The sequence below is a fragment of the Magallana gigas genome, chromosome 1 (genome assembly GCF_963853765.1).
Source record: "Magallana gigas chromosome 1, xbMagGiga1.1, whole genome shotgun sequence".
Taxonomy (NCBI): domain Eukaryota; kingdom Metazoa; phylum Mollusca; class Bivalvia; order Ostreida; family Ostreidae; genus Magallana; species Magallana gigas.
This window is the reverse complement of record NC_088853.1, coordinates 51,838,881-51,904,351: the sequence shown is the minus strand read 5'-3', so window position 1 is coordinate 51,904,351 and position 65,471 is coordinate 51,838,881. Positions and strand designations below refer to the sequence as shown.

At 34.1% G+C, this 65,471-nt stretch overlaps 5 protein-coding genes across 12 annotated transcripts; 2 read left to right on the top strand and 3 right to left on the bottom strand.

Moving 5' to 3' along the window:
• The first annotated feature begins 297 nt into the window (after positions 1 to 297).
• Positions 298 to 6,288, top strand: LOC105334681 (toll-like receptor 7). 4 transcript variants are annotated; one of them, XM_066070444.1, is made up of 3 exons: positions 298 to 464; positions 1,440 to 1,749; positions 2,657 to 6,288. In XM_066070444.1, exons 2-3 carry the CDS (start codon positions 1,483 to 1,485, stop codon positions 6,038 to 6,040), a joined length of 3,651 nt encoding a protein of 1,216 aa, XP_065926516.1. In that variant the 5' UTR covers positions 298 to 464; positions 1,440 to 1,482; the 3' UTR covers positions 6,041 to 6,288. The 4 variants fall into 4 exon arrangements, with proteins under 4 accessions (XP_065926516.1, XP_011436527.3, XP_011436528.3 ...); XM_011438225.4 differs by having other exon boundaries at positions 298 to 489; XM_011438226.4 differs by having other exon boundaries at positions 298 to 528.
• Positions 6,289 to 8,038: 1,750 nt separating this feature from the next.
• LOC105334689 (sodium-dependent glucose transporter 1A) lies at positions 8,039 to 10,902 on the top strand. Its single transcript, XM_066070443.1, has 3 exons — positions 8,039 to 8,318; positions 9,001 to 9,292; positions 9,583 to 10,902. The coding sequence occupies exons 1-3, from the start codon at positions 8,082 to 8,084 to the stop codon at positions 10,608 to 10,610; spliced, it is 1,557 nt and encodes a 518-aa protein (XP_065926515.1). The 5' UTR covers positions 8,039 to 8,081; the 3' UTR covers positions 10,611 to 10,902.
• A 2,505-nt stretch (positions 10,903 to 13,407) lies between these two features.
• Positions 13,408 to 20,455, bottom strand: LOC117687250 (sodium-dependent glucose transporter 1A). The gene is made up of 4 exons (XM_034463508.2): positions 20,314 to 20,455; positions 15,721 to 16,182; positions 14,951 to 15,242; positions 13,408 to 14,596 (listed from the first exon to the last, which is right to left on the bottom strand). Exons 2-4 carry the CDS (start codon positions 16,168 to 16,170, stop codon positions 13,551 to 13,553), a joined length of 1,788 nt encoding a protein of 595 aa, XP_034319399.2. The 5' UTR covers positions 16,171 to 16,182; positions 20,314 to 20,455; the 3' UTR covers positions 13,408 to 13,550.
• Positions 20,456 to 22,848: 2,393 nt separating this feature from the next.
• Positions 22,849 to 27,978, bottom strand: LOC105334683 (COMM domain-containing protein 4). Its single transcript, XM_066070438.1, has 9 exons — positions 27,880 to 27,978; positions 27,320 to 27,391; positions 26,804 to 26,869; positions 26,308 to 26,347; positions 25,559 to 25,678; positions 25,000 to 25,080; positions 24,645 to 24,706; positions 23,525 to 23,639; positions 22,849 to 22,992 (listed from the first exon to the last, which is right to left on the bottom strand). The coding sequence occupies exons 1-9, from the start codon at positions 27,880 to 27,882 to the stop codon at positions 22,952 to 22,954; spliced, it is 600 nt and encodes a 199-aa protein (XP_065926510.1). The 5' UTR covers positions 27,883 to 27,978; the 3' UTR covers positions 22,849 to 22,951.
• A 7,974-nt stretch (positions 27,979 to 35,952) lies between these two features.
• Positions 35,953 to 57,550, bottom strand: LOC105334685 (uncharacterized). Of its 5 annotated transcripts, none has more exons than XM_011438236.4 (3): positions 57,165 to 57,550; positions 46,059 to 46,110; positions 35,953 to 39,369 (listed from the first exon to the last, which is right to left on the bottom strand). In XM_011438236.4, the coding sequence occupies exon 3, from the start codon at positions 39,291 to 39,293 to the stop codon at positions 37,608 to 37,610; it is 1,686 nt and encodes a 561-aa protein (XP_011436538.3). In that variant the 5' UTR covers positions 39,294 to 39,369; positions 46,059 to 46,110; positions 57,165 to 57,550; the 3' UTR covers positions 35,953 to 37,607. The 5 variants fall into 5 exon arrangements, with proteins under 5 accessions (XP_011436538.3, XP_065926491.1, XP_011436539.3 ...); XM_066070419.1 differs by lacking the exon at positions 57,165 to 57,550 and adding an exon at positions 48,864 to 49,301; XM_011438237.4 differs by lacking the exons at positions 46,059 to 46,110; positions 57,165 to 57,550 and adding an exon at positions 44,606 to 45,042.
• Positions 57,551 to 65,471: the final 7,921 nt, after the last annotated feature.

The following is a 65,471-nucleotide window of genomic DNA, read 5'->3' as shown; positions in this document are numbered from 1 at the left end:
GACCGATGAATAGTACAGGTGAAATTTTATCTGTTAAAGCCGGTCCTTTATATTTGAAATATCTTTATCAACTGAAAACTACACAAGCTTGTCACTACGGTCCGTAAATAAAATGCTCATTTTGAGTTTGCACAAAACGTCCTTACAATTTACATATTTATACAATAACCTTAATATCACATTATCATTCATATATGATAAAAATTCAAAAAATAAGAAATTCTAAATAAAAGACTTCAGTACTCTTGTTGCCCATACTTCTACTAGACAATACTTCAACTACACAACAGTACAAAACTGATCTGCGTGCGCGGTCAACCAGGTGTAAGGAAGCAAGTACTAACGAAGCCAGGCTATAAATATACACCTATGACGGCGCGTGCCCGGGACCCCCGGGGGGTAATGTCTTCCGTCTTGTAAGTTGACATAAGGGAAATCGGGCCTGCCAGGTATATGTTATGCAGGTAGAGTGATGTGTTCGTTACCCAGGTATGTTACTTTAGAGGTAGATGTTCGAACATATGGAAGGTAGGGTGAATATTTTGTATATCCTGTATACTTTCATTATTTAAAAAATTATTTTGCTTTTCTCTCCCCTCTGTAATTTTATTCATTGTCGCTATTTTGATGTCTCGTTCATCAAGGTCTCTCCATTGTTTTAACTGTAAGAATTATCGTGGTCTGCACTCCTGTTTATACATATACATGTGCAAGTAATTATTTATAAAATCGTTTCTTACAAGGAAGATAAAACACACATACAGATTTGTCTTCGTTATTTTGTAATGAAAACAGCTAGGGTTTAACAACAAAAAGAACTTGTGTAAGTTGTCCTAAAGGTGGATTATGTTGCTTCGGTTAACCTAGAAAACGTTAAACTGGGTGACACAAAATCTCTCTCTCTCTCTCTCTCTCTCTCTCTCTCTCTCTCTCTCTCTCTCTCTCTCTCAGTTGACCCCCGATAACAATTGAAAGGTTCATTGTCTGGAAACAAAAATATTTAAAAAATGTGGTGTGTGTGTTTGGGGGGGGAGGGGGGGGGGGGGGGTGAGGGGCTTGTTTTTACAAAACGTGCACATAAATTCCAGAAATACAATATTCATCTATAAATACAGCTTTGACAATGGATATTATTCTCTACATTAATACACTTTAATCTATCGTCAGCAAAATTCGTATTTCTTTCTTGACCTAATAAAACGCATCATGTTTCATAACCTGGGAGCTTGATTTAGCTTTATAATAGTCTTTTAAATACGTCCTTGAAACTATGCCCTTAAATGACCTTATGACCGCAAACAATCAGGAGTCCTTCATGCATCAATGATTTTCATATTACCCCAGTGTCAAATTATCTGTTTTTTTTCAAACGATTATTATAAAATTGTCGTGTAGCGACCAATTCTTCACAATTTTTCGTTGTTTTTTTTTATTAACAGCTAGCTTCGGTTTTTGAGAGGAACATATTCAGCAGCTACAATTATGTTTGGAGTTCGACAATTATTTCTACTGGTCTTTCTCTGGAAATTCCTCGCCATATTTGCTGGGAACTTTACGGTATCGGTGGAGTGGTATCCAGAGAAGTTTCGAACGTACAGCTTCAATCGGAACATCTTTGGAGAGTGCATCCTTTCTCTGCAAGAGGATATGGTCCGGTGCATGCGCAATCACCGTTTCCAGGAAATCGAAGATCAATGGCGGTATAATCCAGAAAATGTTACATATCTGGCCGTCAACTGTTTAAAACAGGTCAGAATCATAGAACCATTTTTACAAGAGCTTGGACGTTGGGTAGTTGGTGTCAAACAGCAATATGACGTAGGCCTATCTATTTCACTGTAGGCCACTTAGTCATTGCTCTTTGAAATCAACAAGATTTGTCTGGCGTTTGAGCTAAGACTACGCAATCGGTGTATATTACGCTTGAAACCAGCGTCATTTTTAACTTGTTTTGACACAAGAAATTGATAGTAACGTACTACTGAAAGTCCAAGGCCTTGTTAAAATGGTTCTAATATTTTTAATTTCTTGTTTCCTAAACAATTTTTTTTTTAAAACTTGGTTTATAAGAAAATAAGTTACGCTTTCATCCTTTTTGATCAATTTCAAATAATTAATACATGTACACTGTACATTTGTATTTGTATATTGTTTAAAATATCAAATATGAACATAATACAACTGAAAATTTAACGTGCATGCGCAATGATATTATAATCAAATTATTATTAAATTCCATTTCGACAGAGAAAGACATTGGAAAGTGTGAATTACTTGTAGGAAAATTTTCATATTGAATGTCGCGTATTTTTAAACAGCTAAATGATGGCAGTAAGGGGTGAGGGTCAGTAACGATCTTGCAATTGATAGTTTTTATTTCTTTTAATAAGAGTAAATAATATTGTCTGAACTCTACCAGTGCTAATACATCAATCTCTATACATTTAATCAAATGATTTTGTCAAACTTCACATTGCCAATGCCCATCTTGCTTTCAGTAACTGTATGAAATGACCTGAAATGTATTCAAATTCATTTTGTATTTAAAATAGGGTTGCATTCAGTTCGATGCATATTGTTTTTAAAAAGTATGGAACACAAAAATTGAACAAACAAACAGCATTGATGGATTTTATTTCTTTCTTTTTTTTTACAGGAATACTATGCATCTCCAAAACACGTTTGCATGTGTAAAAAAGGAAGCAACGCCGCCAGCCCTCAACATTTCCGGCAGTTTGACGACCATTTCTACTGCCAGCTCCGGAAACTCCCGAACAAGATGTTCTCTTCACTCCGGAACTTGGAAGTCTTGGACCTCTCGGACAATCTCATCGCCATCATCGAAGGGGAAGCCCTCAGATCCCTGACGTCACTGAAGTATCTGGATCTGAGTAGTAACCCCTTGAAGACGTTGGATGCGGGGTTTCTTTGTGACGTGAACGGACTTGAGGTCTTGTTAATGCAAGGAACCAACTTTCACAATTTCCCGGTCCACATGTTTGACTGTGGAAAGAAACTGGAGAACCTGACTTACATTGATTTTAGTGATAATCTCATTGACTCTATTCCTCACAATGCTTTCAGAAGCATACCTAACGTTGTTACATTAAACCTGACATCAAACAATATCAATAACACTTTGATTCAACGTGACGCGTTTGTCGGCCTGCAAAAACTACTCACCATCGATTTCACAGAAAACGACCTTACTTCTATACCGGATACGCTCTGTGAGCATGCACCGGACGTCCAATATTTACACATGGGCGAGAACAGGCTTAAATCGTTTGAATTCCAAGCAGTAGAGGTTTGCGCCCATCTCTTGCTGTTGGATCTGTCCCATAATGACATCAAGAGTTTGGTTGGCGACATTGATCAACCGTCTCCTTTACAGACTCTGAAAGTATCCCAAAACTTAATAAAGGAACTGCAAACACCAGGTTTCCTAAGAGGAGCGCAGAATTTGACAACACTAGATTTCTCCATGAACGTTATTCACGAGATTGGCCCCACAGCTTTCGACGGACTGTCTTCTCTCAAAAAGCTAGACATCTCTGACAACATGCTGAAGAACTCATCCATAGCACTGTTCTCCCAGCTCCGATCACTAGAGGAGCTAGACCTGAGTGTAAACAACTTTATCAAAATACGATCGGGATTCTTTAGAGGATTAGAAAGTCTAAAGGTTTTGAATCTCTCACGAAATGACTTTGAGCTTCTGGAAGATCGTGCATTTGAAGGGCTCGGGAAACTGACCGTGCTAGACTTAAGACACAACCTTTTGGCAACTTTCCAAGATAATGTGTTTTCAACCATGTCGAATCTCAAGTCTTTATTACTGTCTCAGAACAAAATCTTGTCTCTTGATAATGTAAAATTTCCGAACTCATTGATCCTGTTAGACGCTGAAGAAAACCGAATGGAACATTTCCCAGCCTCTCTTTCAAATTCATACGTAAACAAAGTAATTCTTGATTCTAACGATATCACTACGTTATCCATTTCAGACTCGGGGAATTTCTCACAACTCACCTTCGTTTCTTTGTCAATTAATAGAATTCAGACATTTAACGAGAGAGCCTTTCAAACATTTACCAACTTGAAGCATTTGAACCTTTCAACCAATCAACTTTCATTGAATTTATCACGTGGTTATTTCGGCGGTGCCGATTCGTTGGTTACACTTGACTTATCACACAACAACATTGAAGAGATTAACGGGATGTTTGCCACTTTTCAATCCCTTGACCATCTCCAGAATTTAATTTTGTCTCACAATCCTATCACACGCATTCACAATTTGATTCCCGAACTGCTCGATATGAGCGCATTCAGAGAACCCAACTTGCAGAACATATTCCTTTCTTTTTGTAACATTTCGTATGTTTCCGTCGAGGCATTCGAGGGTTTTCCGAATCTAAGTCTAGTAGACCTTTCTCATAACAGATTAAAAGAGATCAAACCATTTAAATTATTCAATTCCAAACCAGTTTTCAATCTCACAAGCAACGTTTTTGAATGTTCCTGTGGAATGCGTTGGATAAAGGAACCGGAAATTGAAATGGGAGACCAATATTTTCCGACGAACCATTACAAAATGGACGATTGTGTTGTACTTCCCAAACACTACAAAATGAAAATCAGAGACGTTCCGATCGGCGACTTTTTGTGTAAAACGCAAGATTCCTGTCCCGAAAATTGTCAATGTCTTGGAAATTCTGAGGCCAGTCACACGACCGTGGTTAGGTGCTCTGACGTCACGCAGGTACCGGAAGGGATTCCCCACTCAGCCTTACGGATATACCTTGACGGCAACGCCTTAAGAAATTTAACATTCTCGAAGGAAGTTAATACCGGAAGTTTCCAAACTCAAGAACTGTACATCAACGGCAGTAATGTTAGCTTTTTGACACAAGACTTTTTCCGACCGTTCCAAAGTTTGAAAAAGTTGGATTTAGCAGAAAATAGAATAGAAGATTTACCAAGTGACGTTTTCGCCAACTTGACTTATCTCGAGGAACTGTATCTCAGAAACAATTCTATAGTTGCATTTGACTCACATTCTTTGCCAAACTCTAAAAGCTTGATGTTGTTAGACATTAGTCATAATAACATTAAATATCTCGATGCCGAGGTCCTCGAATTGATTGTTGATAAACCGCATCTCCGAAGAATCTTCATCGGAAACAATGCCTTCGTCTGTAAATGCAAAAACAAGGCACTGCGAAATTGGATCGACGAACACAGGAGCAGGATTTTCGACCGCGAATCCATTCTTTGTGAAAATAATGGAAAGGAAATGATTCGTGTTGCACCGAGATATTTCAACTGTCTAGGAAAAACTGTTGCTAGATCCTCCGATCATAAGGGCGTCATTGTGGCTGCAGTTATCTTGTTGTGTGCAGCCTTGCTGGTGTTCGCATCCTGTATATACTTCCGGCGTGACATCATAGCTGTCTTTGGAACGAAACTCAACATAAAATGCTTTCGTCATCAGTACGAAGCACACAGCGTTTATGACGTTTTTCTTATGTACGATTTCAATGACGTCAAGGGGTCCGACTGGGCGAATAAAGAACTGATTCCAAGGCTTAATCAATTTGGCCACAAACTAACGACTTCTGACTCTACCGACCTTGCCAACAGTCTGCTTGAAACTGAAAATTCCAAGATCAAGGAAAGCAAATGTGCGCTGTTTGTTGTGACTAAATATGTAGGCAACAACCAGTACTACATGAACTGTTTCCGGGTGGCGGCCAAGCATGCGCGTGAGCATAGCCAATTTAAAGTGATAGTCGTGGTTGTAGGGGATATAGATTTTACCAGTTTGGAGCCTGGGTTAAAAAAGATGTTGGTAAGCGGAAATTACATCACTGCGCGTTCCCGGTGCGCCTGGGAGAGATTGGAGTACGAACTTCCAAAGAGACGTAGCCGTCTGGAGCCCTTCTCACAGGACAGTGAGATCGGTATATGTGACACCGAGACAATTATATATAATGCAGCGAGGAAAAACAAGGAAGACGAATGTGATGTAGAGTAGAATAGAGTAACTTGGAGAGAGAGAGAGAGAGAGAGAGAGAGAGAGAGAGAGAGAGAGAGAGAGAGAGAGAAAGAGAGAGAGAGAGAGAGAGAGAGAGAGAGAGTATGCTAGTTAAAAATGTTGTCGAAAGCATTGAGAGGGGTATTCAAAACAGGAAATTGATAATGAGTCTGTGGAGAGAGAGAGAGAGAGAGAGAGAGAGAGAGAGAGAGAGAGAGAGAGAGAGAGAGAGAGAGAGAGATGCATAACATTTTACCGGAACGTAATGCATATATACATTACGTATAACATTACGAATTATTACAGACAAGCATTAGGTAATTCAAGGATTGTATACATAAAACATTGGAAATAATATTCTTTGCACGAATTTAGAAAGATATGCTGGTTGTATCTTCTTACCTTGTTTATCCTGTGTTATGATTGATTCATACAAAACTAAAGAAAAATTACACTATTATGTGCTTTCTTGTTATTCTTTTAACCCAATTATTCTCATACATGGAGCGTAGATTGGCTGCGATTGCATTATTCATTGGCGGCGGTTCGATTCGTGTAATACAGATACGGTTGAGGTCAGATATGACCTTGCCCAATCAAATCCATAGCAGCTTTACCAATACTGTGGAATCATTAAAATTCGTGGGGGGGGGGGGAATATTTTCTTGGATTACTTAAGTTCTTACGCCTGACCTTGATACATTTTTTGAACTTTTTCCTAAATTGCATAATAAGTTTTTTTCTAACAAATAAATCAGTATTAATAAGTAATATAAAATACAATCGTTGACAAAATCAGGAATGTAAAAGGTAAAATTATTAGCCAAAAATAAAGAAAGGCTTTAAACGATCTGGGAAGTTTAAGACAAGCCTGCATTTTAATGGCGAGTCGTTTATTAATCGTTACTTCTAACTTTTTATGTTGTAATCCATTCAGGATAACTTTAAGATTACGTAAAAAGAAAACATTTCAACAGAATTCATGAATTTCTAGCCCTTTATTGTTCCCCTTATCAGAGTGTATTTCATTTTTGTCCGTCTCGAGTCCAAACGTTGGTCCTAATATCTATATACCTGAAAAGGCCTCAGTACATTTTATCTCAACAGAGAGGCTATCAGTGAATGCAAATACATTGTCCTCTCCTACATGCACGACTGAAGGAACACAGATTCGCTGAATCACGCATGTATGTATAAAACCGTTTTACTTTATCAGTTTTTCCCCAAATTCATATCAAGATTTATACCTTTATTGACGAATTGTCTTTATGCATTTATTAGAACATTACCCACTGTTTCGTCCAATAAGCAGTCGCTAAATATTATATTAAGTGATGTTTTTTAAAATCGTTACGAATATTTCTGTAAGTTCACAGTGACGTCACATTTTGATTGACAGCTAAGAGAACAGTAAACAAAAGAGACATACTGTGGTTTCATCAATATTCGTTGAATACCAATTTTCGTGGATTTCGTTGTTAAGTTGATCCACCAAAATAACTTTTCATTGAAGTGCAATTTCTATTAACAATTTGTATTAATATGGTCATTGGCCACGAATAATTATATACGTATCCTTCAAACTGATTTTCACTTTATTCACGAAAATTGATATCCTTGAATATTAATGAATAAGTACTATCTGATTGGCGCAGAACTGTTGATTGAAGAAGTGGGTTATGTTCTTAGCCCCCTTCTTAATTGTGTAAATTTTACATAATATATAACAAAACAACATGTAAACTTCTGCAATATTTATTATACCCTTTCTCCTCGTTGGGTCTCACAGATTGGATGTAAAACAGGTTAAAATGTGACCCAAAATTATCACAAGCACCTCTCGATCGTAGATTCGTTTTACACTTTCCAAAGTTGGGCTGATAAAAACGATTAAGAAAAACAATTTAATGGTGTGCACATATACACATTCATTTGCATAAATACAAGCACTGCTGGTGGGTTATTTTTTTTCTCGAAATTTAGGAAACTACCAAGAAAACAGGTTATGTGAGAATACGCGAGATCAGGCCGGGCTTCAGAAATGGACGGAACAGGGTTGGACAAAGAAACGGAAAATGGTGCATCTGAGAACAAGCGAGATAAAAACAAGGGTTCAAGTAAAGATATCTCGGAAGAAGATGACCCTGAAGTAGAGAAATCTAAAGGCTTGAGACAGACGGAAAATGACGGGAGTATATGGCTGCGACTGAAGCGAGATAAGCTATACAGAGAGAAATACATTTTGACAATGGCGTACTTTTTGTCCTTCCTCATGCTGGTATGTTTTAACAAACATTGTTTGTAAACTTAAATGGTTTTTGACCTGCAAACAAACAAACAAAACAAACAATTAAACAAAACAAAACAAAACAAAGATAAGGTGGATTTCATATAATATGTATGTTGAAATTGTGACATTTTGTACATGAAATACTTTTGATTGTTTTATCTTACAGATATATAAAAATTTCAACAAGTCTTCTATAAAGATCTAGATGACGTAATGACTTTGATTTAATATCATAGTCAACATTCATTCTTTTGAGACCCTTTGTAAACGTTTCCTTGAGATATCCGATCTAAAATGCATTACAAATATATATGGGCTTAATAATCAGTAAACTTAGATTTTTTTCATGTGTAAGTAACAGTATGTAAGAGCGGAATGTGTCCTAAAATATGACATTTTCCTGTTTTTGAATTGCTGTCCCATTGCTTTAAATTTATAAAAATCAATTCTAAAAAAAATTGAGAAAGCATTGACACATTTATACTGGCCATTCTGGACATTAAAAATGGAAAAATAAAATTTGAAAAATTTGAGCTCAAATCGTGTCCAAGTCCCTGTAATACATGATGGATATTCAAGGTTAGAAAATTAAGTATTGATATGGATCGGATACCTTAAAGATACTAGTACTTATAAATACCCGTTCCATTCATCATACATTCTATTGCAGGGATGGGCAAATGGAATAATTGGTCCCACATTTCCAGACATCTTACTCGTTTCCCACACTTCTCTAGAGAAAGGCTCTCTGTTCTTCACCATGGGAACACTCGGCTATCTGATCGGATCGCTCATTATGGGCGTGGTCTTGGATAAACGGATCTTGGGTCGGAATTTACTCATGTTTTTGCTCCTGGCTGGTCTGGGCGTGTCCGCCGCGGTCGTACCGTGGTGTAGTTTGTTTGAGGCCATGATTTTTATACACGTGATGAAGGGGGTCTTTAGCGGTGGACTGGACACGTGTAAGTAATCAGACACGTGTGTAACACGTCAACAGCCAAGGTCAATAAAAGTAGAAATGAATCTAGCATGTATTGTTTTGCTCATAACTGTAATTTAATCCAATGGTGTATAAGAGATGCTCATTAGAGTATAATTCCTTAATTTGGAAACTTTTACAAAAAAGCTTACATTTTTTTTTATTCTCGATTCAATTTTTCATGGTCAGTCTAGAGTACTTTATCTTGACAGTTTTCGAAACAACATTTATTACTTCCTGCAAATATCTTACTACTAATTGATTTATCAACAGGTGGAAATGCTGGTCTTGTTGTCATCTGGGGATCAGAGGGCCCTGGGTTATTTAGCACTCTGCACTTTTTATACTCTTTTGGTGGAATTCTCTCTCCTTTGGTGGCCGCACCGTTTGTGATGTCATCTGACAATGACGAAAGCAACACTTTCATCAGTAAAAACAGCAATGTGACTTTCACTAACATTACGAACGAAGTCAGTGTTAATATGACAAATCTAACCAATGGTTCACAAATCGAACAGAAATCCCAAATTTATATTCCTTACACCATCACCACGTGCCTTTGTATTCTTACGTCACTTCCGTTCCTTGTCTTTAGTTGCATTTCTTTTCAAAAGACACTGGATAGTAAAATAACAAATTCTGAGATAAAAATAGAAAGACAATCAAAGACACGTCTCAGACTTTTCGGATTCATAAACATGGTTTTCTATATAGCCATGTATGTAGCGGTAGAAAACACCTTTGCTGGATTCCTCACAACGTTCCTGGTGAAGGAGCTAAACTGGAGTAGTTATCAAGGTAGCTACATCACTTCCGGTCACTGGGCAGCATTTGCTACGGGAAGATTTTTCGGAATATTTCTAGTGCGATGTGTCAAACCAGCAAATCTGATTTTTGCCTCGAGTCTGACAGTGCTTCTCTCTATGCTTGGTTTCATGATGACGTCAATGTATGACGTCATGATTGGTGTTTGGATATTTTCAATATTTCTGGGAATAGCAGTGTCCGTGATTTTCCCAGCTGTTATTATGTGGACAGAGCTTAGGTTCATCAGGGTCACGGGGAAAATAGCGTCCATATTTGTGATGGCAGCGGCTGTAGGTTTCATGGTTAACCCAATATTTCTTGGTTTCCTAATGGACACCTTCAGTCCTATGTGGTTTTGCTATATTCTCTTTGGAGAAACAGTTCTGATGATGTTTTTAAATTTTACGGGTGTATGTATATCACGAATTATTTCGTCACGACAACTTAATATCCAGGCAGAACATGAACTTGTTATTTTAAACGAAAAACAATAAAATTTCAAAAGCTTCAGATTGTCATTTAGTCAATCATATTTCACTTTTATGACAAAATATGTTTATTCTTTACTTACAGTAACTAAGTTATTTAAAAAAAAAATAACCAAGATCTGCTAATACATAATTAGTTTTTTTCTCTACCAAAACACAATTTAGGTTTTTCATTTGAAAATAAAAATACTCTTTTTGTAAAAAATTAAAAATGGCTTACTCTGTTTAAGGTTTGCAGTTCCTTCTGTCAGCTTCAAATCTTATCAATATCGACTGGTAAATGTACAGAATTTTTCATGACGCATTAATTTGTTAATTATTTTTTATTAAACGAGTTTTGCGTTGTTGTTTTTTTGTTTTACATGTATTTTTTGTATCCATGAGCCTTGAACATTCACATGAATATTATGAAGCACACGAATTGGTTGGAATTTGAATTACATATACCAAAACAAATGATGGAAGGTTATTTTTATCACTTGTTAAATTCCCATGTTGTTGGCCCTTTCACGGTAACTTGCGGTACTGCTCTTTTGCTGGACAAAATGACATAGTTTGGTGAAATATGACGGAATATCAATTGTTTCAACTACTTTTTTTTAACTATCTACCTACTTAATCGTCGGCAAATTATATCAATACATGTATAATGTTTTTTCAGTATGAAGGACCCTTCTGTCATTCAATAGGAATGCTTGAAATGTATGACGATTGTATTGGAGACTAGCATGAGATAAACACATTATATTATTATACTTTCATGTTAAATACTGAAATCTGATTGGTTTAGACGCAGTTGGTAGTCCGTTCTATTACCCTCAGCGTTAGCAACACACTTGGCAACGGGAAAGACAATGAATTGTTACATGCGCGTAAATATGCGAGTACGGTTCACCGTAGAATTCAGTTCATTTCTATTAAAAAAAACAGTAAAATTTTCTTTAAAAATAAGACATTCAGTGTAATAAAATAAATAGTGCCTGTTTGGGAGGGAAACTGTTGAAATTGACACCCCTCGAAAACCATTGTTGTTGACAATGGTTTCCTCAGGGTGTCAATTTCAACAGTTACCCTCCCAAACAGACACTATTTATATAACATCGCATATCGAGACAAGCATGAGATGTATACAATGTACATTAAATTACCGCATATTGAGACAAGCATGAGATAAATACTTTATATTACATAAACTTTCTTATATATTTGACTGTTGTTCGCGATCATCGCTATCTTGTGAGCACCTTTACGATACGGAATCCTAGTCGAGGTTTTATCCACACAAGTTTTGATGCCGCTTAGTGAAAAGGAGACTTATTATGACATGTGGATGCGTGGAATTTCACTTGAAACTTTACGTAGTAAGTTTGCAAGTCTAGTATGTAGAAGTAACACGCAGAATAGAAATTCAAATGTTGGTTAGTTACCCTAAATAGAAATGATATTGTTAAACAAATTCTGATAATAACATGCTATGTGTATTTTTATTCAGTGTTTTTATATTATTGCGCAACTATTAATGTTTTGTTGTGCTCATTTTCCAATGGTCCAATAAATATTTCTTTGGTAATTGTTCATTAAAATACCTGTTCAAAATATTGTGTACAGAATCGCGTGATATCTTAATTCAAACTTCTTTAGTTTTTCACGTGTGGAGTATTTAACGATTAATCCATATCAATAATATTTATCACATGTATATATTAAAAAATAGAGAACTTTTTTTCACATATATATTTATACCACAACTTGTTTAAATTATATCGTTACTATTCTGAGAAGTAATACATATATGTACATATATACTTTATATCAAAATATTGATTATATCTATCAAACAAATACTATAAATTTAATGTATATGTATACATTGCAACATATATTTATATCAATGTTTATGCTATGGTATGTGAATATGTGAAAATTCAATAAAAAAAAAAAAAAAAAATAGAGAACTTGCAATGATTTTGGAATTTCAAATACTCGTATTAAAAAGGGATAATGAAAATATTTTTTGGCTTTTCAATGTACGTTATAAATTGATAAATAACCAAAATACAGTTACTGTGGAATCATTAGATTTCGTGGTGGCTACCTCTCATCCACGAATATACACCCGCACGAACTAATAAACTAGGGCTATAAAGTCATAATCTTTTTGTATGTATACGAAAATACACGATATTACGTCCCCTCGAACCTGTAAAATTTTAAGCAATCCACGAAAATTTGTCCCCACGAAATTTAATGATTCCACAGTATATAAAGGAACTTGAAGATAGATCAGTATAAATAAGGTTATTTAACTGGGTTGATTATTGCATGGATGTTGACGGCACCATGATACTGCTATAGTTCTGTATTCCGCAATGCCCGGGGCCATCACTGTCATTTCTGTATGAACAACATGAACAGAATTTTATTGCACGCGAAATATTTATCATTTTCTAGGAAAGTCGATTTTGAGCTGCAATGATATTCAAAATTACTAAGTAAAAGTTTTGTTGTGAGTCAAATATTCAGTGCATGTGTATCTAGCTTGTATCTATTTTCACGATCCCCTGACCAACTTTTTGGATTTATTTCTTTTTAATAATTGAACCTAAAATCAATAACTATATCTTTTCATAATTTAATTGAAAATCTATACTTTCATTTCTTATTCTACACAGATTTGCACTGTTTTAAGAAACTAACTAAAGGTAAAAAAACACCACATTCAAACATATGCATAATTTAATATCAATTTACATGTATTAGCATGAATAATAACTGGTAATCTTTACCCCCCCCCCCCAAAAAAAAAACAAGAAAAAAACTGAAAATTTTGATCTACTTTAAGTTTATTACCTAAAGATAGAACCGGGTATTAATGAGGAAAAACACCGTTACATTTTTTAGAGTGATGCTGCATTATTGAGATAAAAATAAGCTGTCGGAACAAAGTTATTCCCCTTTCTCGTTCAAAATGGAGATTTCTTGCTCCGTCTGGACCGGTTTTATTGAGGAGATTTTCCGTGATATACACAAACCCGTAAAGAATAGAGACATCAACAAGAAGGTTTCTCCAAACAAGAGATAACTGAACCACATTGGACTGAAGGTTTCCATCAGCATGCCAAGAAATAGCGGATTGACCATGAAACCCACAGACGCCGCTACAAGGAAAATGGAGGCTATCTTCCCCGTGACCCGTAAAAATCGCTGTTCCGTCCACATAAACACAGTAGGGAAAACCACTGACATGGAAAAGCCAGTAAGCAATGTAAAAGCCCATACACCAACTACAACCCCGTGTAATGACGTCAGCAGGAAGCCAAGTAGTGATATAAGCATCATCGTGTTATAGGTAAAAATCATTTTCGCTGGGCTGAAAAATCGCACAAGAAATATCCCTAGAAACCGACCCGTCGCAAAGAGTGCCCAATGGCCGGAAGTGATGTAACTGCCTTGAGAATTGGTCCAGTTCAGCTCTTTTACTACGAACGTTGTAAGGAATCCGGCAAAGGTGTTTTCCACTGCAACGTATACGCTAATATAAACAACCATGTTTATAAATCCCACAATTCTTAGACGACTTTCTGATTTGCTTGTTGTTTCTTCTTCGGGGTTTCCTTTCTGTCTTTCGATCTTCTTTTGCAAAGACATGAATTTGAAGACAAGAAAAGGAAGTGACGTAAGAACACAAAGGACTGTTGTCATGGTGTATGGAATATAAATTTGCGATGTTTGCTCATTTTGTGTTACTACTGTCAAATTACTCATGTTGGACTTGGTTTCATTTAACCACGTATTGTTGTTGTTGTTGGTAAAATTCATCATGGAGTTATTTCCATCAATGAACGTATGGTTTACTTCGTCGCCAAATGACATCAGATATGGCGCAGAAGCCAAAGGAGACAGAATCCCGCCAAAAGCAAATGCAAAGTGTAATGCACTGAAGAAAGAATCGCCCTCTGAGCCCCATATTACTACAAGACCAGCATTGCCACCTATAAAGAGAAAAAAAGCCAAGTGATGTTTACCTTAAAATTTCCAGATTGAATGAAATTATGGCATTATGAACTCCAAAGAAGTTCATAAAACCTTGCTTTTAAAGCATTGTTTATTAAAATTGCACTCTAAAATCCAACATTTTGACCATTAACAAAACTTAAGTCAGTATTTTGATGAATATATCTTTTTAAATACTTTTAATAATAAAATTATTAAATTGTTCCCTGTGGTTTGGTATGGCTAAAGAATACAAAATAAAATTAATGATCTTTATTATTAAGCATTTATATTAGTATTTGAAGAAAGAAAATGTATGTTGAGCTTTCCTAGAGAATTCATATTCGGCTTACACGTGTCTAATCCGCCACCGAACGCTCCCTTCATCACGTGTATAAAAGCCATGGCTTCAAACAGACTACACCACGGGACTATAGCGATGATAACCCCGTAACCCATCGTGGCTAGAAACATTAGCAAGTTCCGGTCCAGAATCTTTTTATCAAAGACCACGCCCATTATGAGTGAGCCAATCAGATAGCCGAGCGTTCCCATGGTGAAGAACAGCGAGCCTGTCTCTAGTGATGTGCGAGATATCAACAGGATGTCAGGGAATGTTGGACCAAATTGACCCTCCACCCATCCCTAGAATGAACAAAAATTGGAATAAATAATAGTTACTGTATACAATGCAATTTTCGCCCCGTGTAATTTTCGCCCTTCTACACTTGTAATCAGTTTCGCTCCTTCGTGAATTTGCACCGTCACAGTTGTGTTTTAAATTAATTAATATAAGACTTTGAAAATCGCCATGTCTTAAATTCGTCCGCTGACAACGAGGGTGAAATGATTGAAAATTAAACGGAGGCGTATAATTCCCTGTATACAGTATTTACTTAGTGTATTGTCCGTGAATTTTTTTCTTTAAGCACCAAATTAAAATATTCAATATATTTTTTTCATTGAATAAATATTTTGACATTATATATTACTGTTCAAATTTCATTACTGATATTATTAACTAAAAGTAGATTCGTTTTCATGGGAATGTTGCCGATCAAATCATAGAATTTACAAACAACCATGATATCCAAAAAATATATATACTCATCTGTAAACTTACTAGAGTGAGAAAGGACAAAATATATGCCACAGTCAAAATATACTTCTTTCTGTAGATTTTGTCTCGCTTTAGTAGGAACCATAAACTCCTTTCATTTTTCTTTCGAGCATTTGTCTTTTTATCTTCTACGCAATCAAAGGTCGAAATATCTTTGCCTGAATTCTCATTCTCGTCATGATCTCGTGTAATTTCACTACTTCCTGTCTTTTCTTCTTTAAACAGCTTGACGTCCCTCTCTTGACTTGAATTCTCGTCCAGATCTCGTTTAATTTCACTACTTCCTGTCTTTTCTCCTTCAAACAGTCTGACGTCCCCATCTTGACTTGAATTCTCGTCCAGATCTCGTGTGCTCTCGGACGAACTTTTTCCTGTGTGGTTTTGACTCTCATCTATCTGGTGGTTTTGTGATGGTACGTCTGTCTGAACATTTTCTTCTCTTCTTTCACTCATTCTAAGTTACCTCTGAAAGCAGTTCAACCAATTATTGAGGGAGTGCACACTCGTCACGCGCCTATGGTTATATTTAGATTGTACTCAATTATTATGCAGGGTTTTTTTCAACCCAAATATGAATTTACTTCTTCAAACACTTTGAATAGATAGATAATATAAAAGATGTAAAAAAAAAACTGTCTGCACGCAAAATCCAGCACGTTGATGATGTCTTCGTTTTTTACCTATCAACCAACATATCTCAACAGATGGTATACTTTATTAACTCTCAGTTAAAAGATCACTTTTTTTGAGGATGGTAATAAAATAAACCAGCTGTTGTTTCTATTTTTAGAAACTGCTATAAACGAGTTTGAATGCATGGGACTTTTATATTGAAAAAGCTAACGTTATATGTAGGAATATAGCCGTATCAGTTAGTAGATTCAAATGTCGTTTATATATACCAGGGTTGTATTCAAATATCCAAATAGGATGATGCATGGATTGCAGATCTAAGGAGTGGGTGAATTCATACTGTTTTAATTCACTTATAATAGGCATCGACACCACCCTTCCTTTAAGCAAACACAATGATGCATCGGACCCCCCCCCCCCCCCCCCCCCCCCGATGAAATATTATGGATTCGCGCATGTGATAAAATGCGCCTTTTTCAGGTTATGGTGAATAATAAATTTCTCATGGCGATAGAGACCGTGATGAATAATTTTCTCTTCCTCTGTAAATTAAACAATATTAGTCTCTATATAGTGAGATTTTTTTTATTTAATCAGGTTGATTTTATTCCTGTTAAGTTATGCATGGTTTGACAATATGATTATTCACCCGTCCCCCAACATTTTAAAAAGAAGGTGTTGCAATTCCTATGCTAATTTTCCCTAAAGGAGTTGCAGATAAAATAGAAAAATCAAAGTTACAGAATTCGATGTAAATCTTTTTTTTCATGCAACGTTGTACATAAAGCAGTGTAGAATTTAAAATAATTTGGAAAGTTTGTACTAACTTATTTAAGACCATGAAATAAATTGGAAAATGGTTACACAGACAAATGTGGCAGACTTCACGCTATATAAAAGGGGAATCCTCATTATTGTGACAAAATGCCTCCTTGAAACCAAATGAATTTAATCTTAACGTTTGGAGTAAGACAATTTCTTGAAAACTGCCATTTCTGATTTTTGTTTCAAAGAGGCATATTTTTAATAAATCTGACTTTTGGAAAAAAATCATTAATACCTTTGAAATCTAAACACTACGTATTAAATTTTCCCTTCTTAAGTCATGTCTAGGATAGTGGTAACGCAGTTAGATTAGATTAAAACCGTGTCTTGTATTTTTGACTGGGTTCGAATCCCGAAAAAGTTGGATTTTTTAAAAAAATTTATTTCTTTTAATCGCATGGAAAGGTAATGTGTAGAGATAATTTAAGAATGTCAGAATTAAGTTATTTAAACTCTTGTTAATGTAATATTTTGCATGCCTGCTTATTTTGTTTTCAACATAACAGTGTGAAGTCCGCGTTATAAACTTGAAAAACATTTATATCATCGGGATTTTCATTAACGAAGAAAACATCAATTAATATGCAGTTTTGGATTATTTTATAGGTTCCTACATGTGAAGACTCGTTAGCCCTTCAAACACTGATGTTTCACCCGCTGAAATACGATCTGAATAAATAAAAAGAGTTGTGTAAACTTACGAACCTGCAGAGGTCGTCGCCATTTTATGATATGCATATCGGCTTAACACGAGTGACTCTAGTTAATTTGCAAAGGTTCATGAAAATCGACCGTCTGGTTCTTTTTAGAGACCATCTCAAAATAGAGGTACAATTTACTATAGGAATATATAGGAAACTGTCATTTTCCGCACATCAAAGCAGTTTAAAAAAATACTACAATAGCTTTTTTTCTCAAATTGTTATATATGATTAGTAATATCATTTCCTACCTTATATGTAAAAAACACAAAATTCTACCGTCTGGTTTTAGTGGGGGCCATCTCAAAATAATAAAATGTACCAAATTTTGCTATATATATTTGGATCATCACGAATGATGATTGGTACAATGGATTCATTCCAAAAATGAGGAAAATGTCCTCGAGGATAGCATCATTCTGTATTTAAAATTTCAACAGCGTACAATTTTTACTTTTTCTTTTATATTATTTCTTATAACGTACTCTTACAAAGCTTCATTTTATCATAACGTCATAAAAGCGCAATGGCAATGCTCCCCTACCGCACATCGTAAAAATCGTGTTAAAAATAAAAATTTCCTTAAAAATCTAATTATTTTTATCTGTATTTTGTTTATTGTGTTCAATTTTATAAATGATATCGAAAAAAAATCATAAGAAGTATAAATCAACTGTATTATTTTAGAATGCGCAAAAACATGCGCAATGCAAACTAAAGTCGGCCTCCTCAAATTGAATTTGACCAAAATCGTGACCATGCCCCTTTAAGGCCCTTATCACTTTAGGGAATAGTCCCACTGTTTTGAAACACCTTCTTTTCCAGATTTGCGCCTATTTTAAATATCCATTATAAACCTTCAGTTGTTTTTTTAAAGGTGTGTCTTTTTTTCTGTTGCCAAGAAGTTGGGTTAGTGGAACATTTTATATTCATTGTAATTTAATTCACGAAATCTGGCTATATCTTTTCTTTTTTAATTTGAAAAATAAGACAGACTGAGATAATGATGATAGGCAATAACATTTGATCAGAAAAGCTTACTTAAGCTGATTATTCAAACAAGCTGAAACGAAAGAAAATTACATTTTCTATAATCTAAGTATCAATTCAGCAGCCAATGTACGATTTAGGACACCCATACGATAGGATCCATACATGATACGATAAGATACATACATGATACGATTAGATACAAAGATGATACGATAAGATACAAACACAATACGTAGATACACCCACGATATGATAAGACACACACACGATATGATATAGGATACACACACGATACGATTTAGGACACGCATACGATAGAATACACACGTGGTACGATAGGATACAAACACAATACACACGATATGATAGGATACACATGTACATACGTTACGATATAGGATACTTACACACACGATAAGATAGGTTATGCAAATGATATGATATGAAACGCATACGTTAAATACAACTATACAGAATATGCATCAAAGAGATATTATTTAAAAGCCATTTTATTTCTATTTAAACAGTTTTGTTTTGAATTAAAGAAAATTAATAGTAATGTCCTTTCAGATGATATAATACTGTATTTTATCAAATAAAGCAATATATAATATCTATATCGATAAACTAAAGTGTGACAGAAGGACAGCAGTTGAAATATCGTCTTAATTAACATAATATTACTGTAGTAAATATTCTAATTAAAGCATCATTAAATCAGATAATTTCCTCTGTGTTTGGTTATTAGATAAAACGTTACGATGATCCCGAGTCACGTGACATAAAGGGATGTTTTAGAGGCTATAAAAGGCCGACGCTCGATTGAACGGAGTTCAGTTGGCGGATTGCTGCAGAGGCGAAAGGAATTCTACGGGTAAGAATTATTGGTCTCATTTGCGGTGTCTCGAATTAATGCAGACGGACCATTTGAGATTTATATATTCTTCGGTACTGTACTAGTAGTTAATACAAAGCCAAGAGAGTGATTTTAGGCACTAGGTTTCAGACTGCGGTCTGGAATTAAGGCTTTGGTTCAGCACACTTGCTGGAACGTAGAGTTTCAGACAAATAAAGGTTTCAAACACAGAGGGTTAAAAGGAAAATTTATTATATCATTCAATCATATTTGTGATCAAAGTGAAGTGATTTTCATTTAATTATAATAATCAAACTAAACGTAAAGTAACGTTAAGAAAAATTAATATCATTCGTGGTTAGAACCCACAAAACACATTACATTACTTATGATATTGTAAAAACAGATTTTGTAAGCGGTATTTGGTGTTTCAATGAATATATGTAATATGTTTTCTCTGTATAAGAATTGAATATGTAAAAATGAGCCGCACGGTTTTCCATCCTTTATAAATCGATAAGCGCCATGTCACGACCTCGACTTCCTTAATTGTGCAATATTAGATTTTTTCGATGTTTTTGTACTTACGTGGTTTCTGTAGAATATTAATTTTCCGTATTAATGGACGGGCGATTCACTTTAAGCCGAACACATTTTTTGTTGTTGTTGTTGAAATGTTTCGCTGCGCTTGGAATTGGTTGGATTCTCTAATTATCTACGACACGAGTAACTCTAGATAATGTATGAAAGCCGAACTCAGTGTTTCATTAGTAGTTCATGATTTATTTAACAATAAGCGTAAACAATAAAGAATAAATCAAAATTCACGTGCAAAAATTTAAAAAAAAAATACATTGAATTTCACTGTTTTCGAACTCTAAATTTAAAAATATTTGACCAAAAAATAATATGTTTTTAAAAAAAATTGGAAACTTTAAGGCAAAAATATAAAAGCCCATGCAGGTTTCCAACTAATGAATTACAGACTCGTAGTTATAACACTCGAACCCATCGTGCTTGCTATGCTGCTAGATAACAAAAAAAATTAATTTTCGGGAAAGAATTTTTTTAAAATTATGATCGATTTTATTATTGTTTATTTCGATCGGATATACGCCACAATATGTAGATGTTCCATACCACCTTTAAAATTAGTCACATTGTTTATATTTTGTAATTTATCGTGCAGCTGTACATGTATTGAAAATCCAAAGACACCCATTTTAGAACAGTAAAACACGTGCAATATAAGTTCCAAAAAAAAATTATATTGCTTACCTTTGGACTGAATCACAAAATGTATGATGGTTATGTGCTACACAAAAATTATAATAAAACAATTTTATTCATTCTTTTCGGGGTTTTTTTTTTCCGGAGTCTCCATATACTTAAAATAAACAATATTGCACAACTCTGCTGCAAGTCAAGTATGCATTAAATTATCTTACCGTGACAGTGTCCTTAAATATTTACATTTTCCAGTGTCCTTGCCTGTGATAACACTACGTATCGATTTTGTACTATATAGTCCAATAACTTCAAATGACGTATAATTGGGGCGCCAGCAGGGTTTGCTTATTTATATCTTTAACATTAAATCGTACATTGGCTGAAAATTAAATAAATATAAGTAATAAGGAATTATTCTTTGAATATTATGAGGTGATAATTTCGGTCGGGGCGTGATAAAATCTATCACAAAGCCCTTCGGGCTTTATTTAGATTTGATCACGCCCCGACCGAAATTATCACCTCATAATACTCAGAGAATGATTCCTTACTCCTTAAGATAGGTTTATGAAATTTATAATGGCACAGACTTTTTCTTTGAATAATAATTAACATCTGTGTCACCATAAGTTGATTTTTATTTGAATAAAAATAAGGAAAAAGACACACACACACAAAAAAACCCCTGTACAATTTGATTAGTATGCAACATTGCTTTCTAAAAAAAAATGTGGAAAAAATAAATTGCATTACTGTAGATTTTTGTGGAAAAAAAATACTTTCGAACACTTTTAAACAGTGAGCGCGAATAGAAAGCATGTAGAGCTGTATATATAAGTATAATGCGAAACATTGTTAAATCAATGACGCAGAAAATTCCAGAGGACAATATTGAAATTCGGAGAGTCAACAAAATCCAAATTTAAAGTGATTCGTGAGGTGTCCCAGATTTAACTCCAACGGTTAATAATTTTGTTTTTTTTACTTTTAAAGAAAGTTTAATTAAGGTGGCTAGATTGTCAACCAATTATCCTTCAGATATAACCTTAAACTTTACCTATGATTTTTTTTTCAGCCATATACTACATATATGTATTGAAAAAGAGAAAATACTAATAGTTTAGCTACATTTGAATAGTTTTCTATAAACAGCGCTCAAGAGTATCCTTTTTTGTCTAAAAGCAGGCACGTAGCATCGTTTATGAAAGTGGGAGGGGGGCCTAAAAAATCTGGCTAGCAAAGAAAAGGCAACTTTCCAAAATCTTCATCTGGGGGGGGGGGGGGGGGGGGGGTCATTCAATTTAATTTCACTCTTTATTTCCTCATTTTCAATTCAATCCAATTTTTTAACGTACTCCCAAAAAAGTGGGGGGGGGGGCAACTCCATGATAATTCCTTTTTTTTTTAACGTAAATTGAAGAAAATTTGCTGCTGCGAGAAAAAGTGGGGGTGCCGGGTGATATAAAAAGTAACTCAACAGATCTGCATTTAACTGGGAAAGGTCATACTGGGAAAGGTCATCAGACATTCCCGTCAGCTATTGTATTAGCAATATTGACCAATTCACTTGAGAACAGTTAATCTAGATCGAAGACAAGTGGTCATGACAGTGTAGATAAAATCTGAAGCTTTTTATCATGCCATCTAATAATTTCAATAAGGTTCGATGATCATCGCTATTTTTATTATATATCAATAATTACCTCATGTAGAAGGATAGCTTTGTATATTTAAAGATATTGGAAAATATTTCAAAGCTTTTGAACAAAAAGGAATTTTCTATTTTATCAAATAATAGATTATAACCAAAGAAATATTTAAATTCTAAGGTATATATGATGGGTAAATTGTCGACCATTCAACAACCTTAAATGAAATGATGTTGAAACAATATTGCTATGTATACATAAAATTTATTGGAAAATATATTTGGTATATTGGTATAAAAATCATAATTGCACATTTCAATGTTATTTAGTCTCTGCATGGTCCACTATTACGTAAAGTTATCCATCATCTTCTCTGCTTGCCTTAATTCTGTAAGTAGATACAACACGAACATAATATAGTTTATAATTTCATGTAGATATAAACTTTGCGATATTTCCCCTTGGAAGCCATGTTTGAAGTCAAAATTCTCAATTTCTTCATTATTACTCCAATTTCAAATGGCTTCTGTAAAAAAATCTTCTTTTTTTAAAGAATATTTAATTCTTAATGCTCTAACCCTAAAGAAGATTTTTAATGTACATATTTTCAAGTTAGGTAGTTTGTGATAGAAAGTTCATCAGATTTATAATAGAAAGTTCCTCAGAAATTATTATTGCTTCCTGTAAGAATTCATATGAAGATGAAGACAATTCTCCCGGGAGAATCGCGGGGGGGGGGGGGGGGTCCAGTAAATAACTGTGTTTACCAGAGGTTGGTCCGAGGATTTTTTTTGGTAACTTTACTATGTGTGATCTAAAGACAGATAAAAATTTTCAGTTGGGGTGGTTCTGACCCAACAGCCCCCCCCCCCCCCCCCCCCCGGATCTGCACATAATATATCAAAAGCTGCTCAACATACCATTTAGAAGGATTCGGAATTTATCCATATCCACTGTGAAGGAGACCGGAGTTGTGGTTCCTGAATCTGGATTCCGAACATGGAGCTTCATCTGGACACATGGCTCATTCACTTCCTGTAGAGAACCATATCCAATGATTAAATTTGGAAATGTCATTTCATATACTGGTGTCATAGAATAATTTGATCCCCGCTAAATATTAAACCTGGGTTCAGATTATCACATGATATTTTAAACATGGGTTCAAAATTTTTGTGGTATCAAAATTTATCATAAGATACTTGTACATTGTACATATACATGTATCTATTATGAAAATGTTATGCAATAGAACATAATATATATACTGGCAATATTTCAATATGTTGCAGGGCATAATATCCCTTGCATGCGGGTCCTGTAAAAGGACCCATTCCCCATTAAAAATTGACTGTTTTTTTCTTCCCAAAATCTAATTAAAAATTCCCAAAATAATTGTGTTGTATTGTGTTATAAAAGATAGGCCAGGGTGCTGAATTTGTAACTGCTGAGCGAGACATCCTGAAATATCTTAGTGTTCTGTTAAGTGTGGTTTATAACGATAAAAAAACCAATTAATTTAATGATTACACGTGTAATATGCAATGGAAATCAAGAAAACTGTATTAGAATTTTTGTTTTTGCTAACTTGTATTTAGTCATATTTGTTAATAACTAATTTTTCCCAAAAGAGCAATTTTCCGACAAAAAATTCTCCATTGAAAGGGTACAGATATATGTACTGGGAATATTTCAATATGTTGTAGTGCAAGTATTTTACATTCACACTGTAGTATTAGTACAAGTGTACCACAGCATGACTGCCACGGTGACTTCAAATACTTTTTCGACAATCAAAAAACTGTTTTGCAGGCATGGGAGCAACAAATTTATGAACTACTGTACCCCAAAATTTTTTATTCGTGTGCAAGAAAATTTCTCAGCAAACCAATACATGTACTTAAATGTCTCTGGTATATTATACTCCAGATAATATTCATCAAGATTGCAAAAATTAAAAGCAGCGAATAGTTGAATAGTTGATTTATAGTTTATATATCACCAATTGAGCCAGTGTCCACAGTCATTTTACGAACAAACCTTTAGTTCACTGGAACTCAAGATGTAGTCTACCCTCCATTCTGTCTTCTCCAAATGTGATACTAAAAGGGAAAAAAAATAGTTTTTGACAAAATTCAATTCTTTTTATCATCATACTGCTGGAGTTACATTCTTTGCAAAAGCTCGATTTCCTTGAGTTGAAAAATTCTATATTATTCATCAACTGCCATGTATGAATGTTTTTTTTTTAAATATTAGAATATAATAAATATCATCAATCATAAATATTTTAAATTTTAAACTAGAGATTTTAACAAGATTAAGAAAAATTATCATTTAAATGTTTTCCTGAAAATTATCTCAGTAATCATCTCGTCACTATCGCGTTACTCACATCTCAGACTGGTGGTCCTGAGATGAGCCTGTAATCTGTCCGAGCTGTCACTGTAAGACTTGCAGAGAGAGGTGGCGTGTTCTGTCAACAAAAATAAAGCATTGTGTTAGCCACCGTAAAAACAAACATTTTTATGTGCTAAAATATAGCCATTTCAATTGCCTTTATCAATTGTAAGCATATGCTTCATTTACTGGACTTTCAAAAATCAGTTGTTACTGTGTAGAATGTTACTTTGTAGAATGTACAAAATCCACAAAATACGGGTATGGTTTTTTTTTTAAAATTGCATTGCAGTATACTTTCAATACTATTTGTGTGTTAACTAAACTTAATCAAGACAAAGAAAAACTTCCTTTTATGATTGTCTGCCCTACTAAGTGAAAATAACAGTTTCTGACATTTTTGGCGATCAACTCGTAACAAAATTCACGCAAATGCGTACTCATGTAATAATTAATGATTAGCCTTTTTAGTAGTATTTTGAGTTCTCTCTCTCTCTCTCTCTCTCTCTCTCTCTCTCTCTCTCTCTCTCTCTCTCTCTCTCTCTCTCCTCAACCTTTTGGAAGTCCCAGCTGCTGAAGTTCATTAGACACAGTTTCTCCATCACAGTTATATTTAGCTGCACTAGACAAAATGAACGTCAGTGCTGCAATTGATGCTTTCACATCACCAATCTCTGAAATTATTGAAAATAAGTTTTGAATTACATGTATAACCAATAAATTAGAAAAAAGACAAAATGATTATTAGTACACCAATAATATTACTTATTTCAATCATCTTAAATGGATTCAATGCATCATGCTTTTACATTTTATATTGATTCATTAACTCTTTTGATATACTTTTAAAAAAAATTAAAAAGGTTTTCATATCCATTTTGATCAAGAGGCTGGCACAAAGAGGGATAATCATTTACATTTTGGGGAAATATTGGGATTAAGATAATAAGGTGGATGAAAGTACATATTCAAAAAACATATTGTTAAACTCCCCATTGAGTTTCGAACTCATGTCTTGCTGATCAGAAGTTATTACCTATTCTTTTACACTGTCAAAATTCATTAGTCTTTTTTTTTTTGTTATATCAGGAACAAAAATAGCAAGTCTTGTTATTATAAATCATATGTACATGTATGTTCTAAATTTTAAGGGGGGTAAGACCAACTGGGTGAACTAAAACAAAGGTACTACCTTAAATCGGATTGGGGGGGGGGGGGGGGGGGGGGGGGGGGGGGTCAAGTTAAAGATAATCAAGACCCCTGAAAACATAACCAGTAATTTTATGGTTTTAACAAAACTTACCAAATTTGGCATCCTGGGTTATTTTATAGACTTTTTCATACTGAAAACAAATTAAAATGTCTGTATTTATTACTATTTAAGCAAATTAAAGTCAAGTTCTGGAGCACAAACTGAGTTATAGGAGTACTGTTATGAAAACAAATATGTATTTATATGAACTTATTTAACTTCAAATAATTAACTTAGGTATGTCAAAATGGTTCAAGACCATTTTTCTCATGATTAAGGCATCAAGTCATCATGTTTGTGTATTACAGTATGCATCAGTGATTTGGGATGACAAATGCTTTATTCCCAAATTTAAATAAATAAATGTTGTCTAAAGCAGTTAACTTTTTTCAATTTTTTTAATGTATGCATATTAACATGATTAAATGACTATAATGTATATTGTAAGAGTAAAAATACAGAGTAATCCTAGGGACATTTAAAGTCTTGTCAATCCATCAGCCTGCTAGATTTTTCTTTGAAAACTTACAATTTGCATTTTACTTACATCGATGCCCTCAGACAACATGTCCTTGATCACTTGTACACACAGCAGTTTCATTTTTATGGATGTCTATCAAAAAATAAAAAAATGAACATTATTTTTCATAAATGACAATCATCAATTCAAACATACACAAAAACTTTTTTGTATTGTGGAATAGTTGTGTGAAAATTAAATTTGGATCTGAAGGTCTGGAATAAGATAATCATGTGCATGGATGTGAGCCCAACAGATCAAACTGAATGTTTTACACCTTATTTGATATGAATTGTATAAATTTTTCTCTCTTTCAATCAATATATGTATTAAATGTGATGAGAGAAAAAAATGACCAAACAGACCAGAGTTGATCAAGATTTGAACCCGGGCCCCCTGAATTCTTTAGTCAGGTGCTCTACCAACTGAGGCTCAGAGCTACCATCCCATATGTATTTTAAAAGCAGAAAATCTAAAATTAATCAAAATAGTGAGACAGTTTCATATTAATGATTTAATTTAGGTATTTTTAGATTAATTCACCATCTTCGACAGGATGCTGATCTCAGCAAGGACCCAGTCTGGACAATCCAAATCTCCGCAGAATCGGAATTTCTGAAAAATGAAAAGACATCAACATACATATATGTATAGTCTTACAAACAACAAGACAACAAACATTTGGCCATTCTATTTCAATCTTAATAGGATAAATGTATTCAACTGACCAAAAGTAGTAAGTATATGTATAATCTAACATTTCTAGTGATTGATCTTATTCAATCTATTTATCTATCTCCCAATAATATTCGCCCTCAATTCTGAGTACTCTGAGTAGGGTTTAAACCCATAGCCACAGGGGTTCATCAGGAGCGTTTTTGTCTTATTACTATGTGACCACACCTATACTATAAAACTGTCACATAGTAAGAAGTCAACATGTTCGTGATGAGCCTCTGTTCTACGGTGTATATGTACATGTAACAAAGAATGTTATCATGTTATCATTTTTTGACGTTCCATTTTCTCTCTTGAAATCAGTAACCATGAAAATGGTGGATAAAATGTTTGGCTCAAAATCTGTCAACCTCTCTTTTACTTACCATTCTTAAACTGTGGCGTATACGGTTTAATTTCACATAAAAACAAAATGAACGCCCCTTTGATCCAAAATAATCATGCGAGAAGTCTACTACGCTGTGTAATTTGAAAAAAAAATAGTGCAACAAACTTTTTCCCGGAATATTGAGAAGCATTAACAAAAATGATTTTAATATAATGGAGATTTTTAAAAATATTTCTTATGTCATCTCTTCTTTTTTTTAACTACGAGAAAACTAAGTTTCCCATGATATAGAGCCAAACTTTAAAAAAAATGGAATAAGAAAAAACAAGGTATTTTGGTATAACGTTTGTACTGAATAGGTGTACTGTTGTTTTTATGGTTAAGTTTATTTTTTTCAACACATACATTGGCGTTTATTCTGATTTTTTTTAATAAATGAAATAGGGATCACGCAATATTCCATTTCTGAAAGCTTCCTGTACACACACCTGCGATTGAATATCTGCAGGTCTATAAATATGCATGTATCATATATTGCGTGAATTTATCGACTTTTTAAATAGTATATCCTGCACATATGCTCGTTATTTATGCATAATCATGACAACAGGTGTAAATAAACAGTTGTTATTAATATTTTTGTGGCAGCGACAAGTATTATTTCACCGCCGTTGATATTAATTTTCAAATGCTATAGTGCGTCACATGGGCGGATCCAGACAAATCCCCCCTCCCAGAAAAAAGATTTCTAATCCGTGCATGTCAAGCACACGTACTAACATTTAATACTAGATTGCAGGGGGGTCCAAGGCATGTTTTCGGCAAATTTTCTACTGATGTAAATCTAAGAAAGAATTTTCCAGGGGTCGACCCCCCCCCCCTTCCACGATTCACAGGTGCATGCATCAATATACAATGTACCACAGATCATATATATATTTCAATCTGATTAAAATCAGATCCTCGATGCTCCCGTTTTAATGATGCTACGTAGCGACACATCATTAAAACGGGAGCATCGAGGATCTGATTTTAATCAGATTGATATATATATATTTTAAACGAAATTTTAAAAAATCAATTATACAAGATTACTTACACACTTTGCATGTTTCATGATGAAATAAAACATAATTTCAAAAGTCAACTGTGCAATATAATTTGAATATTTAAAACACTTGTTTGTAATGCATGTTTTAAGAATTTGATGAAATTAAAAAGAGCTATTTTGAAAAACTAGCTGTACACTTAAATGATATTAGAAAACTTTTTGAAAAATATCATAAGAAGGGACATACCAAAATCATAAAGATAAAAAAAGATATAGTGGTACATACATATGTATAATATACATTGTATAAAACGTTATAGTGATGTACACACACAAAATTAAAAGAAGATGAGTGGATAAGGCGTGTATAATGCCCAAACAAAAACGGACAAGATACTGAAAAAATAAAAATATCAATTAATCTGATAAATTTTCAAAAGATCATTCAAAACAATACATATCTAACATATCATCGATTTGTAACCATTAAATATCTTTAATACTCAAGATATGTTAATTTAAACTGGCGTATATGTATCAAAACCTCCAAATTGTGTCATTTTTTAGAACTTCAATGCCTTTTCTTTTATAGAGTGGGTCTGTGCTCCATATTTTTCTCAACGTCAAAATAAGGTATAAAATGGAAATTAAACCAATTTCAATTAATAAAAAAGTGGAGAGATGACCCACTATACATTAAAAATATCATTTTGTATCCCAACAATTGAAAGTTTTTAAATAATGATACAAGTCCGTTAATTCGTCGCCAAAGTCGCATGAAGCATTTGTTGTGACTGAAATGGCTCTGTGGTTAAAGCACCAGAAATTAGGTCTCTTTATACCAAAAGGTTTTTTATGTTGTGGGTTCGATACCACCAAAATATGTGGCAATATTTTTTTATCTTACCTTTTTTTAAAATATTAAAAATTGAATATAGTTAGATATTGTACTTTTGCAAACTTGTATCATAATATATTTGAATAAATTTAATTGGAAAAAAATAAATAAAAAATTGTATTTCACGATTAAAGCGAATGGGCATTTGCGCTATCTTATACTCCCATCTTCTTTATCTACATGTTGTGTATCTGTAAGGCGTAATTTATTGCTTTGGCATTTGCGTGCATCAACAACATGGTGTAACATTTCAGAATATCTACATGCAGCTGCATATAAATGCACCACATGTATAGAAATATAATATTATGTATATCTGTTTACGTTTTGTTAAATAAAAAGTTGAAAAAAACACCAACATTTGCAACAATGGGGCAGAAAAATGCATTCCGTATTTTCTTGGGTGCACTGATCATGATTTTTATCCGTGTATGTATAACTTATGTTTTTTAATGCTATTTTAATGTCTTTTTATCTATTTGAAAATAACTACTGTTTAATTGCTCCTACACTGTAGTTGGAAATTAGATCATAAATGTTTATGTACATGTATCTACAAATAAAACTGATGTACCGTTTTATGAGACAGTGAATTTTGTTTAAAAAAATGTTGAGTAATCTTCTGAAACTTATTTATAAATAACTACTATTTTATACATGTAAAATCTAAACCTGGGACAATTTTTTTTATTGCAAAGTAACAAAATATTTTCAATTTCCAATTTGAAAAGATAGAGAGAAAGAAATAAAGGAAGAGTGAGACGCACAGACAGAGAGGCAGAGAGAGGAAGAGAGAATTCTAATTAGGAGAAATACTCTGTGTCTCTTTTATACAGTGTAGATTTTAAGAAAATTGATTAATTTAAGTATTATAATGCTAGTTAGTATATGAGGTAAAACTGTTGACAACGCCCTTGTCCATTACGCGCAATAGAGGTTAGCTCGTATCAAATGAGACAATATCAAAAGAGAATTTTAACAGACATTGTAATTATAAACTGATGGACTTAGCAGCACATTGCCTCTGCTATCGTTTGAACCCGGATCCTCTGAAATACAGATCCAGCACTCTCCTGATCGAGATGTTACCATAAAGGATTAACCATGCAATTTTACATGTACCACAGCTGTAGCTTTTTACTTACTGTGGAATCATTTAAATTCGTGGGGGTCAATTTTTGTGGATTTTTCGGCTTTTTGCTTATTCGTGGGAATGTAATTTCGTGGCTTTGTTGGTTTTCAGTTTAAGTAAGAAAACTAACTCTTACAAAACTTGTTTTCGTGGAGGACGTAAATTCGTGGAGAGGGATACCAACGAAAACCAGGAAAATTGAGCCATCACGAAATATAATGATTCCACAGTATATATCTCTCCATTCCATGATGATAGTTTTTGATTTTGTTTTTCAATTTTCCTTAGTCTTTTGCTGAGGCAGTCGACAGACCGGCTATTTGTTATCTCCCCTGGAAACACGGCACCAGGTGTCGCGCCAGATTGGAGCGGTGGTGGTTTAACCCGGAAACGAAAGTTTGCCAGAAGATGATCTATGGCGGATGTGGAAAAAATGAGAATCATTTCTTTGATCGAACTGAGTGTGCAACAAAATGCAATGAAAAAGGTTGATTAGCTTTTCTAGGTCAATACCATAACTAAAACCTGATAACTTAATTTAGATATGTAGGCCTGGGGCATTAAAGCATTGTAAATAGTTTACACCTTTAATTTTAACATTATTTTCCGAAACTGAAAGTGAATGTTTTACCTTAAAAAAGGTTCATATTATTTTCTCTGTTGATGCAGTACAAAATATTTGCATTTTTAAAAAGATTTCTGTGTCACGATTTTTCGGATGTAATTTCAAAACATGCAGTACCTTGTTGTTTTGATGATAACTTGAGAAATAAATATTGATTTGACAGTAGGTGTATTAAATATATGCGTATATATACCGGAAAACTTTCCAACTCGACGACCTGTCTATTCCGAAACCTACATATACCGGAATGCTAACAAAACCGTCAAGTAGAAAACTTTAAAAAATTTTTTAGATTGAATTGATGAATAGTGAATAATAGGTGTTTGTATTTTTTACTGCATTGTGACTTGGTTTGGATTCCCCGATTGTTTGTTGTTGAAGTTGTTGCTATTTTATACCTACTTGATCTTATTGCCTTTAACAGTAACGGTCTCCTTAGTCGAGTGTTATCAGCCCAAAGACAAAGGTGTCGGCCATGGATGGTTGATGAGATATTATTACAACTGGAAAAAACAGAAATGTTTACGATTCATCTACAAAGGATCGGGAGGAAACACTAACCGTTTCGAGACCAAGGCGGAATGCAACAGACGCTGTGTGCTGTAACGAGGTCAAGGACGATAGGTCAGTTGCCTGAAGTTCAAGGTCGTTGTTTGATGTGAAGATTGCTGCTGACCATAATAAATATTTATGAAATTGTTAATTGTTTTTTGTTGTTGTGTAACATTCAATGAAATGTGTTTACTTACATTTGTTTTTAATATCCATCTGGATTTAGCTAGTATTTAATTTACAAGAATCCCTCTTTCGCTCTCTCATTACATTATATTTATATGAAGCGATTTGAGTTATCCCCCTTGGAATAGCTCATTTCACTACGTAAACACTTCTATACTCTCTCTCTCTCTCTCTCTCTCTCTCTCTCTCTCTCTCTCTCTCTCTCTCTCTCTCTCTCTCTCTCTCTCTCTCTCTCTCTTACCCTTTAATTTGTCAATGTTAACTTGATTATAAATAATGGATAATAAATGGATAATTTGAATATATGTATATATTATAGTTCTTCATCTTGAACTAGCTCAAACAAAATACATGAAATGATGAGGATAACCTTGGATCCGTTTCTCTCCCTCCACCAGCTAAGAGAGTGTCTCTGTCTCTGTCTCTGTCTCTCTCTCTCTCTCTCTCTCTCTCTCTCTCTCTCTGTCTCTCTCTCTCTCTCTCTCTCTCTCTCTCTCTCTCTCTCTCTCTCTCTCTCTCAGGCATCCCGTAAACCGACACATTCTTCCACCTGTGCAGAAACAGTATCTGCATACATAGATGTAAACTGATCGAGCCCGCTGACAACTCGTGTATTGAAGGTCAGGAAGATCCATCTTTAGAAAAAGCTCCCCATTTCTACCTTGATCATCTTCAGGTGCGAAAAGCGACACCGTGAGACGAAAAAACGCTCGCGGTAAAACGACACTCATCACTCGGCGCGGTCTCACCTCCTTTTTCATGGAGTTTATTGAAAGATTTCTTCAAACATCTGAAATTTAACAGTGTTTTATTTATCTGCGCTGATAACACGGACAGATACATAAATTGTCTTTTAATGCGCTGCCTATTTACCTAAGAAAATGAGGTCCCGATCCGAGGTAGGCCGAGGCAATTACGTTTTTCGGTTGTAAATATCAATATGTGAAGCTATGATTCTTCAGTATTTTAAATTCCTCAGGCTTCACGTTTGTCGATCATGTGATTTTATTACAATATTGAAATTTAAAAATACCCATTTCTGGATGTTTGGTTATATGCCTAAGTCATGCATTCTGTTAAAATGGTTCGAGATTCTTTAATAAAACAGTTTTATAACAATTTTGCAAAATGAACATTACTAATACCAAAACTTGTCTTATCTAAAATTGCATTGTGATTCACAATTTTTAGCATTTGAACAACAACACCCCCCCCCTTCCCCATCTTTGGGATTGGTGTTTCAAGACACTTGTGCTCTTCTTATTACCTCCCTCCCATAAAATGATGCTGCATTTGAAATTCACTGATCTCGTTGCCCCCCTCTATGGATGGTGTTACATTACACCGGACTACAGCTAATTCCATTATCCCGGACGATCACCAGTGGTTGAACTCTCGTCTCAATCTCTCGAAGAACTCTTTAATTATCTAAGTGCCCGACTCCCCCCAATAACAATGCTTAAGTGATTTGATGTCATTCAGATTCTATGAAGTCTCTGGCGGCAATACCGGGGAAAAGGCTTGTGGTCCGTAAAAACTGCTAATTTGCGCGGGATTTTTTTTTTACGGGAAATGAACGAAGGGCAAAAACTGATCGACTTCCATGCCCATGTAGACTTTCTTGATATCTTGCAAAATCTTATTTCAAACAATTTTCTTTTGGATACTAGGTAATCGATAGTATTAGGGTCTCCATGTTTGGGAAGCAATGGGAATTTTTATAACCATGTGATTATCCGTTAGAGGAACCTATTACTTTCACGTCTCATAACTTACAAAAGACACGTGTTTGTTTTTCACTTTTAGATTATGTGTGGAAGTTAATTGATTGTATATCGTTCTATATAAATTCGATAAATCGAATAAAATCTTTATGAAATGTTGAATGTAGATGGAATTTTTCCAGTCTTTTTTTTTCTTTTAAATAAATTAGGAGCTCACGATCATCATTTCAAGATATGCACTCACGTATTCACGTAACACATCACGCGTGTTTTTGATTTCCGTGGTTTGGTTTATATAGGAAAATTCGAGTTTCAAAAAATGCATTAAAATATTGGTTCCTTTTTAATTAGTCGAATAGAAAATGAAAAAAAAAATAATCTACATTTAAATTTTCTCAAATCTATATTAGAAGAATTTCTAAATCCGACAATAAGACTAACATGAACAATTTTTCCACGTAGACAAAACACAAATGTTTAGATCACCGTGGCCTTCTTTTGTAAAAGATTCGACAGAATGATTGAGAACGTAGATAACATTGGGTCTCATAAACGTTTATTGTCGAGGGCCAGTCATACGTGTTACACAAGACCTGAAAGAACCAAGTTCTCGCCAAGGCATGCCTCGACACTTTAATAAAGATTCAGGTGTAATGTCATACGTCTCCTGACTGCAAGATTGTTAACAAACGTTAGACTCTTGAGAGGAAACAAAAATGTCCTGAAAAATACAAACCACAGAATCTGTCCTTGTTGTTATGCTTATTTTTACCCCCCAAAAAAAATGAATGACATTAAATACACGTGTATGCTATTTATTGATATAATCGACAATATGGTATACTTATTAAAAAAAGGAAACTTTATATAAGAACATCTGGACAACCCCTTTTGACACAACAAACAGAGAGAGAGAGAGAGAGAGAGAGAGAGAGAGAGAGAGAGAGGAGGTGTCTGTTCATTGTCTCCTGGGCCGCCAGTAGTCTTTGAATCTTATGGAAATAGGGAAAAACAAAGAGAGATGTGAATGTATCCCTGTCTTCTGCTTTAAGTTTGATAAAATGATCACCTAACTAATAGCAAGTTTCAAAAAGAGAGGAGAGTTTTTCAAATGAGACAACATGTTTATTAAAAAAAAATCCAATTTGAACATTTAATACAAAAATCAATATTTTGCAAAATGAATTTTCATACTTGATCTGCGTGACGGCAACACAGATGGCAGAGAAGATTTCCCTCTGAAAAGTGTTCATGAATATTCATGAGCAATCAATGGGTTCTGATGTATTTTTTTCTCTCATTTCATTTCTTGACACTCCAAATATTTTTTCTAATAGAAAATCATAGCTATGAAACATTGTATATTACACTAGAAATTCAAGAGTGTGTGAAATTGAGTTCATAAAATACATTTCATGGGTTATGCAATGTCATAAATATTTGATTTCCCCATTATTGGTCTAAAAAATTGTTGACATCAATGATCATATATAATTATAGCTAGGCAAGTAGCAGCGGGGATGGGGATTGGGGTTAGCCCTTGCACATTTTAAAATAAACGAACCTTCATCCTTTCCTATACATTTATATATCTATGTAAAGAAATGTTAAAGTCAATTAGACCCCCCCCCCTCCTTTTTGTCTGGTCCCTTCAATTTATTGAGCACTACATGTATATGCCTGATAATGAATTAATAACATAGTCTTAATCTGAAGAAAAAAGATTAGTAACAATTTTAAAACTGCTATGTTCAATAAAAGAATGGACATGTATTCTCGTTTAAGAAGAGAAAAGACAAGTACTGTACAAAAACGAAACCCTCAGGCATGGTTTTTGTTTTTTAGAAAGGTTGTAAAAATTCACAACCGAATGAAACAAAACCGCCATCTTACAACCCAATTCAACGCTGTGCCATTATCAAATAATTAATGAAAACAACCATTTCTTGTGTAACTTTTTTATTATTGAATATCAAAGAGGTTATAATAATCAATAACATTACAATGGGAGGCAATGTTTGTCTGACGAAGACAACCATTAATGAAATATTATATCAGTGTTGTAAATCGCGCCCCCTGGCGATGAACAGCAAAAAACAAGATCAGATAACAACGAATTGTATCATTATGATGAATAACAAGGCTGTTTAAAAAAGACATGTTTTGTTTTTAAAGACAATGAACATTGGGTTTACAGAGGGATGAATAAATAACTTCATTATTATCTCATTTAAATCCAAGTTAATTAAGATATCGGCAAATTGATTGAATCTTTAATGCTTATTTTTCTCAACGGTGATTACTAATAGGACTTTGTTTTTCTCTCTTTAAAAGTTTTCAACATGTAACGAGCAAAACTTGGTGTTTATTTAAATCATATTTTGATAGATGGTTTAATTAATTCTAATATAAAATGCATCAATAAGCCTTATGTAAATTCTTACATAAGCGATACGAGGTATATTATATAGCGTTTTAAAACTTTGGTTCGAATTCGATGTACAATTAAAGAAAATCATTAAAGATATATATCGTATACTTCTAAGCATTTAAAAATCTATTTACTGCGATGGACATTTTTAAAATCGTTTTCTCTCTTAAAAATAATTCGCATAACTTAATTAAAATCGAAGTTAAACAGTCCGAATAATAAAAATGTTTCAATCTTAGATTATTCATATCGATTTTAAAAATAATGCTTTTTTAAATTCTGGAATTTTTTTAAAATATAAAATACATGCACAAATATTATGGCCTGGAAGACATAAGTATGGTTGTTTTGAGAATGACTCTGCATAATAGTTCATATTGCTTATGTCTAAATATAGCTGTACATCAAGTGAGTTGAATTTGTGAATGAATGATATTTGTAAAACGAAATGCACTAAGAAACCATACACATACATACACAAAACCCATTTCCAATCTCTCTCTCTCTCTCTCTCTCTCTCTCTCTCTCTCTCTCTCTCTCTCTCTCATTTAAATGTAGAAATAACATAATAGTTCAGAGAGTCGCAAAGTTCAAAACGATGCAAAATGCTTAGCAGTTTGCACTTGTCAATAAGTATGGTCTTTTTGATTCAAGAGAATGTGAATGACTTTGCAAAATGGTTTTTGTGATAAGTCAACAATAGCACTATTAGCGTAAATATTACTAGTTTTATATCCTTTATTTTTTCGAACAAAAGATACATGTACACTGACTTCGATCTGTGTTCACGTGGCAAACTTTGTCGTTGTGCAGGGAATATACTTGTATTGCAAGGTTCCTATTTCCATCCCCTGATCACTTCTCCAAAGTAAACCGAAAATAAGAACTTTCTATCGAATAAACACACATTTTAAGCTTAATATGCACTGGAATTTCCTGCCAGGAATCCGGAAGCACTTTTCCGATAATAACTTCAGAGTCGATCCCACTGATCTTACAAGGAAACTTTCCGTAAATACGAAAATAAAAAGGGAAACCATTTCATTGATTCTCTTAACATACCGACCATCTTATGGTCTTAGGATCAGAAGCTAGGAATTCACAGTTGTTTTGAGCCACTAAACAGAAATTTCATTCCAAGTTTGTTTGTTGCTATTGTCGGCTAGTCACGCCGTAGTCTCGAACTGCTGTATCCTGTAGGCATCATGCAAGAGTTTGGCAACATTTCCGTTCGGAACGTGTGTGCGTCCGTTCGGAAGGTTTCCATTCGGAAGATGAGTTCTTCCGTTCGGAATCTGCTGGGTGTCACTAATTGTCTTATCGTGACCTTGGTATGTCTGAAGCTGTAGAGGCTGGCCGTTCGGAACACTGTTTAGCTTTGGGCCAGCGGAGAGCTGTCTTTTGAATGCTTGGCTTGTGTGGCCAATGTTGTTGTTGTTAATATGTCCATTCGGAATGTTTCCGTTGGGTGTTCCGTGAGAAGATGGTGAAGTGGGCTGAGACGATCGAGATGGATGCGTTCCGAATAGAACCCCGTGAGAACTCGGATAGATCGGCGTAGGTCTAGCGATTGCGCCGACATTGTCGAAGTGTACGGGGGCGCTGCCCGAACGGTTACCACTGAGGTGTACCGGATGATTGGTCGATGCTGGTTCCGTTTTTTCTCCAAGTTGCAGTCCAGACATCGAATGATGCTGCTGGTGAATGATGTTGGTAGAAGGTGGAGGCTGTCCGGAGGGATGCAGCTGCATCGGACGTCCGTTCGGGATGTTTCCATTAGGCGTCTGCTGCTGTGCTGTTTGAGTTCCGTTGTTGTTGCCATGGTGACCTCCCGCGTGAGATCGGTGGTGCACGCCGCCATTTTGTTGTCCGCTAGGTGGCTGGTATGGAGGAGGCGGGTAGTTTTCGAGGATGTAGGGAGGAATGTTTGGCGTTCTGTGTTCTCGAAGATGATTTGGGTTCATCGAGACACCTCGGACGTTATGCCCGTGCATAGCGAGTTGAGTATTGATGCTTTCGTAGCTCCGTCTGTCCGGAATGACCTCGTAATAGTTCTCCGATCCGCTTGACTGACTGTGACTGTACTGAGAATCCGAGTGCTCCCTGTCAGACAACGAAGGATTAACGTAAAATATATCCTGCGTCATCGTTGCTTGTGATGACGTCACTGAACCCCCCTTCTTTTTCTTGTTCTTTCTCCTTATTCTACCGAGAAAGAACAATACGGCAAACACCGTGGCGGTGATGGTGGACAAACCGCACAAAACACCCAAAACTACCACCACCACCAGATCCGGTTCAGATTTTATGAATTCCGGATAAATCGTTTTCGAAAGCGGATCTGCTTCGCACTTGCCGTAATGTCCTGTGACATTGAAGTAATAGTTCATGTTCAACATGCCTTGGTTCTGGGAAGCGCCACATCGACTGATTGCGAAATACCACGTACGCGGTCCGTTCGAATGCAACGTCCTGTCACCTGTGCATACGACAAGGTTCGTCCCTTCGCTGTCAGGGTATAGAACGCACCCTTTTGTCGCAGTCTTGGTGGACAAGGGAATGATTTGGTAATTGTCTTTAGGAAGCACATCCACGCGTTCTTGACACGACATGGATTCCGTTAGCTGTGAGATTTGATCGTCATAATAAATCAACAAGTTGGCGCAGCATTCTTTCTCTGGATACGTGATCTGGTATTCGACTCGAGCGTCGTTCGTTTGGAAGGTTTTCTGCAGCATGTACCCGTACCATTGCAGCCTCGTGTTGACTTGACCTTTGATGACGCACTGCTCCGCGGCGCACAGGGCGATGCAAATCACGCAGAAAACGAGAACAAAGCGTGAGGTCTCCATTTCCTAACCGGATGCAGAGTTCCTTTCACTTTCAACAGAATTTTTCAGGCTATGCAATCCACCCACCTCATGAGATCTGTAAAACAAATTATAAAAATCAATGTAAATGTGTGTACACAAATACTATCTTATTCTTTTTTCGGTCAAAAGAAAAAAAAAATAATACGAGTAGATTAGTCGTGAAAAGGGATCATAATTGTGATAAAATCTTACGGGCTTAATCTATTTTAATCCCTTATTAATTGCGGAGCTTAACGGACGATACAGGTATTTTTTTTTAAAGAGAAGGGAAAATATGACGGCATTTGTTTGTTGAGATAGATCTCCGGTAGTTTTATCCGATTACCAGAATTTTTCCCACACAAGTGTAATGAGCAAAAATAAGAGTTCGGACTAATCCGGAATTACGTGCCTCCATTCTATAGGTGACAGGCCCATGCCGTGTTAAATATGTGACGTAATCCCAAGTTATCTCTTTAGTCAGTGTTAGTGGTGTATAAGACATCGCAACGTTTTTTAAATCGCGTAACCCAAAAAATAATAATAACTTCGTTTTCATTCACAATACGGTAAGGCTTAAGAGACTCTCTGACACATCAAAAAGAGCTTAATCTGGGGTTTGGGGGAAGGATGTCATAAGCAAATTTTTTTTCTTCTAAATTTAGGCATTCCGTTGATTCGGTTACTACTTAACATAACCTCTGCTTCTATTCCTACTCATAATTTTTTATATCTGTGAAAAATTTAAAGATACTTACTTCTTTTTTTCAACTAAATATTCAAAAAGTGCCATAAAATTTTGAATTGAAAAGGAAGCACATTTCTAATAATAGGTTTTGGACTGTTTTACATGAAAATTGATGTTACAACTTTGGTAAAGAAATGTTAAAGTCAGAACTAAGTTTTACGAATTCAGAGAAATTTTCTCAACGGGATCCCCAAACCACTGTCTAAATTTCTAAATTTGCGCCCCCCCACACCGTTTCAGCTTAATGAATGTACATGCTTAAACGTTACTATTACTTCTCTCTGTAGATACATACATAGATATTGTCTTGTTCTAGGTCGGTCGTTTGTCAATGCCCGTTAATTACTCGTACTGTGATTGTCAGATAATTAATGACTGTCTATATACATGTACATGTTGCAGTTTAACCCCCTTAGGAATAAATATCTTTCGCCACGATTATCAAAATGCTCGTTATTTTATTTATATGAAAGATCTTATGTCTGAATACAATGCCTTTTTCTAAAAAACAAAAAAAAAAATTGTAAAATACCGTATCTTTCAGTTCAAAACAAATTAAAATTTCAGAGATTATTTGAAAAAATAATAAAGACATACAATATTAATGACATGTTACCTGTCTTTATAGAAACAAAAATCCGGTTCACAGTTTATAATGTAAATTAAAAGATGGAAAAGCAAACACAGCTCATGTACCTCCCAAAAAAGACGTCTTCACAGAAAATAACCAACTTCTAGAAGGTTACACAGACATCTTCACCGAATGATGATAAAAATAAAACAGGCGAGAAAGAGAGAATAGAAAAAAAAATAGATGTCAATAGGTCACGTGTGACCGATAAGTCGATGGAGTGTGACCAGTCTGGTTCCACATGGCTGAAGGGTCAGTCGAGTCACCGATCCATCACGTGGGTAATTTATGTGGACAGAGTCTAGTTGTCACAGAACAAAACATCCCCCCTCCTCACTAAAAAAAACATGGACCAATGAAGACCTCCTGCCATTACGGTGTATGGAGACAATTGACATCAAAACTAATGACCCAGATTGTTGTTTGCATCGTCTTAACATTTTACACGTTTGTCCATTGCGTAATAGGTAATAGAGCGAACAAAACCTTAGGATATACAGAAAACAGGAAATTTTATACTCTGTTATAAAATTTGAAAGGATATCTCTCTCTCTCTCTCTCTCTCTCAGAACACAAAAACCCTATGAATGCATTATAACATTGTCGTCGCTTGGAACCCCCCCCCCCCCAAAAAAAAAAAAAAAAAATTAAAAAATATGGACAAAATGGTTAATATGCCAATGTCATTCTTGCCCGCCGTTAGTTTTTTAACATAAAATTTTGTAGACAAAACTTGTTTCACAGCAGTGCATTCGTGACCTCTTACATATCAAGTACAACCAGTGGCTTCATTCAAAAGGGGCAGCGAAGCAGTCATAAGCGCATTAGATTGTAAACCCCTTTAAAAAGAAAAATAAGGAATTATAAACTTGGTCGGTATATTTAAAAAAAAAATATTTTTGACAGGTCTCATTCAGTGCAAATTTAGAATCCCTCCTATATTTAAGACATACAAAAGAATCTTGATATATATCTTTCTAATATGATCCTTATAATTTAGCTTTGCAAATAACACGCCGAGATATCGTTTTGACGGTTGTCATTAACTATGTTTAAAGGTTTCTTGAAATAAATAACAATTAATTCGTTACTTATTTACTTGAAGTATAATATTATGTAATTACTAGCTAAAAAACGAGACAAATATATACAGTTTATAGATTAGGGTTTTTAAATTTAATCCATTCGGCAGTAATTTATAAATGATAGCGCTTTATGCTCTTAAAATTCGCTTAATCAAATATTTCTTAGTCTTATCTATTAATTCTCCTATTTTGATAATTTGCAATAATATTGCCCCTTTTCTTAATTTCAATTAAAAATTTCAATAATTTCTGAGATTGGAGTGAAATTTAGCAAATGGATGTACAAGGATCGAATGGAAATGTTTTTAATAGCATTACTTAAAACAATTTTTTTTAAAATCTAAAGTAAAACAATCATCCTAAAATAAAATTTCACTATACCGTACGAACTGGTATAATCCGAATATCTCCACAGAATTTGACACTGGCAGTATTTTAAGCCTATCTCATTGTCAGCAGAGAGAGAAGAATATAAATTGGACTCATTGCAGAGAGCACTTTAGGAGGGAAGAAAAAGACGGCAGATAGGAATCGTTACCATAGTAACGCGGATTATTTTTCTAGGCGTTAGGTCACACTCTCCGGGAGAAAGTGAGGCGAGTAGCACTGGACATTTATGGCGGATTGACACACGAGCTTTGGGAGATGAAGGTTTTGCATGACAAACGTAATTAGTTTTTTCTCCTATAAATATATCTACATGTAATTCTGGGTGAATAATCCTCGGAGAATTACTTTTTATTACAGCTGTAAAGGTCTTGGGGGTTATGTATGTCATATTTTTGTATTAAACTCATTTTAAGTCTATTTTGAATTATTTTTTTGCCATTATATAATTCTACTGATACCAAAATTTCTCTTCTTTTTTTTAACTTAATGATATTTTAATGAAATTTTCAAGAAATTGGTAACTTCTTTTTAAAAGTTTATATACACAAAACATAATTTAGATAGCAGTTTATTTTATCTAATTTATTGCTTAATTTAACCAAAACAAGCCAATATTTCGTTTAATAAACAAAGAGAGAAAGAGGAGGGGGATAGAAAAAGATTAATGTTAAAGCTTTCATCCAGAAAGGTGCAAAACGTTTTGTGAAGAGTGAGAAACAACTCAAGCTCATAATGACCGGTAATGAGTTTGTTGTTGCCTCGGTCAGACCCTACCCCATTCACTGTTTATACCTGATAACACACGGACCTCGGTGAACGGGGTAAAGTGAGAGGGGAACCCAAGCGGTGTTTGTCGTTACATGGGGAGTTTGTTGATATAAGCGGCCCCGCTGAATACACACCGAGTTATATTGTCGTCTGCGTTGTATGTATACTTATAGATAAGAAAATTACATAAAGAAAGGGAGGTTGTAAACCAGCGATGGTTTTCTTAGAAGGGTAATGGAGGGGCTATATCTATGGACCCCCTCCTGTTTATGAACGCAATATGATACAGAGAAGGGACACGGTGATCCCAAGAACCCTTGAATCTCCACAACCCCCTTCTCCTTCCGCCTCTTCCACATCCGGCGATCACCGAAATAAAGAGAGGTACTCGAATAGCTGAACATATCTACCCTCAGGATACATGTTGGAGGGAAAAAGAGGTTTTAATTTATATAAGGAGAAACTCAAGCTATCTCTCTTATCCATCTGTATGCTTCCAAAATGTACATGACTGTATATATTTTCTCTATCACTCTTTGAAACAAAAAAAAAAATCTGTCATGATGATGATTATGATGATGATAAATTTGATGATAATTATGATGACGATGATGATGATTATTATTACTTATAATAAAACGGATTCATCTGAAGCCATAAACCGACAACGTCCTACTAAATCACAACAACAACTATTAACAAAGAAAAAACACGACCAAAAAAATGGCCATCTATACATGGCGAACCGGTTTGCTATAATCTATCTACATGTACAGAAGAATGACAGAACCGATCTCATTTCTCAAACAGATTCTGTCTTCTTTTCTTGTTGTAATTCTTTCTTAATATCCTCTCATGCATACAAACGAGCTATTATCAAAACCTAAACTTCCCAACAAAAGCCACATGAAAAACAGGGCCCCGCTTAATTGTTATTCAATCTCTGGACTGAATTCATGCCAGTCTGCATGCATAATTAATTAGTACACATCTATTGTATAAACGACTCTTAATGGTTCTAAAGATTTTATGTGGTTGCTTGTTTTCATTTTATTTTTGGCCATGGAAGGTTAAAGTTTTCAATCATTTTTTTTAAATCTATGATTACAATAATAAAGATTCACAAAATCGTTTCTCTCTCTCTCTCTCTCTCTCTCTCTCTCTCTCTCTCTCTCTCTCTCTCTCTCTCTCTCTCAAAGCATTTTTCAAAAGGATGTGTTGTGTCTGAACACAGTTTTGCTGACAGGGAACATCGCACAATGAGTGGACCACACAGCTCAGCCTCGATCGACCACTGTACACAGACACGGCATGTTTGCCAGAGCTTGTTAAAATGCTAACAAATCTTAGGAACATTCGAGGAGAAGAAAAATAACATGTTCTCGTTAGGTTTTCTTTTCGTTAACATTTATTCTTTTTTTGATTTAGAGAAAAAAGAAAAAAATTCATAAATTTCAATAGATAACATGAAACTGATATTTTTAAAGATTTTGATTTCTAAACAACGCCTATCTGTTAATAGAGTAGATCTAAAGAACTTTGACAGTACGAGTATCATAAAATGGTCTATTGCGAACTCTTCCAAGTCTACTTTTCATCAATTTAGAATTGAAATATGAGTGAATAAAACGAGCAAGACGATTTCATGGGTCATAAATATAGTTACATATTTTCAAAAAGCCACACCGACCTTGTTATTTCGACAAAATCCACACAGCTCATCAGCAAAAAAAATGAAATGGTTGACGTTTTTTGATGAATGCCTTTTCGGTTAAAAACAAAACGCACCACGCGGCAAAGCAAAATAGAAAAAATACTCCATAAACACATTCACTTCCTGCATAGAAGATGATAACAGTACATTCCAACGTGAAGAATTAATTTTCGTCAATCTCATAATTCACCATGCTGGTCCTCTATGGATGTATACATTGTATACAAAGACGGATCTAACTTCGAGCCGGGGAGAAAGATTGAGAACTCGAGAAAGAGACACAGAGACAAGGCCCAATCTCCCAATCGTGTGTGTGTCATGATTTCACTAATACATCTGCGATAACACTGAATTAATGAGCGCTTCGTTCACCTTTCTCCCGAGCCATTAAAATTCCGTTTGAATCAAGACAGAATTTTTACCTGTATGGAAGGTTTTGACAGCGCAAGGGGTCACAGATACGCTTTACCGATCAGGAGATGGGCGCATACCGAGTGAAGCTTTTGTTCGACACTGATCATTTACAAAGACAATTTAACGGTCGTGTGGTATGATAATGCGTATATATTCCTAATGTATCGATTTTTTTAAACATTAAATTCTACTTTTATAGTTTCTATATCATGAGCTGTACCTGGTACCTTGCAAATATTTTCACCCCTCTCTTTTCTGTTTGATTTCTCGGCATTACAAAAAAGCAACGCTAAGTGAATGAGATGCTAGTTGATTTTATGGCAAATAAGCGACAGAGTCGGCTATAGAAAACCTCAATTTAATGCTTCATGTCCCATAGGCAAAATATTTAGCGTTCCGCACCAAATGCGTTGATGGTATGTAGATATGGTTCCTATACTAAGCACTATACCCCCTTAAAACAACGTGTCAAAGCCGACAGTAATTGATACCTGGCGAAATCGAGACTCGTGGTAAAAACAAAAAACAAGAAGGGGGAAAAAGGGACATGCATACAAAAAAAAAAATCCTCGGTCTTCCCCAAAAGAAATATGATATTTTGCTGTTAAATTGCATTGGCTATCTGCGATAATAAGTGGTTTACAAGAACTGTCGAATGGATGTACGGGAAGAAAATCATTTAGTATTCATAACCTTTGTCTGTCAAAAATTACAAATTTATTTCAAAAATCGGTCCAATGAGTAGCAATATGCCAAATGAATGTAAAAGATAAATTTAGACGTATTACGTATCATAAATTTCCGTATTTAAATTAATAACGTCCGCATTAAGTCAAAAAATTTCTTAGATATTACCTAAACTATTTAAAACAAAACTATCATTTTGTTTTATATTATTTTTGTATATTATTTATAAAATGCAAACAATGCAAGCTCACGTGAAGTAGGCTATTCTTCAAGACAGCCCATTTTCCCTTCCAAAAAATTAAAATGCAAACAAACAAACAAATCTCACCTTTATATCATGACAATGTTAAGGATATCCTCTTCTAATATTTCTCATGGACCTGAAATTATTAAAATAAGAAAATTAGCATAATGCAAATAGAGTATATACGCTTTACAAACACGTTCACAACAACACATGGATTCACAACGATTATTATGAAAAGTCGCACTTTAATCGCCCTGGAAAAATATTTGAAACGATACTTATAGAAATGCTGGTGTATATCTTGGGATTTCGTTCTTTTCATTCATTCATTCATTCATGAGAGAGAGAACATGAAACTATATCACTTTTGATATTTGATATTAACTGGCTAGAAAACCCTGGACGTATTGATTACAATTATGTAATACAAAATCACAGAGGTGCCATATTAATTAGAGCATATCATATTACATACATGTACAAAAATGCACAAATGGGCTTCAAATCACATGTAGAATATCAACCTACAGTGTGTGACAAAAAAAATAAATTGACATCTAACGCATATAGTTAACGATGTAAGGTACATTCTTAAACTGTTTGCCTTTTACAGTATTACCTGGGGGTAATGAAATTACGGTAAGATTTATTTCATTACAGCTTCTATAAATAACTTGTACATGTAGGTTATATAAATGAAATGGGATATAGTTTTGTTTTAAATGCAAGGACATAAAAAATAGATTTATCACTATATCTGCAGTCAAAGTATATGTCATATAGGTTAGTCTCTGGTTTCTATATACGGGTTGTAACACGTAACAGAAATTTCACAAATCAATTTCAAATATTAAGCATTTATCATATAGCTTAGAAGCATCAGAAACGTAACTATATTTCCTTCTTTTTTGTAAAGATGTAAAATTACATAAATTAAACAAATAAATCATTAAACAAATTTCTTACTTCATCAGGCAGATATCAAATTTACACACATAAAGATACACACCATCACAAAAATCTAAGATAACTGGACATTGAAGTTAACATGTACAAGACAGAAATGCCACCTTTCACATATACCTATTAGCTTTCTAAACGTGTGCCTATCTTTTGTTTGTACAATAATTTAGCTTCTTGTTTACATGTTGATCGCGGTTAAGTCCCTTGTCAACACAGGCGGGCGGGATAATCCCCGAGGTAATCCGGTGGTTTATTGTTCGCTTAAACACACTATACTCGGAACACTTTTGTTTTCCTTTGGCACTACCGTGTCACCAATAAGTAAAAATATCGGACAAAAATAAAAGGCTAACTGTTGTTTTGTTATTTCTGTTTCACGATAACCGTTTTAACAGCTTGGAGGTTAATAGAAAATTTCAAAAGGGGAGTTAATTTCACTGGGATCACACACAAACACCCACGACATCCGTATACAAACATGTGAACAACGGACAAATTAGAGAGAATAGAATGCATGCAGGTGTCAAAAAGTCACTTCTTTAGAAATCCGCGATGAGGTGAAAATTTGGCATGTTGGCTAAAAAAATTATTTTTGTTGGTAATAATTTTTTTTTTTTTGAAGAGACTTTATTTGCCGTAGTTTCATCTTCACAACGTCAAGGTTTTGTGATTACGGAACTCCACACAAACAACTTGTGTAGAGTTCCGTAATCACAAAAACCTTGACGTTGTGAATATGCAGTAGTTTATGTCCCTCAATGGTTAATATACAATCACTGAAACTATTGATTAAAGTAAGCGCCCGTGTAAGTCTCAATCCTTAGTAGTTATATTATACGGCCATTTTTTTTAAAACCAGTACACAAAGTACATGTATGGATAAATTTTTTATTACACGAATTGATTTGAATCACTGAGTTCTTTAGTCGCTAATTGAGTAAAATTTCAAATATAACGCACGACAAATAAAGAAAGGCCAGGTAGAGAATCCCATGCATGATTGAATAATTATGTAGCGCTTAGTCCAAATTAAATTAATTAGATTCACTCATTATGAAGCAACAAAAAATCTTAATTAATGAGGACTATTGTTTCTCCACTTCCAAGAAACTTACACAGAAATAAAGTTGATACATATAGGCTATAGGTATCAGGTCATCTAAGTTATTTTCATATTAATTTATCTTGTTGGAAAAAATATTCAATCTTTTTTTACTTAAGCATTTTTTAAAGCATTAGCATATATGTAGATGCATATACCGTGATTAAATTCCGTTGAATGAACAATGGAGGCGCCTTATGTTATACACGTGTGTGTTTATAATTGTTTATCCTTAATCCCGACCAAATGCAAACATCCATTGACCCCATGCCTTTAGTTCTGATTAAACAAAGAGCAAAGCAAACATCCAATACATGTTGTAATCGAAAATTAATTATGACAGATTCGTTCCTTCTGCGCTAGTGAACATGGCGGAGGATGGAGCAGACGATAGTGTTGACACGTGACTGATAGTTTTACTAATGACCTGAACGGAACAGCTGGGATTCAGATGGTGAAGACACCGTCTGTTAGAGACGAGACTTACTTAATTTCCCATTCTCCCGACTTCACGCCTTTTTAGAGATTCCTTGTTTTTAAAACTGCGTGAAAGTCATTGAGATAATCACAAAACAGATTGTTGTTTTTTAAACTAAAGGACCGAACTGCTCATTACTGACAAAAATATACATGTATTACATATGCAATCTCTTTTTCAGGTACTTTTAGCCATCACGTTAAATTAATTTCAAGTACTTTTCTCTAGTTAATAATCCACCCACTGAAAAGATCCGTAATTTTCAACTGTCGTCAGCGATATCCCTCTCTTTAGACCAATGTTTAACGTATAGAATTCACTACAACTAATATTACACACTTACAACTTGACTGTGTGAGGAAAATATGGCTCGTCGACTATCTCTTAAAAGTTTCAAGTTTAAGATTCAAAAATCTCAAATGCAGCTATGTACACACGAGGTTGTCCAGAGGAAGAAAATCCAAGGTCAAAAGAAAAAAAAAACAAGGCAGAATCAGAGTACTGCACACCACACGAGCTCATCCGTCACGCTGTTCCGTGGTCCGCGAGTCTAACACAACAGATCCAAAAATCCTACATGGCGGTCAACTTACAATTTCGGGGTGGGTGCCTATTTAAACATGAAAAACCCTGGCCTCCAATTGCCATAGTCCACGGCATACGACCATTCATTAAGCTCCATTAAAGAGATGGCCGCCTTTTTCGTGGAGAGAAGATGCCCGGAGGTTATGCGGAACTCTCGACAAAGATTGTTTCTAAATCAATTAGCGTCCAGCACCTTGTTTACTATGCTAAACGCAGTGAATGAGGTGGGCATAAAAGCCGCAAATAGCCACACAATAGGTGTATTTGTTTAGAATTGATTTAGTTAGTCATAAGCTGGACAAAAGTTTGCCCTATTTACCCGATAAATCCCCTTTAATCTTGTCGCGAAGTCCGTGTCAATGTTTGATCTATACACATGTAGTTATTTGGTCGGGATCAATATGTAATAAATTGTAAAACCATTTCGCATTCCGTCTCTTTATACACACAAGACAGCTGTTATTGAAAAAAAAAGGTTTTATTCTGATTAGTGCAGCGGCGGACTAGCAAAGATGAAAGGAGGGGAAGATTTGCTGTAAATTTATCATCATCCGGTAAATTGAAAGAAAAAACACAATGGCGGGGATTCCGTTGTTTGCAGATAAATATCACTGTAATGCCGCCCATTTGATAGAGTGGTTGTATAATTAAAATCATTGATTAATGTTGCGTTATGAGATTTTTATGTTGAATAATTCAATATCTAAACTTCAATAGTATCATGCTCTTCCAATTTCAAAATGTTGTCCTCAAAACAATATTTAGCATGTATAATATGCAGTGTAATGATTCAAAAAGTTCCGAGAAAATAAAATACTTCTAGAGAATGTGCATGATTCCGTGTCTGTTTCAAATTGATAACATCATAATAAAGATTTAATAACTCTTGTTACAATGTAATATTGGATTTTGCCAATTGCATTTTGCGAAGCAAGAACATTAAAGTTTAGGAAGGAAATCTGCTGATGGTTAAAATTTGCTTGACCGTCTATCTTAAATTGCTTTGTAAAAAAAAGCATGCATTATCGTATAATAGATGAATATCAAACGCATCTTCTCGCGCCTATCTTGTAGAGGGCAAAAATTACGTAGCTGACTAAATGATTGATAAGTTAGGTCCCTTCTTTGGACCCCTTTTTAACATTCTTGAATGCCGATCCCGAGTTTTTTGACAGCACAAACTAGTCGCCCATCACCAACGTTCCGCATAAATTCACTTTGATTAAATCACAGACATCAGATCTAATTTAAGATAGTCCCGAGTGAGACGAGATCCGCAACCACACGCAAGAGAGAATGGTGATCTTCGTAACCCCTCGTCGGTTTACCTCGATCTTGACACGACTTCAATACCATTGTAAAAAAACACCACAGGCATCCGAAGGCCATAAATCATTGCTGCTATGAATGGGTGTAGTTTTACAGTATATACCTGTTGACTGGGGTTTACCTGTTGTGGAGTTCGGTTTATTAACCGACACCCGACGATTAAAGATGCATTTTAACGACAGTGAAAACCTAATAATCAACTGTTAAGAATGCACATTGTACGAACTTTTTCATTAGTGTTTATATAGAATGGGACTGGTGGCAAATTCATTTCGCATTTATTTAATATTAAGTTTATTTTGACTTAATCACGAAGAAGAAGATTCTGAAAGAAAATAATCTACTACTCCAACCCCATTCACAAAGCCCTAAAATTAGTGACTAACTCAAATTTCCTTAAAACAATAGTTTGGACCTTTTCAAATCTGGAATTCATTATTTTTTGTTGGGAACAAATATTTCAGACTTTGAAATAAGAGCCGAAGAGTAACACCCTCCCGTAAAAGTAACGTAAAACCTCTCTCTGTACCACGTGACCTATAAATCACGTCAATTACTTCCTACCAAAAAGACATTCGGTACGCAGGTGTCATCTTCTCAAGTAATCAAAGCGTTTTAAAGATCAAGACAAAATTAAAACCGCGTGATTCATTTGATCGAGATTTTTACGTCCGAATTTTCCCGCAACTCGGATTTCGGGAATATGATCCGTATTAGAAATACTGTTAATAATAGTGATTGTCTTACAATACACGTAATTATCATTTTGTAACGCGTTTCGATGTGTGGCCTTCGAGCTCGTCAAACTAAAGAAATCATCAGACACCAACTTTACGCGAAAAGCCGGCATTGTCTTTGATATCACTAGCGGTCATAATTAAGAACAGGTGTATGCGACGTTACTTAATTAAAATAAAATAGGGTAGAAGGAGTGATAGAAAAAGAGAAGAGTGTGTGTGTGTGTGTGTGTGTGAGAGAGAGAAAGAGAGAGAGAGAGAGAGAGAGAGAGAGAGAGAGAGAGAGAGAGAGAGAGAGAGAGAGAGAGAGAGAGAGAGCATACTTCACAATATATAAGTTCATCTATTTCCTTTTCTTATTTTTTGAAATAAAATTACGCGATACTAAAACAGAAACCGACAGGACAGCTTTATGCATCTTAATATAAAAAAAAATTACCCATACATAAAATGCGCTTAAAAGCCTGTATGATACAAAAGCGTCGGTCATTTTTATTATTTGTATAATTGACTGCACTTAGATGACCCTGTTTTCCCAGCCAGGTATATCGTTTTATCCTCACATTAATCCGGGTTCCATTTCCACGGTACGGCACATAAAATTTCCGTATTTAATTAACGCTCAGGTTCAGCCGAGTGTCAAATTAAGAATCAGAGGACATCGATTCGATCAGGATTTAGTCGAAGTCATCACGACACGAATAAGCCGGTCAGCAGGTTGTCTTTATGTGAACGTAGCCGGATGTGAGCAAATTGAAAAAAGGGAGATAAGCCAGTGCGATTGAGGGCATCAAAGCGACATATAGGCTGCACATATAGATAATTATAATAAAAAAGGAGATTTGGAATATTTATTTTGATGAATTTGGAGTGTTAGGATTATATTTATTGAAAGGTATTTACAAAAAAGTTTTTTTTTATTTCAGAAAAATCAATAATTCCTTCAGAAATATGTCAAAAGCAGACTTTAAAGCGAACACAGCGTGATAAAAAAAATTCTTGACAAGTGTTTTTATTGATCGGGTCTACACTCAAAGTCAATAAAAATTAATAACAGAAATCACATGTATTTTAAAATATCAACCAAACTCGAAGTGCATTCCTTTGATGCTTGGCTACGTCGCTTTATTAATCATCTCCCGGAGAATTTTTATCCCGGAGCGAGGATCGGGGGGATTTTAAATTTTAACACATTTCATTTTCTTCCGAGAAGTTGTCGCAGTGGTGATAAACATTATGCGCTAAGAGACTTAATAGTGTTAAGAGTTTTTTTCGTGCACTGTGACCCCCTTTTTCCGAGATAAATCTCGTGTAAATCTCGGAGGGCTCGAGAGCTAGAAACATTAGATAATGGAATTTCCTTAAGGAGATAAAATAAGTATATTAACAACTGGTTCCTCGAGTTATGAAGACTATTACGGATTATTTTTATCAGATTAAAAGAAACTTTCTCTGAGAAAACAGAAAGGCCCTTTTATCGATTACAAGAGTCTAATGATGTTCTAAACTTGTAGTTATAGACAAAAAGGAGGGGGTAAGAAATGAAAATGTGAGTGTATGTGTTCGGAGAGAGAGAGAGAGAGAGAGAGAGAGAGAGAGAGAGAGAGAGAGAGAGAGAGAGAGAGAGTATCCTGAAAACTTTGTAAAAGCAATCCCATCGTCTAGATTCACACACATTTGACCCTGGTATTCGTCTTCCAGATCGCAATTTGCTTCTCAACTCGCTTCGGTTACCTGGATGAAAGACTGCCTTTTTATTGTGGTAGGTTTATTTAAACATCTCAGTCCACATCGAACTGAGAAATATTTACTTACCAGCGCAGATCATTACGTAAGGGTGGGAAGCCTCATTTATTTTGTGCATGGACGCCTTTAGTACGATTTGTCACCGGTGGAGTGAAAAAGAGAAAAGCAAAATCTTGCGACTGAAGTTTTATTTTTGTAAATGAATGGAAATCCTTTTCATCACAACTACAGAAATAAATGGTCTATTGGTCTTTTTTATTTGAGAACACTTTCCTGTGTAGTTTTGTGTATATACATGTATGTACTATTAACGTATTCATTATTCATGAATCTTGTACCATTATTATCAAAACTCCTCTTTTGATCGGTTATGATGTTCGTTTTTATGTTTTTATTCCTTTATATCAAGATCAGAATTTGATATTTAAACCTGACAACGATCTAATTCTGCATAAAATTTTCATTAAGATCATCTCAAGATTAGAGAAATACGATCTGTATGCGACCCCAAAAAGGATAGCTTTCCTCTTTCGACCAAAAAAAAAATGGAAGCGGATATGCCGTAAACGGTAATCTTTGCACACAATGTCGTAAAATTTGATACGAATCTTTAACGGCAATTCAAAGCATGGCTGAATATATTTAGTTTTTGATGTATCTTCAGCATTGATAATAAAAATAGGGTTTACACACAGGTGAAACTTGTGTCCATATAATTTCCCCCAGTCGCCGACCTCGGATGACACGTTTATGGTCCTTTTATTACGGAATATTTCAAGTTAAACGACACCGATATCACCAGAAGCTTGTAGTCACCAGAGAGAGAGAGAGAGAGAGAGAGAGAGAGAGAGAGAGAGAGAGAGAGAGAGAGAGAGAGAGAGAGAGAGAGAGAGACTTTAATGAAAGCGAGAAGAAATGAGTAAGAATGTGTAAACTCTAATGAAATTAAGAAATAGAGAGAAAGAGAGAGTTGAGAGTAGCTATGTTCATATTGTTGCTATTGTTTGGTTTCATACAGACAGTAGTATTGCACCGGATAAGTCAGTTTTTTGTTGAAAGAACAACAATTTTGATTTTATAAATTATTTTTTGGAAGGAGGAGGAGGGGGGGGGGGGGGTTGTCTTTTTTTTTAAAATGAGAAAATATTTTTGTTAACGTGCTCGTTGATGCATGTAAGGAAACTTGCAGACACAGTGTAGCAGTTGTTATATTGTTGTTGTTGTATTGTAGTAGTTGTATTGACCATGCGGTAATTTGTACACTGTTTATTTCCTTCCATCAGACATAGCTTACATTCCTTAATCACAACAGAACAAGTTATTTATTTCCTGTTAAAATGAGGTTGTGCTATATTCAGGTCACGACAAAGGAAAACCTTGCGAAAAAAGTGGGTTTCAAAATAGATAAATAAATAAATAAATAAATAAATAAATAAAAATCCAAAATGAGAAGGAAAAAATTTCCAAAATATAATTTAAAAAAAAATTTGAGTCTAGAAATATCGAAATACAAAGTTTTAATTTTAGATTTCATCATGCACTTTGTCTTGAAAAGACAGTTGGATCTTGTTCTCAGGTATTTTCTAAACAATTCTCCTTTTTCAGTTTTGAAATTTATCAAGTTATGTAAATACTGAGTTCATGACTGCTCAAATAAGAAGTCATATCCAGAATAAAAAAAGAAGCATTTGAGTTCCTACACAACGAACCCAAAAATTGGCATTCACACCACCTCATATAAATTACCAGAAAGACATTTTTTTTTCTTAATTTGAAAGTTTTATTTTAAAATGAAAAATTCAAAATCAAAAGTAGGCACGGTTTTTACTATCAAATGTTTCAAAAAGTCTACAGTATTGAATTCTTTTTTGGGTGAATAATTGAAAAAAAGGTCAGAGGTTATCGGTGGGTACACCTAATCACCGATTAATGGGCCATAAGGCCGAGAGTTTAGGCGAGTAATTATCAGAGCTATGCAATAGTAGGCCGCTTTCCTTGACGGTCCTATCTGATTACTTTTTCTGTGGGTAGCACCTTGGGTAAACGATTAAGATAAACAGACTGTTGGCTTTGAAGTCGGACTTTGAAAATTAAAGAGGTTCTTTCTTTTACTTTTATTCAGTCCTTTTTTATATATCGTATGATAAAAAAAAAATAAGATAAAAATGTGAATTTGTAATTATGGGCAAATAAATTGTTTAATTAAAATTCTTAACAGGTTACTATTATTTTTTTGTTAGTTTTGAAACATATACATATTTAATGGGTAAAGTATAGGTATGGTTCAGATTCGGCCAATATACCTATTTCCATGTACTTAAATTATAAAGAATTATGTCTCATTTGCTTAAAATTTCATTAAAAATCTTTATTTTTTTTTAGAATTAGAGAAAGATATATACTATTTACTGTAAAAAATAAATGAATTTTGAACGTGGTCTTTAAGATTTTGTTGATGATTCTTATCTGTTAATTAAAATAAAGAAATCAATATCAGATCAATAAAAATTATAAGAATAAATGTTCGATCAATATATCAATACCTTAAAAAGGAAAATAGTTTAAGCAATTGATTGGTTTTTTTTTTCAAATTCTCTTCATAAAACTAGAAAAAATAGAGAAGTCACTTCTCTATTTTTTCTTCTTTTTCTTTTTCTTCTTTTTCCTTCTTTACTTGGAGATCTTGAAAAAGGACTCTCTCTCTCTCTCTCTCTCTCTCTCTCTCTCTCTCTCTCTCTCTCTCTCTCTCTCTCTCTCTCTGTGCTACACTTTCCCATGACACCAATGGTCCCTAACGCCCTTCAAACACTTTAAAACAACACGAAAACCCTTTACAACACAACTATGACCGACCGAAAGCGAGGAGATTAAGACACTCAAAGTTTTAAATCAAACAAAAACATTTCAACAATGCTTTTCATAACTCATAATGCGATCGATATTAGCATGATAGAACAGACCTCCTGAAAAAACCTTAAAGTATGTTAGGGGTAAAATGGAAATCGACATTCCAACGTGATTAGGTAAAAATAAGTACTTGTGGCAGATGGAAAGTGAATTTAAAGTGAATTTAACACGATTAAATAAGCTAGTGAAATTATGTTTAAACATTCCAAAAAACTACTCATTTATTCATTTTGCAAAATGTGAGGTGGCAATTGTAATTTTAGAAACAAAAAATGATATAAGCATTTACAATAGGACAAAATAAAAAATTGTTAAAAGTTCAGAAGGAAACATAACAACGTTTGAATATATATTTAATAGGGTATATATGCAAGGTGTAGTTTTGATGATTATTTTGTGAATTTTAGGAATATAAATAAAACAAATTGATAGGTCAACGACCATAAACTGATGTGAAAGAAATGAAATTATGGTGTTTTTTAATTTGAATATTTGAGGTACAAATCATAATTTAAAAACTGTCGAAACTCTGACAAGGATTATTTAAGAATTAAACAAAAAATTGAACTTTTTTTTACTTCGAAAATACATAAATACATGTACATCCATAAAACATTGAAATAAAAACATCCCAGTAAGAATAAAAAAAAATACATACATCTAAAAATATGGGTTTTTTTCAGATTCTATATTTTGTTTTTATATTTCTCATTAGTTTTCATTTTGAAACCGAAAAAAAAAGTCTGACAATTTCTTTTTTTACAGATGTCGCGTCATTGCAATGGCCTTATAAATTCTTAAAGCCAGACTTTTTTCTTCTTTTTTAAAAGGAATTCCACTTGTCAATGGCTTTATACATTCTTAAAGCCACACTTTTTTTCTTCTTTTGACAAGAATTTTATTAATTTGATTTCTGACAAATATTAGGAACACTTGACAAATTATTTAAAAGGGCCCAAGTATTTGATATCAACACTTTTGAGCTACATACATATGTCGAATATCTCCGTATTCATATGTTTTTAATTAATTCAATAGAAACTGTTTTATTTTTCAATTAATGTATAAACAAATAACACCGGTACGATGTTGGTTTAAAGCGAAAGGTAATACTTTTTTATCATAGTTATATATCAGGTATTCATACACAATAAATTCTTTATGATCGTGTACTATATTTACAATGACATTCTTAGGAGCCCATTATTTGCACCGACATGATAAAAAGAGAGACACATATAACTTAATCTCTCTCTCTCTCTCTCTCTCTCTCTCTCTCTCTCTCTCTCTCTCTCTCTCTCTCTCTCAGAGTAAATTCTATACTACTAGAAATACGGTACCTTAAAGGTGTTCTAAATCCAGGTGTATTTTTTACATCTCCAAACCACTGAGCAGAATATGTCCCTTCTCTAGTTCTCTATTCAGACGAGATCTCTATTCCCGATAATTACGTTGTATCTAATCCAAACACATATTGCTCAAAATCAGTGTCAGTATAGAACTTTTCTTTTCTACCGAAACTACCCTCAAAATATGTTCGAAAAAAATCACCAAAAATCCCTTCCCAGTCAAAGAAACATTTTTTTGTCAACAAATATTTTTTAAAAAATGTCTCCTCAAGGACAGACTTCTTTCTCACAAAAAAATACAGTCCACCGCCGTCGCGGTGTTTGACGGATTTTAATGAACTACATACAACCTAATGCCGGGCAGACGACACATTCTATTTACACACTAATCCAAGATGGCGCTCAGTACGTGCCTTTGAAATGTCGCAAAGCGAGACGAGAATTTTATTGAACAAAAAAAAAAAAAACGGGGGGTGACTGAGGTATTTTAATGTTTCTAGGCGCATCTCGAGTTCTTTTTTGTTGTTGTTGTGAAAGTCAGATGGGGTATTTGAAAAAAAGAAAAGCAATGAGTGTTGTACACTTTGCATGTATAATTATGTTTAACGTTAAACACCCCTTGTTTAATGTACACTTGCAGCTGTTTACAAGATTTTAATAAGAATACATTTTTTAAAGCTTTTGTGTGTGTGTGTGTGTTCAAATTGACCTATGAGAACTTGGACCTATTTTGCCGTAGGATCTTGTCCTTTAAGAGACTGAATAGCTTTTTTATGTTCAACTTTTTACAGCGGCTTGTCAAACTGTTTTTTAAAACATTAAATAGAGATATTTGACTTCAATTAACGGAATGTCAGATTGAAGAACTTTCTTTATAATGATTTTTTTTTTCAAGTTGCATGTGATGTCTTCTTTGATAAGAGTCGTGTCAACTCGATGTACACTGACATGCAAAATAAATGCGCGGGTCTTTATCTTTGTATACTTTTCCCCTTCTATCAAACAAATACAACCGTCAAAGAACATATAATGTACCAATTCAATGTTCAAGTGTAAGAAAATCGGCATGCTATAATGTTGGCCATCAATACATCTATTTTTAGAAGAAGCATTAACTGAAAATACCTCAGATTATAGCAATGGCAGAGACATCAAAGCAACAAAACTAAAATAAAAATGTTTAGTAATGCAGCAAAATATCATCATTATTACTTATAACTACATTTTAATTTATTATGATGTCATGTTTAATCAGCAGCATCAGAATGAAATCAAAAGAAAAAAGACAATTTTTTTAAGCAAAGTGTTTGATAGTGAGGTAAGATAGCACCATCAATATCACCATAACATGATGATGATGATGATGATGATGATGATGATTTGCATATTTTAAATGGCAAATCATCATCATCATCATCATCATCATTAACATGGTCGTGTATTATAATCACCTATTTCTCAATAAACGACATGAAGATCATCATCATCATAACTGTTTTGACAAATTCATCATCATCATCATCATCATCATCATCATCATCATCATCATCATCATCATCATCATCATCAAGCTGTTGACAACAATGATTTACACAGACAATTGATGCATGCTTTAATTATTTTCCTAAAAGCGTTGGGCTGTAATATCTAAACTGAATAATGTCTTTTATCAACTGTTTCATCGAAACTGTATTCTCAAGAGAGAACTTGGTGATCTTTTCGTAATCTATCTAAAAATGATCTCCCAGAAGACATAATTCATAACTGCAGATTGCGTGCATTTTGTATAACTAGATACACAAAGCAACGGACCCCTCTCTTCTATAGTTACCGCTTATCGTAACAGGCCAGATAGATAATACGATAGGGTTAAATGAATTGCTCTGTTAAAAGGGTATTTTGCGGTAATTAGAGTCACGCTTTGACTACGTCACACAATGGACGGCTGACAAATCTCTGTCAAGGATTATTGATGAGTGTTAATTGGGAATAAATATTGGAAATATTACACTAAATTACATCGCGATCGGGTGCAATGTATAAGTTACGCCCCTTTTCATTACTGTTTTAATTTAGACATTTTAATACAATAAAGGGTTAAATACAATTTAACCATAAGAAACAACTGATTTTCAATGATCTCGGTATGCTCTGAATAAAACTGGTACCTCCAGGACCAAATGAAAATATATTTTAAAAGAGCGACAAACATAATTGTTTTGTAATTTTATTGCTACACTTCTTCGAGTCAGAATAAAAAAAGACAAAAATATGGGTTCTTGAGTCAACATACAAACAAGACTTGCGGACGAACAGTTCCATTTGAAAGTGGATAGGAAATAAAATGCTCATGCAATGTTATGTACTATAATTTTGTATGGTTGTTAAATACATTATCCTGACCAATTTATCTTCCAACACTCCGTGATAATGACGTCACATTCAATATTGAAGGTACTGTTATCCTCTTTGCCGAATAAAGAAAAAAGTTGCAATTTATTCAAGTAAGAGTTATCTTTCCTACCAAGAGGAAATTTTTACACTGTATACTGATAAGTACATTGAAGGAAGAATTACGGCTGTATGTTCATACATTCATTCAGATTCACATTTATATAAGTAACAATCGTTTCTGAATAAAACACTTCCTGAACTTATAACATAAATTATTTCTTAAGATATGCATGTGATAATGCTATATTTGGTATGCATGTTTACTATGCATGTTGTTTTAAAAGTGGGAATGTACTAGGGTACATTATATCTTTGGGTGTCACATGTACTTGTATGTATAATAGTACGATAGACGATACCATTGGTTATATTTTAACAAGCACCAAAACACACCAAAAATTCTGAAATCAAGTTATTTTAACCATTGTGTGCAATTGAAAAGAGAAAGAAAAGACAACCCGGCATTGTATGAAGGACGATACACCTGTTCGGAATTATTCGGGTTAGAATAACATGACCGGTACCTGACCTTACTAATAGTCCCGCCCACAAATCCGCATCTTTTGAATTCTTTACAGCTCCAGAAACGAGGAGAGTGACTTCACGGCCAAAATTGGGGAGAAAATTACAGATCTGGCGCTCTAAATGGACGACCAAGATTTCAAAGCGTGTATTATACATGTGACATTCTTTTTGCTTTAAATTCAAATCAATTATGTCTGTCTTTTAACTTTAGCACGAACTGTTTGAATAGAGCAGAAGGCAATTGCAAACTTATTAAACGAAAAAGAAAATTAAAATAGATTCTGTACAGTAGAGTAAATATACGTGCATCTGTAGAAAGTGTTTAAGAGTTTTTTGGTCCAGTTCAAATTAAACCGGAATTATTTTTTTTTTCAGAAAAAGTCTCATTTAAAAAGTAAAAGATGGAAAGAGAACAGAGAAGATTTTTTGTAATATATATATATATATATATATATATATATATATATATATATATATATATATATATATATATACATACATATATGTTATACAGATTATGTGGACATCAAGTATTTGAGAATAACCTTTAGGCAGACCTCAAATTAAGGCAGACAAAAACGGGTCTGCCTGATTTCAAAAGCAATAATTAACGTTGCTTTTATTATTAATTAACTTTGTTTACCATTTTTATGCAAAAACTATACACAATTAATTCATGGAAATATTTTTTGTGTAAATTGTTTATTATTGGTCAGAATGAAACATCATTTAAAATGTTGAATGTATGTTTTTACAAATACGCAGCATACCCTTTTGGTGGACAATGTTTAACTGGATAAAAAACATACTTTTTAAGAGTATGTTTCATGTTTTTAAACCTTTTTTGTCAATTAAGATCATGTTTTATCGAATGCCATGGTTTTTTCCGAAAAAAAAAGTTATGATAAAAAAGTCGATATATTTGCCACCGTGCCAAGTCTTCATTTGAGATATATTTTTTGTCCGAAAATGCACTTCGGTTTTTTAAGATGGGTTGCGAGGGCTTCCGAACAAACATGGCTGTTTTGAGTTACGAGAGATGCGTAAGTAGGATCAAGCTTATTTAGACTAGCTTACTAAGTTTTTATCTTGTTTTCTTGATATTTATACTTTTAAACAGTAAATTTTATTTGTTGTCACACTCTATTCATGAAATATGACGACAAAAAACATGTTGAATTGAGGAAAACATTTCAAGGACTTAAGGATGACGTTTACTCAGAATGAAAAAAAATTCCACTGATGATAATGAAACCCCATCTATTGTATGTTATAGACCTTTGATTGTAGTGTTATTTTTCACTTTCAAAAAAGTAGGTCAATGACCTACTTTTTGAGTAAATGGCCATTGAATATTTTTTGAAAAATCAAGAAAAATCCCATAAAATTTTACACTACAATTTAAATTTTCTTAATTGTAAATATATTTCAAATAATAAAACACTTTAAAAAATGTAATACATTTTATGAAGTCAGTGGCACTAAATAGATACAAAACATTAAGATTTCGGCTACAATTTGAAAAAATATTCCAGTCCGAATTTCCTCTATCAGTTTTCAAATTCCTACCCATATTTGATCTTAATTTACAAAAAATTGAATGATGATAATACAAAAACATTAATAGCATTGAACTACTTATATTGACCTTATTCTGTTGGCATAAAATTTATATGAGGTCAATGATCAAAATTTTGAGATATGGTGTCTTTTATCGTTTTTAAGCATTTTTTAATATTTTCGCACTTCGTGCCCTACAATTATTTTAATGAATAAGTGAGAAAAAACAAGCAGAACATACGAAAAATTATATAGACTAAAATATATAATCTTAACTTTCAATATTAGAGTACTGCCAAAAATGTTTTAGCGGAAAACAAAATCTGCAAAATTTAGTCCGAATTTCCTCTGTTTGGCTAATAGTCTATTTTTGTTGGAGCCTAATTCCGTAATAAAGTAAAAATATCAAATGTTTTGTCAATAATAATTCATTTTATTAATACTTTTTTTGTTTAGAACAAATTTTACTCATTACATTGATATTTATAACAATCCGAATTTGAGAACTCAAACCCTGAGTAAACAACACCCTTAACAAAGTTAAACAATAATACATCAAAACTGATTAATAAATAATTAAATTAAAACAAAATATTTGCAGTTTTAAGTCAAGAGAAAACTCATTCTATGAGATGCATGCATTTCAAAACAGTAGGTTTTACATGTTAGATAATATGACGTCATGGTTGATTTTGGCGTCACCACAAAAAGATGTAGGGCCTATTGTAAATATTAGCTAATCTAGTGTAACGTTAAAGAGTTAAATAACCTCGTGTTCGTAATAATTTTATGCATAATATGTATACGTTTTCAGCTGAAAGCAGTCCTAGAAAACGATAAAGAAAAAGGTAGGTACATTTATGAAATGTAAACAAGCATGCCCCGGCCCTGATGTGTACATGTACCTAACGTTATAGTGATGTTGAGTTGTCTCACTACTGTTATGTCGCAAGAGGCTGCTTGTTAAATTATAGAATATTACCTAAATCACATTAAAAATAATCTATTGATAATTTGGATAATTATCATTCAAGTTTGTGTTCAAAAAGGAGGGGTTGGTGGTTATTTAGGAACTCTTCTGTTTCTTGAGGTAATAATTTTCGGTTCACTGAATGGATGTTGAACCTCGTCTGGGTAAATATCTTGTAATTTATAGCATTTTATCTTGAATTTCAATAACATAACATGAAAATGTGTTCTAAATATGTATTATAATAATATTATATGTATTACGTAGTGGGAATTTTGAAGATTTTTTGTGGTTCTGTGTGTTTAGTGAATAAACGAGTCCAGTATGTATAGTATCATGGTATGCGGTCAATAGTAATATCAGGCATCACTTGTATCATTTCTTTTATCACTTCTAACAAATAAGATCTGTAAAATAGTGTCAAGTAATGTGTGTACATTTTTTTGAATTATTACAATCGGGTTCGTTATCGGGGTTGGGCTATCCTCTTTGGCTTGATTCGGGGTACAGAAGACGGTAAGTAATGATATTGTGCATTACAGGCCATTTTTTTCACAAATTTCTACCAGCAGATACTTAATGGACTTGGCTATGTTGCCCGAGATAAATTAAAGAATATTATTTTGTCCACTTTGTATTTTATTTCAATATCAACTGCATAGTTTGAATTTCCTCTGTCCTGTTGTCTCCTAGTATCGGTCATACTAAAACACGCCTGCCGACGCCTGCCGGGGAAAACACGCCTGCCGAGAGAAAACCACACGCCTGCCGTTTACCTGATGGATTATTTTAATATTTTTTTTGATATTTTATTTAACTTAACTAAATTAAGTATCATAAGAACAAAAAGTTGACTTTATGTTGATTATTTAGCACAAAATTAGCAAAAATGTTCAATGTTGGTAAAGACAGATAACTCGTACGTAGAATTCATACGCCTGCCGAGGAAATCTAGACGCCTGCCGTTTATTTGATGGATTATTATACTTTTTTCTTTGATATTTTATTTCTTTTAACTAAATAGATAATAGAAATCAAAAGTTGATTTTATATTAATTAATTAACACAAAATAAGTAAAAATCGAGTAAGCTGATAGCTCTTACGAAGAAATCATACGCCTGCCAAGAAAATGTATACGCCTGCCGTTTATTTAATGGATTATTTTGATTTTTTCTTTGATATTTTAGTTTACTTAGCTTAATAAACGATAATAGAAATAAAAACTTGACTTTAAATTCATCAATTAACACAAAATTAGTGAAAATCGGGAAAGTAGATAACTCTTACGCAGAATGCATACGCCTGCCGAGAAAATCTATACGCCTGCCGTTTATCTGATAATTTTTTTGGGGATATTTTATGTTTCCTTCCTAAATACATGATCAAAGAAATAAAAGGTTATTTTGTATTCGCTGTTTAATGAAAAATATTATTAAAAATGTTCAAAGTCTGTAAAGAAGACAAAGAGTTCTTACCCTGCTTACGCCTGCCGAGACACTGAGTTGTAAGCCTGCTGATTTAATCATTTATCCATGTCTTTTATTTTTATTTCTTGAAAAACTTCAGCTTTTTACATAGTTATCGTTATACCGTATTAGTGTTTTCATACCCTTATTCTTTTGTTGCAATTAATTAAAGATATATTACAAACTCAAATCAGGGACATATGTATTGTTATATACATGTACATAACTTTTGTATGTCTCTGCTCGAATTTTAAGATTAAAGATGGTCTCTAGTTTTCCGAAGAACCCTTAAAATATGCATGTATTTTACGTATAATCAAAATATTTTATGTTATATATTCATACGATCTAAAAGTGGTGTCTGAGATAAGAAGGAAAGTATACTGATGCACGAATATATTTAATTAATGCACTGTTATACTAAGTTCAGAAATACGTATGGATTCAAACTGTAAATACTGTGTTGGGTGAACATGAAAATACAAAATTCAAGACATGTAATGGAAATTAATATTTACACCAACTCAATCAATTCAAAAGATGCAAATCGACTATTTCATTTCTTTAGAGAAGTGGACTGGCATAACCTTTATCCGTGTATGAGGGCTATATTATCAAAACCGATTTGGTTTGACTTTTCCTATAGCGTCACGATCATTTCTGTCAGCTACGTCATGCATAAATTATACACGCCGCCGTTGTGAAAACTTTATGATTGGTTGTGTTAGGCGGAGTTATCAGATGCTTATGCAATGCCAGAGCTGAAGGATTTCTCAGAACAGTTCATTTCCCCCAAATATTATTCATTCAAAATCGACTATCCCCTATGTTTAAATTCTGTGCAAAACTCACTCTCTCTCTCTCTCTCTCTCTCTCTCTCTCTCTCTCTCTCTCTCTCTCTCTCTCTCTGTAAACGGGCGTTAAACCATAGCCTCAACTCAAGCTACGGTCCAGAGTACGGCGTTATAAAAAATATAATATTTAGAAGTTGCATGTGCTAAGCGTTCAATTCATGTAAATACCGTAAATGTGTAATATGCACATGTATTACCTACTAACTTGCCAGTCGAAGTGATAGATATGAATTCCTCGATTTCTACACCTTTCGATCGGCAATCGACAGTCAATAAAAGAATTGAACGATGGTGTGAAAGAACGAGACGGAAGTGGAGAGTGCAAGGGGGTATGTACATGTGCGTCTTCATTAGACAAGTGTCCGATTCGTTTCTCTTCTGTTGCCCTATCACTTTCGGTGTAATATATATACTAAAATATCCACAAACCATTTACTGCAGATTTCTTTATTTTACCTGTCTCTGAAC

Bases quoted from the DNA above. Each gene is read 5' to 3' on its own strand.
- LOC105334681 (XM_066070444.1), top strand. From the start codon at position 1,483: ATGTTTGGAGTTCGACAATTATTTCTACTGGTCTTTCTCTGGAAATTC. The intron at 1,750-2,656 runs GTCAGAATCATA...TTTTTTTTACAG, and splicing joins CCGTCAACTGTTTAAAACAG to GAATACTATGCATCTCCAAA.
- LOC105334689 (XM_066070443.1), top strand. From the start codon at position 8,082: ATGGACGGAACAGGGTTGGACAAAGAAACGGAAAATGGTGCATCTGAG. The intron at 8,319-9,000 runs GTATGTTTTAAC...ATTCTATTGCAG, and splicing joins TTTTGTCCTTCCTCATGCTG to GGATGGGCAAATGGAATAAT. The intron at 9,293-9,582 runs GTAAGTAATCAG...ATTTATCAACAG, and splicing joins TAGCGGTGGACTGGACACGT to GTGGAAATGCTGGTCTTGTT.
- LOC117687250 (XM_034463508.2), bottom strand. From the start codon at position 16,170: ATGAGTGAAAGAAGAGAAGAAAATGTTCAGACAGACGTACCATCACAA. The intron at 15,243-15,720 runs GTAAGTTTACAG...TGTTCATTCTAG, and splicing joins TTTTGTCCTTTCTCACTCTA to GGATGGGTGGAGGGTCAATT. The intron at 14,597-14,950 runs GTAAGCCGAATA...TTCTCTTTATAG, and splicing joins CGGTGGCGGATTAGACACGT to GTGGCAATGCTGGTCTTGTA.
- LOC105334683 (XM_066070438.1), bottom strand. The intron at 26,870-27,319 runs GTGAATTAATCT...ATTTTTTGATAG, and splicing joins TCAGCATCCTGTCGAAGATG to ACATCCATAAAAATGAAACT. The intron at 22,993-23,524 runs GTATGTTGAGCA...ATCTACTTACAG, and splicing joins ATTCCGAATCCTTCTAAATG to AATTAAGGCAAGCAGAGAAG.
- LOC105334685 (XM_011438236.4), bottom strand. From the start codon at position 39,293: ATGGAGACCTCACGCTTTGTTCTCGTTTTCTGCGTGATTTGCATCGCC.